Raw genomic sequence first — 72,089 nt, 5'->3', positions numbered from 1 at the left:
CAATCACCGCACCCATAAGGGCATGGTGTTCTTCAATGATGGAAGCATTCTTCAGCGCTGCAGATAAGGTATCCGGCACCTATTGCTGGGCAGAGGTTGCCGGTGGAACAAGTGCACCCCCTTTTGTCGAGGGAGGTTGCCTGCCTGATTCCGGAGCCGTGTTGGTCTCCGGAACTATGTCCGGCAGGGGGCCAAATTCAAGATGGACCCCGCCGTCAGTGTCCATGGGGGCCTTTTCCCCCGTGTGTCCGATCGCTGAGGTTTGACCCTCTGGCGCCGCCTTGACGGTCCCCCCGGCTCCTCCTTGGCCTGCGTCCATTTGGGATGATATCTCGATGTCATCCACGTGTTTGGGGGAAGGAGCCGTCGGGGGAGTCCCGCTGTCCATAGCGTCCGAACCCAGTAAGTCCTCTGATGAGGATTGCTCAACGCGGGACTGGGTCGGACTGCAAAAAAGGCGTGACTCAATGCGTTAAACACTATATGATAGTGAGTCTGGATATACAAACGTGTCTGGGTTATATATACTCATGATTTAACCAGGGGCTGGACCCTGGGATCCCACTCTGGGCTGCTGTCGGTGGCGGTGGCGGATTCATCCGGAAAGGTTTTTTTCCCTTCTTAGGTGATTCAGCCTCCAAGTGTGTGGAGGCCATCCTTTTCTTTCTCCCCCTCGCTGGGGGGGTCGACCTTCCTGCTCTTCTTCGTCCTCTTTGGAGGAAGAGCGGGCCTCGGAGTCTTCAGATACTATGTCCGAAGTACCTTGGCGATGAAGGCCGCCCCTGGTCTCTTTGGCCTCTTTCTTGGCTTTATTCTTCGGCGCCTTGTAGGGCGCCGGGACCAACATCTTTGTTAGAAGTGGGCCGGCTTGTTCTTCTGGTAGCGGGGCCGGGCAGTAGATCCGCCCTGCCTTCTTAATCCATCCCTAAGAGAGTTGTTGGAAAATACATTAAGCGTTTCCCTTGGATTATGCAGATAAAGCATATGACTTGCCAACATACGAAGACTTACCGAACTCGTGGGTCGGGACAATTGGTACCCGCGGTCCTCGGCTGAATCCGCCCACGATTTGCCGGACTTAAAGAGCACCCTCCAGATGTTTTCGTGCGATGAGCCGAAGACCCCTAGTAGGGTCTGGTGCTTGGCCGGGTTGAATTCCCATAAATTGCAAGCCCTGCATTGACAAGGGAGAGTCCGGTGAACTAACATCGCCTGGACTACATCAACAAGTTTTATGTTCTTGTCTTCCATACCCTTGAGACGCACGTGGAGCACCGCCAGCTCGTCTATCAAAGACCAATTCAGGCCCTTCTTGGGCTAGGACGTAAGCCTCAATGGAGCTCCGGATCGGAATTCGGGAGCCGCGGCCCATTTTGTGCCACGTGGCTTGGTGACATAGAACCACTGTTGTTGCCACCCTTTGACGGAATCATTGAAGGTACCTGATGGCCATGTAACGTTGGGCATCTTGCTCACCATGGCTCCTACGCACTCAGCTTGCTCACCGTTCACCACCTTGGGCTTCACATTGAAAATCTTCAGCCATAATCCGAAGTGTGGAGAGATGCGGAGGAAGGCCTCGCACACGACGATGAATGTCAAGATGTTGAGGAAGGAACTGGGGGATAGATCATGAAAATCGATCCCATAGTAATACATAAGGCCGCGAACGAATGGGTGGAGGGGAAACCCTAGACCGCGGTCAAAGTGAGGGAGGAATACAACCCTCTCATGAGGTTCCAGAGTAGGGACAATCTGTCCCACCGTTGGAAGGCGGTGGCTGATCTTCTTGGCCAAATACCCGGCCTCCCGAAGTTTCTTAATATCCTTCTCCTAGACGGTAGAGGCCATCCACTTGCCTCCGGCTCCAGATCTGGACATTTTCGGAATGCCTTTGTGGGCGGAGAAGGCGAATGCTTGGGCGCTGGATCTCGAGCGAAAGAGAGTAGGCGAAAGAAGAAGAAGGCGTGGGTGAAAAAGGGGAATCCTTGTCTCTTTATAAAGGCAGCAGAAATAATTTGCCTCCCCACTTGCCCTAGAAACTTGCTTATTCCCCAAGCGCCACGCTAATGGCGCGGTTGGCTTACCCATGCCCGTATTGATGAGAATCCCGTGATAAGGGGACACGATCTCTGCTTCGACAAGACATGCCAATAAAACCGCCTCGCAAGATGTGTAGTCGCAGGTTGATAATACGGTTCGAATAATGACCGGGCCGCGGCATGATGTCACGCTATGGAAAAGTTGTCAGCAGAGTAGACTCATGGAATATTGTACTCTCTATGGTGGTATGTGGAATTGGTTTTGCAGAGTCATACACGATTCTTGTGTTCAAGATCTATTTTGGAGTATTCGGAGAAAGAACCCGCCTTGCCATGTCGAAGACAATCTGCACGCCGGACTCATCGTCATTGAAGCTTGGTTCAGGGGCTACTGAGGGAGTCCTGGATTAGGGGGTCCTCGGACAGCCGGACTATATGCTTATGCCGGACTGATGGACTATGAAGATACAAGATTGAAGACTTCGTCCCGTGTCCGCGTGGGACTCTCCTTTGCGTGGAAGGCAAGCTCGGCAATTCGGATATGTAGATTCCCTTCTCTGTAACCGACTCTGTGTAACCCTATCCCCCTCCGGTGTCTATATAAACCGGAGGATTTAGTCCGTAGGACAAGAACAATAATCATAATCATAGGCTAGCTTCTAGGGTTTAGCCTCTTCGATCTCGTGGTAGATCAACTCTTGTAATACTCATATCATCAAGATCAATCAAGCAGGAAGTAGGGTATTACCTCCATAGAGAGGGCCCGAACCTGGGTAAACATCGTGTCCCCCGCCTCCTATTACCATTAGCCTTAGACGCACAGTTCGGGACCCCCTACCCGAGATCCGCCGGTTTTGACACCGACAATTGGCAAGCCATAGAACAAGACCGACGCAGACGATAATGTTACTATTTACAAAGCTTGACTTGTTGCGAAAGGTTTTTGACAAGTTCAAGAAGTTGACTACGATGAGACTTTATCACCCGTAGCGATGCTTAAGTCTGTGTGAATCATGTTAGCAATTGCTGCATTTTATGATTATGAAATTTGGCAAATGGATGTCAAAATTGCATTCCTAAATGGATTTCTAGAAGAAGAGTTGTATATGATGCAACCAGAAGGTTTTGTCGATCCAAAGGGTGCTAACAAAGTGTGCAATCTCCAGCGATCCATTTATGGACTGGTGCAAGCCTCTCGGAGTTGGAATAAACACTTTGATAGTGTGATCAAAGCATATGGTTTTATACAGACTTTTGGAGAAGCCTCTATTTACAAGAAAGTGAGTGGGAGCTTTGTAGCATTTCTAGTCTTATATGTAGATGACATATTGTTTATTGGAAATGATATAGAATTTCTGGATATCATAAAGGGATACCTGAATAAGATTTTTTCTATGAAAGACCTCGGAGAAGCTGCTTACATATTGGGCATCAAGATCTATAGAGATAGATCAAGACACTTAATTGGACTTTCACAAAGCACATACCTTGATAAAGTTTTGAAGAAGTTCAAAATGGATCAGGCAAAGAAAGGGTTCTTGCCTGTATTACAAGGTGTGAAGTTGAGTCAGACTCAATGCCCGACCACTGTAGAAGATAGAGAGAAAATGAAGGTCATTCCCTATGCTTCAGACATAGCTTCTATCATGTATGCAATGATGTGTACCAGACCTGATGTATGTCTTGCTATAAGCATAGCAGAGAGGTACCAAAGTAATCCTGAAGTGGAGCACCTGTAGAGAACCTTTATAATCACCAAGTTACGTTGTGATGTTTGATAGCACACAAGGTGTTCCTCCGGTATTCGGGAGTTGCATAATTTCATAGTCTGAGGAACATGTATAAGTCATGAAGAGAGCAATAGCAATGAAACTGTAATGATCATAATGCTAAGCTAACAGATGGGTCATGTCCATCACATCATTCTCATAATGCTGTGATCCCGTTCATCAAATGACAACACATGTCTATGGTTAGGAAACATAACCATCTTTGATTAACGAGCTAGTCAAGTAGAGGCATACTAGGGACACTATGTTTTGTCTATGTATTCACACATGTACTAAGTTTCCGGTTAATACAATTATAGCATGAATAATAAACATTTATCATGAATTAAGTAAATAAATAATAACTTTATTATTGCCTCTAGGGCATATTTCCTTCAGTCCCCCACTTGCACTAGAGTCAATAATCTAGTTCACATTGCCATGTGATTTAACACCAATAGTTCACATCTGTATGTGATTAACACCCATAGTTCACATCGCCATGTGACCAACACCCAAAGGGTTTACTAGAATCAATAATCTAGTTCACATCGCTATGTGATTAACACCCAAAGAGTACTAAGGTGTGATCATGTTTTGCTTGTGAGAGAAGTTTAGTCAACGGGTCTGTCACATTCAGAGCCGTATGTATTTTGCAAATATTCTATGTCTACAATGCTCTCATGGAGCTACTCTAGATAATTTCTCCCACTTTCAATATGCATCCAGATTGAGACTTAGAGTCATCTGGATCGGTGTAAAAGCTTGCATCGACGTAACTCTTTACGACGAACTCTTTATCACCTCCATAACCGAGAAATATTTCCTTAGTCCGCACTAAGGATAATTTTGACTGCTGTCCAGTGATCTACTCTTAGATCACTATTGTACCCCCTTTCCAAACTCATGGCAAGGTGCACAATAGGTCTGGTACACAGCACATCATACTTTATAGAACCTATGACTGTGGCATAGGGAATGACTTTCATTCTTTTTCTATCTTCAGCCGTGGTCGGGCTTTGAGTCTTACTCAACTTTACACCTTGTAATACAGGCAATAACTTCTTCTTTGACTGATCCATTTTGAACTCTTTCAAAAACTTGTCAAGGTATGTATTCATTGAAAAATCTTATCAAATGTCTTGATCTATCTCTATATATCTTGATGCCCAATATATAAGCAACTTCGCCGAGGTCTTTCTTTTGAAAAACTCCTTTCAAACTCTCCTTTATGCTTTCTAGAAAATTCTACATCATTTCCGATCAACAATATGTAATTCACATATACTTATCAGAAAGGCTATAGTGCTCCCACTCACTTTCTTGTAAATACAGGCTTCACTACAAGTCTGTATAAAACTATATGCTTTGATCAACTCATCAAGGCGTATATTCCAACTCTGAGATGCTTGCACCAGTCCATAGATGGATCGCTGGAGCTTGCACACCTTTTTAGTACCTTTAGGATTGACAAAAGCTTCTGGTTGCATCATATACAACTCTTCTTTAAGAAATATCCATTTAAGGAATGTAGTTTTGACATCCATTTGCCAGATTTCATAAAATATGGCAACTGCTAACATGATTCGGATGGATTTAAGCATCACTACAGTTGAGAAAATCACATTGTAGTCAACACCTTGAACTTGTCGAAAACCTTTTTGCGACAAGTCGAGCTTTTTAGATAGTAACACTACTATCAGTGTCCATCTTCCTCTTGAAGATCCATTTATTTAATATGGCTTGCCGACCATCGAGCAATTCCACCAAAGTCCACACTTTGTTCTCATAAATGGATCCCATCTCAGATTTCAGGGCCTCAAGCCATTTCGCGGAATTTCAGCTCATCATCGCTTCCTCATAGTTCGTAGGTTCATCATGGTCTAGTAACATGACTTCTAGAATAGGATTACCGTACCACTCTGGTGCGGACCGTACTCTGGAAGACCTACGAGGTTCTGTAGTAACTTGATCTGAAGTTTCATGATCATCATAATTAGCTTCCTCACTGATTGGTGTAGGAATCACTGGAACTGATTTCTGTGATGAACTACTTTCCAATTTGGGAGAAGGTACAATTACCTCATCAAGCTCTACTTTCCTCCCACTCACTTCTTTCGAGAGAAACTCCTTCTCTAGAAAGGATCCTTTCTTAGCAACGAATATCTTGCCTTCAGATCTGTGATAGAAGGTGTACCCAACAGTTTCCTTTGGGTATCCTATGAAGATGCAGTTCTCTGATTTGGGTTCGAGCTTATTAGGTTGAAGCTTTTTCACATAAGCATCGCAACCCCAAACTTTAAGAAACGACAACTTTGATTTCTTGCCAAACCATAGTTCCATAAGGCGTCGTCTCAACGGATTTTATGGTGCCCTCTTTAACGTGAATGTAGCTATCTCTAATGCATAACCCCAAAATGATAGTGGTAAATTGGTAAGAGACATCATAGATCGCACCATATCCAGTAAAGTGTGGTTACGATGTTCAGACACACCATTACGCTGTGGTGTTCCAGGTGGCATGAGTTGTGAAACTATTCCACATTGTTTTAAATGAAGGCCAAACTCGTAACTCAAATATTCTCCTCCACGATCAGATCGTAGAAACTTTATTTTCTTGTTACGATGATTCTCCACTTCACTCTAAAATTCTTTGAACTTTTCAAATGTTTCAGACTTGTGTTTCATTAAGTAGATATATCCATATCTGCTCAAATCATCTATGAAGGTCAGAAAATAACGATACCCGCGACGAGCATCAACACTCATTGGATCGCATACATCGGAATGTATTATTTCCAATAAGTCAGTAGCTCGTTCCATTGTTCTAGAGAATGGAGATTTAGTCATCTTGCCCATGAGGTACCGTTCGCAAGCACCAAGTGATTCAAAATAAAGTGATGCCAAAAGTCCATCTGCATGGAGTTTCTTCATGCGCTTTATGCCGATATGACCCAAACGGCGGTGCCACAAATAAGTTGCACTATCATTATCAACTTTGCATCTTTTGTCATCAATATTATGTGTATCATTATGATCGAGATTCAATAAACCATCAAGATTGGGTGTATGACCATAGAAGGTTTTATTCATGTAAACATAATAACAATTATCCTCTATCTTAAATGAATAACTGTATTGCAATAAACATGATCTAATCATATTCATGCTCAACGCAAACATCAAATAACATTTATTTAGGTTCGACACTAATCCCTAAAGTATAGGGAGTGTGCGATGATGATCATATCAATCTTGGAACCACTTCCAACATACATCATCACTTCACCTTCACCGAACAAGTATCAAATACCCAGGAATTACTATGAGCACTAGTAAGGTACACATCAATAATATGTATATCAAATATACCTTTGTTCACTTTGCCATCCTTCTTATCCGCCAAATATTGTGGGTAACTCCACTTTGAGTGACCATTTCCTTTGTAGTAGAAGCACTTAGTTTCAGGCTTAGGTACATCTTTGGGCTTCTTCACGGGAGTGAAAACTTGCTTGCCATTCTTCTTGAAGTTCCCTTTCTTTCCCTTTTCCCTTTACTTGAAACTAGTGGTCTTGTTTAATCATCAACACTTGATGATTTTCCTTAATTTCTACATTCGTTGATGTCAGCATCACGAAGAGTTCAGGAATTTCTTTCGTCATCCCTTGCATATTATAGTTCATCAGGAAGTTCCAGAAACTTGGTGATGGTGACTAGAGAACTTTGTCAATCACTATCTTATCTGGAAGATTAACTCCCACTTGATTCAAGCGATTGTAGTACCCAGACAATATGAGCACGTGCTCACTGCTTGAGCTATTCTCCTCCATCTTTTAGCTATAGAACTTGTTGGAGACTTCATATCTCTCAACTCGGGTATTTTCTTGAAATATTAACTTCAACTTCTCGAACATCTCATATGGTCCTTGATGTTCAAAACGTCTTTGAAGTCCCAATTCTAAGCCGTAAAGCATAGTGCACTAAACTATCAAGTAGTCATCATATTAAGCTAGCAAAACGTTCATAATGTCTGCATCTTCTCCTGCAATAGTTTTGTCACCTAGTAGTGCCCCAAGGACATAATTCTTCTGTGCAGCAATGAGGATACACCTCAGATCATGGAGCCAGTCCGTATCATTGCTATTATCCTCTTTCAACTTAGTTTTCTCTAGGAACATATAAAAAACATAGGGAAACTATAACGCGAGCTATTGATCTACAACATAATTTGCAAAATACTATCAGGATTAAGTTCATGATAAATTAAAGTTCAATTAATCATATTACTTAAGAACTCCCACTTAGATAGACATCTCTCTATTCATCTAAGTGATCACGTGATCCAAATCAACTAAACCATGTCCGATCATCACATGAGATGGAGTAGTTTTCAATGGTGAACATCACTATGTTGATCATATCTACTATATGATTCACGCTCGACCTTTCGGTCTCAGTGTTCCGAGGCCATATCTGCATATGCTAGGCTCGTCAAGTTTAACCTGAGTATTCTGCGTGTGCAAAACTGGCTTGCACCAGTTGTATGTGAACCTAGAGCTTATCACACCCAATCATCACGTGGTGTCTCGGCATGAAGAACTGCCACAACGGTGCACACTCAGGGAGAACACTTATACCTTGAAATTTTAGTAAGGGATCATCTTATAATGCTACCGACGTTCTAAGCAAAATAAGATGCATAAAATATAAACATCACATGCAATCAAAATATGTGACATGATATGGCCATAATCATCTTGTGCTCATGATCTCCATCACTGAAGCATCGTCATGATCTCCATCGTCACCGGCGCGACACCTTGATCTCCATTGTAGCATCGTTGCCGTCTCGCCAACTATTGTTACTACGACTATCATTACCGCTTAGTGATAAAGTTAAAAAATTACATAGCGATTGCATTGCATACAGTAAAGCGACAACCATATGGCTCCTGCCAGTTGCCGATAACTTTGTTACAAAACATGATCATCTCATACAACAATTTATATCATATCATGCTTTGACCATATCACATCACAGCAAGCCCTGCAAAACAAGTTAGATGTCCTCTACTTTGTTGTTGCAAGTTTTACGTGGCTGCTACGGGCTTCTAGCATGAACCGTTCTTACCTACGCATCAAAACCACAAAGATTTTTTGTCAAGTGTGTTGTTTTAACCTTCAACAAGGACCAGGCGTAGCCACACTTGATTGAACTAAAGTTGGAGAAACAGACACTCACCAGCCACCAATGTGCGAAGCACGTCGGTAGAACTAGTCTCGCATAAGCGTACACGTAATGTCGGTCTGAGCCGCTTCATCCAACAATACCACTGAATCAAAGTATGACATGCTGGTAAGACGTATGACTATTATCACCCACAACTCTTTGTGTTCTACTCATGCATATAACATCAACGCATAGACCTGGCTCTGATGCCACTGTTGGGGAACGCAGTAATTTCAAAAAAATCCTACAATCATGCAAGATCTATCTCTAGGAGATGCATAGCAACGAGAGGGGAGAGTGTTGTCTATGTACCCTCGTAGACCGAAAGTGGAAGCGTTATGACAACGCGGTTGATGTAGTCGTACGTCTTCACGATCCGACCGATCCTAGCACCAAAGGTACGGCACCTCCACGATCTGCACACATTCAGCTCGGTGATGTCCCACGAACTCTAGATCCAGCTGAGGTCGAGGGAGAGTTTCACCAGCACGACGTCATGGTTACAGTGATGATGAAGTTACCGGCGCAGGGCTTCGCCTAAGCACTACGACGATATGACCGAGGAGAAGAAGAAAATAGAAAGAACAAGAAAATTATGATGTGGAAAAGAAGACAGGAATTGTGTACAATGGCATTGTACAGCAATTTAATTTGGAAAAGGGATGTAGCGCAGCTTGGTAGCGCGTTTGTTTTGGGTACAAAATTTCACTGGAAATCTATGGAGGGGGGCACCGCACACGGGTAAACAATCAACTTGTCTCTCCTAGGGTGCCCCCTGCCCCCGTATATAAAGGAGCAAGGGGAGGGGGCCAGCGGCCTCATAGGGTGCGCCCCAAGGGGGGATCCTAATCCTACTAGAAGTAGGTTCCCCCTTTCCTAGTCCAACTAGGAGGGGAAGGAAAGAGGAGGAGGGGAGAAGGAAGGACGGGGGCGGCTCACAAGCCCTAAACCAATTTGGTTTGGGCCGGGGGGGCGTTCCCCACAGCTCCCTTGCTGCCCTCTATTTCCACTAAGGCCCATTGGCCCCCAGGGGTTTCCGGTAACCTCCCGGTACTCTGATAAATGCCCGAACTCATCTGAAACCATTTCGGTGTCCAAACATAGTCGTCCAATATATCAATCTTTATGTCTCGACCATTTTGAGATTCCTTGTGATGTCCTTGATCACTTCCGGGACTCCGAACAACCTTCGCTACATCATATCACATAAACTCATAATACCAATTGTCATCGAACGTTAAGCGTGCGGACCCTACGGGTTCGAGAACTATGTAGACATGACCGAGACACGTCTCCGGTCAATAACCAATAGTGGAACCTGGATGCTCATATTGGTTCCTACAAATTCTACGAAGATCTTTATCAGTCAAACCGCATAACAACATACGTTGTTCCCTTTGTCATCGGTATGTTACTTGCTCGAGATTCGATCATTGGTATCATCATACCTAGTTCAATCTTGTTACCGGCAAGTCTCTTTACTCGTTCCGTAATACTTCATCCCGCAACTAACTCATTAGTCGCAATGCTTGCAAGGCTTATAGTGATGAGAATTACTGAGAGGGCCCAGAGATACCTCTCCGAAACATGGAGTGACAAATGTTGGGGAACGTAGTAGAAATTCAAAAAAAATCCTACGAGTCACCAGGATCTATCTATGGAGAGACTAGCAACGAGAGAGAGGGGAGTGCATCTACATACCCTTGTAGATCGCTAAGCGGAAGCGTTCAAGAGAACGGAGTTGAGGGAGTCATACTCGTCGTGATCCAAATCACCGGAGATCCTAGTGCCGAACGGACGGCACCTCCGCGTTCAACACACGTGCAGCCCAGTGACGTCTCCCATGCCTTGATCCAGCAAGGAGAGAGGGAGAGGTTGATAAAGACTCCATCCAGCAGAAGCACGACGGCGTGGTGGTGGTGGCGAGCGTGGCATTCCAGTAGGGCTTCGCCAAGCACCGCGAGAGATGAGGAGGGAGAGAGGTAGGGTTGCGCCAGGGAGAGGATTAACTCGTGTGTTTGCAGCCCCCAATACCTCAAGTATATATAGGGGAAGGGGAGGGTCTGCATCCCCATCTAGGGTTCCCTCCCTAGGGGTGGCGGCAGCCCCAAAACCCATCTAGGGTGCGACCAAGGGGGGAGAGGGGGAAACTTGCCCCCCAAGCAAGGTGGAGGCGCCCCCTCCCCAAACCCTAGGCGCCTTGGGCCCTAGTGGGGGGGGCGCACCAGCCCACCTGGGGCTGGTCCCCTCCCACACTTGGCCCATGCAGCCCTCTGGGGCCGGTGGCCCCACTTGGTGGACCCCCGGGACCCTCCCGGTGGTCCCGGTACATTACCGATAGCACCCGAAACTTTTCCGGTGACCAAAACAGGACTTCCCATATATAAATCTTTACCTCCGAATCATTCTGGAACTCCTCGTGACGTCCGGGATCTCATCCGGGACTCTGAACAACATTCAGTAACCACGTATATCTGATCCCTATAACCCTAGCATCATCGAACCTTAAGTGTGTAGACCCTACGGGTTCGGGAGACACGTAGACATGACCAAGACAACTCTCTGGCCAATAACCAACAGCGGGTCTGGATACCCATGTTGGTTCCCACATGTTCCATGATGATCTCATCAGATGAACCACGATGTTGAGGATTCAATCAATCCCATCTTCAATTCCCTTTGTCTAGCGGTATAGTACTTGCCCGAGATTCGATCGTCAGTATCCCGATACCTTTTTCAATCTTGTTATCGGCAAGTCTCTTTACTCGTTCCGTAACACATCATCCCGTGATCAACCCCTTGGTCACATTGTGCACATTATGATGATGTCCTACCGAGTGGGCCCAGAGATACCTCTCCGTCACACGGAGTGACAAATCCTAGTCTCGATTTGTGCCAAGCCAACAGATACTTTCGGAGATACCCGTAGTGCACCTTTATAGCCACCCAGTTACGTTGTGACGTTTGGTACACCCAAAGCATTCCTATGGTATCCGGGAGTTGCACAATCTCATGGTCTAAGGAAATGATACTTGACATTAGAAAAACTTTAGCATACGAACTACACGATCTTTGTGCTAGGCTTAGGATTGGGTCTTGTCCATCACATCATTCTCCTAATGATGTGATCCCGTTATCAATGACATCCAATGTCCATGGTCAGGAAACCGTAACCATCTATTGATCAACGAGCTAGTCAACTAGAGGCTTAGTAGGGACATGGTGTTGTCCATGTACCCACACATGTATCCGAGTTTCCTATCAACACAATTATAGCATGGATAATAAATGATTATCATGAACAAGGAAATATAATAATAATAACTATTTTATTATTGCCTCTAGGGCATATTTCCAACAGTCTCCCACTTACACTAGTCAATAATCTAGTTCACATCGCCATGTGATTAACACTCACAGGTCACATCGCCATGTGACCAACATCCAAAGAGTTTACTAGTGTCACTAAACTAGTTTGCATCATCATGTGATTAAGACTCAATGAGTTCTGGTGTTTGATCATGTTTTGCTTGTGAGAGAAGTTTTAGTCAACGGGTCTGCAACATTCAGATCCGTATGTACTTCGCAAATCTTTAGGTCATATTGTAAATGCTGCTTCCACGCTCCACTTGGAGCTATTCCAAATGGTTGCTCCACTATACATATCCGGTTTGCTACTCAGAGTCATTCGGATAGTTGTTAAAGCTTGCATCGACTTAACCATTTACGCCGAACTCTTTATCACCTCCATAATCGAGAAACATGTCCTTATTTACTCCAAGGACAATTTTGACCATTGTCCAATGATCCATTCCTGGATCATTCTTGTACCCCTTGACTGACACATGGCAAGGCACACTTCCGGTGCGGTACACAGCATAGCATACTATCGAGCCTACGTCTGAAGCATAGGGGACGACCTTCGTCCTTTCTCTCTCTTCTGCCGTGGTCGAGCTTTAAGTCTTAACTTCATACCTTACAACTCAGGCAAGAACTCCTTCTTTGACTGATCCATCTTGAACACCTTCAAGATCATGTCAAGGTATGTGCTCATTTGAAAGTACCATTTAGCGTTTTTGATCTATCCTCATAGATCTTGATGCTCAATGTTCAAGCAGCTTAATCCAGGTTTTCTATTGAAAAACACTTTTCAAATAACCCTATATGCTTCCCAAAAATTCTACATCATTTTTGATCAACAATATGTCAACAACATATACTCATCAGAAATTCTATAGTGCTCCCACTCACTTCTTTGGAAATACAAGTTTCTCATAAACTTTGTATAAACCCAAAATCTTTGATCATCTCATCAAAGCGTACATTCCAACTTCGAGATTCTTACTCCAGTCCTTAGAAGGATTGCTGGAGCTTTGCATACTTGTTAGCGTCTTTCAGGATTGTCAAAACCTTCTGGTTGTATCACATACAACCTTTACTCAAGGAAATTGTCGAGGAAACAATGTTTTGACATCCTATCTGCAAGATTTCATAAATAATGTAGTAACTGCTAATCCAATTCCAACAGACTCTTAGCATCGCTACGAATGAGAAAGCCTCACCGTAGTCAACTCCTTGAAACTTGTCGGAAAACATCTTAACAACAAGTCGAGCTTTCTTAATGGTGATACTTACCATCATTGTCTGTCTTCCTTTTAAAATCCATCTGTACCCAACATCCTTACGACCATCAAGTAGTTCTTCCAAAGTCCACACTTTGTTTTCATACATGGATCCTCTCTCGGATTTTATGGCCTCTAGCCATTTGTCAGAATCCAGGCCCACCATCGCTTCTCCATAGCTCGTAGGTTCATTGTTGTCTAGCAACATGACCTCCAAGACAGGATTACATACCACTCTGAAGCAGTACGCATCCTTGTCGACCTATGAGGTTTGGTAGTGACTTGATCCGAAGTTTCATTATCACTATCATAAGCTTCGACTTCAATTGGTGTAGGTGCCACAGGAACAACTTCCTGTGCCCTGCTACACACTAGTTGAAGTGATGGTTCAACAACCTCATCAAGTCTCGACCATCCTCCCACTCAATTCTTTCGAGAGAAACTTTTCCTCGAGAAAGGACCCGTTTTAGAAACAATCTTTTGTTTCCGGGTCTGAATTAGGAGGTATACCCAACTATTTTGGGTGTCCTATGAAGATGTATTTATCCGCTTTGGGTTCGAGCTTATCAGGATGAAACTTTTTCACATAAGCATCGCAGCCCTGAACTTTCAAGAAAAGAGAGCTTAGGTTTCTCTAAACCATAGTTCACACGGTGTCATCTCAACGGAATTATGTGGTGCCCTTTTTAAAGTGAATGCGGTTGTCTCTAATGCCTAACCCATGAACGATAGTGGTAATTCGATAACAGACATCATGGTACGCACCATATCCAATAGGGTGCAACTATGACGTTCGGACACACCATCACACTATGGTGTTCCAGGCGGTATTAATTGTGAAAGAATTTCCACAATGTCTTAATTGCGTGCCAAAGCTCGTAACTCAGATACTCATCTCTATGATCATATCATAGACATTTTATCCTCTTATCACGATGATCTTCAACTTCACTCTGAAATTACTTGAACCATTCAATAATTCAGACTTGTGTTTCATCAAGTAAATATACTCAACATCTACTCAAATCATCTGTGAAGTAAGAACATAATGATATCCACTGCATGCCTCAGCACTCATTGGACTGCACACATCAAAAATGTGTTACTTCCAACAAGTTGCTTTCTTGTTCCGTCTTACTGAAACCGAGGCTTTTCAGTCATCTTGCCCATGTGGTATGATTTGCATGTCTCAAGTGATTCAAAATCAAGTGAGTCCAAACGATCCATCTGCATGGAGTTTCTTCATGCGTATACACCAATAGACATGGTTCGCATGTCTCAAACTTTTCAAAAACGAGTGAGTCCAAAGATCCATCAACATGGAGCTTCTTAATGCGTTTTATACCAATATGACTCAGTGCCACAAGTATGTGGTACTATCATTACTATCTTATATCTTTTGGCATGAATATGTGTATCACTACGATCGAGATTCAATAAACCATTCATTCTTGGTGCAAGACCATTGAAGGTATTATTCAAATAAATAGAGTAACCATTATTCTCCTTAAATGAATAACCGTATTGCGATAGACATAATCCAATCATGTCTATGCTCAACACAAACACAAAATAACAATTATTTAGGTTTAACACCAATCTCGATGGTAGAGGGAGCATGCGATGCTTGATCACATCAACCTTGGAAACACTTCCAACACATATCATCAGCTCACCTTTAGCTAGTCTCCGTTTATTCCGTAGCTTTTATTTCGAGTTACTAACACTTAGCAACCGAACCGGTATCTAATACCCTGGTGCTACTAGGAGTACTAGTAAAGTACACATTAACATAATGTATATCCAATATACTTCTATCGACCTTGCCAGCCTTCTCATCTACCAAGTATCTAGGGTAATTCTGCTCCAGTGGTTGTTCCCTTTATTACAGAAGCACTTAGTCTCGGGTTTGGTTTCAACCTTGGGTTTCTTCAATAGAGCAGCAGCTGATTTGCCGTTTCATGAAGTATCCCTTCTTGCCCTTGCCCTTCTTGAAACTAGTGGTTTCACCAACCATCAACAATTGATGCTCCTTCTTGATTTCTACTTTCGTGGTGTCAAACATCGCGAATATCTCAAGGATCATCATATCTATCCCCTGATATGTTATAGTTCATCACAAAGCTCTAGTAGCTTGGTGGCAATGACTTTGGAGAAACATCACTATCTCATCTCAAAGATCAACTCCCACTCGATTCAAGTGATTGTTGTACTCAGACAATCTGAGTACAAGCTCAATGATTGAGCTTTTCTCCCTTAGTCTGTAGGCTAAGAAAATCGTCGGAGGTCTTATACCTCTTGACGTGGGCACGAGCTTGAAATCCAAATTTTAGCCCTTGAAACATCTCATATGTTCTGCGACATTTCAAAATGTCTTCGGTGCCTCAATTCTAAACCATTTAACATTACCCACTGAACTATCATGTAGTCATCAAAACGTGTATGTCAGATGTTCGCAACATCCACAAACGACGTTCGAGGTTCAGCACACCGAGCGGTGCATTAAGGACATAAGCGTTCTACGCAGCAATGAGGACAATCCTCAGTTTTACGGACCCAGTCCGCATAATTGCTACTATCAACTTTCAACTATATTTTCTCTAGGAACATATCTAAAACAGTAGAACTAAAGCGTGAGCTATGACATAATTTGCAAAAGACCTTTTGACTATGTTCAGGATAATTAAGTTCAACTAATGAACTCCCACTTAGATAGACATCCCTCTAGTCATCTAAGTGATACATGATCCGAGTCAACTAGGTCGTGTCCGATCATCACGTGAGACGGACTAGTCATCATTGGTGAACATCTTCATGTTGATCGTATCTACCATACGACTCATGCTAGGCCTTTCGGTCTCTTGTGTTCCGAGGCCATGTCTGTACATGCTAGGCTCGTCAAGTCAACCTAAGTGTTTCGCGTGTGTAAATCTGGCTTACACCCGTTGTATGTGAACGTTAGAATCTATCACACCCGATCATCACGTGGTGCTTCAAAACAACGAACTTTCGCAATGGTGCACAGTTAGGGGGAACACTTTCTTGAAATTTTAATGAGGGATCATCTTATTTACTACCGTCATTCTAAGCAAATAAGATGCATAAACATGATAAACATCACATGCAATCAAAAAGTGACATGATATGGCCAATATCATTTTGCTCCTTTTGATCTCCATCTTCGGGGCTCCATGATCATCATCGTCACCGGCATGACACCATGATCTCCATCATCATGATCTCCATCACCGTGTCTCCATGAAGTTGTCTCGCCAACTATTACTTCTACTACTATGGCTAACGGTTTAGCAATAAAGTAAAGTAATTACATGGCGTTGTTGAATGACACGCAAGTCATACAACAAATTAAGACAACTCCTATGGCTCCTGCCGGTTGTCATACTCATCGACATGCAAGTCGTGATTCCTATTACAAGAACATGATTAATCTCATACATCACATATCATTCATCACATTCTTTTGGCCATATCACATCACATAGCATACCCTGAAAAAACAAGTTAGACGTCCTCTAATTGTTGTTTGCATGTTTTACGTGGCTGCTATGGGTTTCTAGTAAGAACCTTTCTTACCTACGCAAAAACCACAACGTGATATTCCAATTGCTATTTACCCTTCATAAGGACCCTTTTCATCGAATCCGATCCGACTAAAGTGGGAGAGACTGGCACCCGCTAGCCACCTTATGCAACAAGTGCATGTCAGTCGGTGGAACCTGTCTCACGTAAGTGTACGTGTAAGGTCGGTCCGGGCCACTTCATCCCACAATACCGCCGAATCAAGATAAGACTAGTAACGGTAAGCATATTGAACAAAATCAACGCCCACAACAACTTGTGTTCTACTCGTGCATAGAAACTACGCAATAGACCTAGCTCATGATGCGACTGTTGGGGAACGTAGCAGAAATTCAAAAAATTTCCTACGAGTCACCAAGATCTATCTATGGAGAGACTAGCAACGAGAGAGAGGGAAGTGCATCTACATACCCTTGTAGATCGCTAAGCGGAAGCGTTCAAGAGAACGGGGTTGAGGGAGTCGTACTCGTCGTGATCCAAATCACCGGAGATCCTAGTGCCGAACGAACGGCACCTCCGCGTTCAACTCACGTGCATCCCGGTGACGTCTCCCATGCCTTGATCCAGCAAGGAGAGAGGGATAGGTTAGGGAAGACTCCATCCAGCAGCAGCACGACGGCGTGGTGGTGGTGGAGGAGCGTGGCATTCCAGCAGGGCTTCGCCAAGCACAGCGAGAGATGAGGAGGGAGAGAGGTAGGGCTGCGCCAGGGAGAGGATTAACTCGTGTGTTTGCAGCCCCCAATACCTCAAGTATATATAGGGAAAGGGGAGGGGCTGCGCCCCCATCTAGGGTTCCCTCCCTAGGGGTGGCGGCAGCCCGAAAATCCATCTAGGGTGCGGCCAAGGGGGGTAGAGGGGGAAACTTGCCCCCCAAAAAAGGTGGAGGCGTCCCCTCCCCAAACCCTAGGCGCCTTGGGCCCTAGTGGGGGGTGCACCAGCCCACCTGGGGCTGGTCCCCTCCCACACTTGTCCCATGCAGCCCTCTGGGGCCGGTGGCCCCACTTTGTGGACCCCCGGGACCCTCCCGGTGGTCCCGGTACATTACCGATAGCACCCGAAACTTTTACGGTGACCAAAACAGGACTTCCCATATATAAATCTTTACCTCCGGATCATTCTGGAACTCCTCGTGACATCCGGGACTCCGAATAACATTCGGTAACCACGTATATCTATTCCCTATAACCCTAGCGTCATCGAACCTTAAGTTTGTAGACCCTACGAGTTCGGGAGACACGTAGACATGACCGAGACACCTCTCTGGCCAATAACCAACAGCAGGATCTGGATACCCATGTTGGTTCCCACATGTTCCATGATGATCTCATCGGATGAACCACGATGTCGAGGATTCAATCAATCCCGTATTCAATTCCCTTTGTCTAGCGGTATAGTACTTGCCCGAGATTCGATCGTCGTTATCCCGATACCTTGTTCAATCTCGTTACCGGCAAGTCTCTTTACTCGTTCCGTAACACATCATCCCGTGATCAACCCCTTGGTCACATTGTGCGCATTATGATGATGTCCTACCTAGTGGGCCCAGAGATACCTCTCCGTCACACGGAGTGACAAATGCCAGTCTCGATTCGTGCCAACCCAACAGATACTTTCGAAGATACCCGTAGTGCACCTTTATAGCCACCCAGTTACGTTGTGACGTTTGGTACACCCAAAGCATTCCTATGGTGTCCGGGAGTTGCACAATCTCATGGTCTAAGGAAATGATACTTGACATTAGAAAAACTTTAGCATACGAACTACACGATCTTTGTTCTAGGCTTAGGATTGGGTCATGTCCATCACATCATTCTCCTAATGATGTGATCCCGTTATCAACGACATCCAATGTCCATGGTCAGAAAACCGTAACCATCTATTGATCAACGAGCTAGTCAACTAGAGGCTTACTAGGGACATGGTGTTGTCTATGTACCCACACATGTATCTGAGTTTCCTATCAATACAATTATAGCATGGATAATAAACGATTATCATGAACAAGGAAATATAATAATAATAACTAATTTATTATTGCCTCTAGGGCATATTTCCAACAACAATTCCTAATCTTGATCTATGCCAACCCAAGAAACACCTTCGGAGACACCTGTAGAGCACCTTTATAATCACCCAGTTACGTTATGACGTTTGATAGCACACAAGGTGTTCCTCTGGTATTCGGGAGTTGCATAATCTCATAGTCTGAGAAACATGTATAAGTCATGAAGGGAGCAGTAGCAGCGAAACTGTAATGATCATAATGCTAAGCTAACGGATTGGTCATGTCCATCACATCAGTCTCCTAATGATGTGATCCTGTTCATCAAATGACAACACATGTCTATGGTTAGGAAACATAATCATCTTTGATTAACGAGCTAGTCAAGTACAGGCATACTAGGGACTATATGATTTGTCTATGTATTCACACATGTACTAAGTTTCCGGTTAATACAATTCTATCATGACTAATAAACATTTATCATGAATTAAGGAAATAAATAATAACTTTATTATTGCCTCTAGGGCTTATTTCCTTCAGTTATAAAGGTGCTCTACAGGTGTCTCCGAAGGTGTTTGTTGGGTTGGCATAGATCAAGATTAGGATTTGTCACTCCATGTTTCGGAGAGGTATCTCTGGGCCCTCTTGGTAATACTCATCAATATAAGCCTTGCAAGCATTGTGACTAATGAGTTATTTGCGGGATGAAGTATTACGGAACTAGTAAAGAGACTTCCCAGTAACAAGATTGAATTAGGTATTGAGATACCGACAATCGAATCTCGGGCAAGTAAACATACCGATGACAAAGGGAACAACATATGTTGTTATGCGGTTTGACCGATAAAAGATCTTCGCAGAATATGTAGCAACCAATATGAGCATCCAGGTTCCGCTATTGGTTATTGACCGGAAGTGAGTCTCGATCATGTCTACATAGTTCTCGAACCCGTAGGGTCCGCACGCTTAACGTTCGATGACGATTGGTATTATGAGTTTATGTGATATGATGCACCGAAGATTGTTCGGAGTCCCGGATGTGATCACTAACATGACGAGGAGTCTCGAAATGGTTGAGCTATAAAGATTGATATATTGGACGGCTATGTTCGGACACCGGAAGTGTTCCGGAGAAGTTTCAGATAAAACTCGAGTACCGGAGGATTACCGGAAACCCCCGGGGGAAGTATGGGCCTAGATGGGCCTTAGTGGGAGAAGAGGAAGGTCCAGGAGGGGCTGCCCCCCCCCCCCTTGAGTCCGAATAGGACAAGGGAAGGGGGCGCCCCCCCCCCCTTCCTTCCCTTCCCCCTCTTCCTTCCTCCTTCCCACTCTTCCTTAGGTGGAAACCTACTAGGACTCCCCTCTCTTGGCGCGCCCTAGGAGGGACGGCCGACCTCCCCCCTTGCTCCTTTATATACGGGGGCAGGGGGAACCCTAGAACACACAAGTTGATTGTTTAGCCGTGTGCGGTGCCCCCTCCACAGATTTCCACCTCCGTCATATCGTCGTAGTGCTTAGCCAAAGCCCCGCGTCGTTAACTTCATCATCACCATCACCACGCCGTTCTGCTGACGAAACTCTCCCTCGACCTCAGTTGGATCTAGAGTTCATGGGATGTCACCGAGCTGAACGTGTGCAGATCGCGGAGGTGCCATACCTTCGGTGCTAGGATCGGTCGGATCATGAAGACGTACGACTACATCAACCGCATTGTCATAACACTTCCGCTTTCGGTCTACGAGGATACGTAGACAACACTCTCCCCTCTCGTTGCTACGCATCACCTAGAGATAGATCTTGTGTGATCATAGGATTTTTTTTTTAATTTACTGTGTTCCCCTACATCTAAAGCATTTGGTTCACAAGACCCTATAACGAATGGTGTTCTGACATCATGTAAAGGCTGAAGCGGCATATCTACCAGAGAACTGGATGGAGGCAATGTCGGCGAAGCAAGGTCACTAGCTGGTTATGAATGATCACAAAGATGCAGAGAGCGAGCTGGAGGATTTCCTGGAAAAGCATGAATTCTTAAACATGTTAATATCATGGGACCACACCTCTGTGCTTGTTTTCCACCAGGTTAGTAATTAAGCTTTTGGTTTGATTATAAACCGATTTTTATTCCTTTAGGCCGAGTTGACTGGAGATTCATTGTGTATGTTTTTTGGCCCCCCTTATTCATGCCTCACTTCTGAATCATTTTGTGTTGAGCTGCACATAGCTATGTCTTTTTGGATGCTCTGTACACTCATTCCTTGGATGTTACCTTCGCCCATCACAGCGCTTCGCGGGTGAAAAAGCAGAGCTGATTACGGAGGTTTGTATGCTGCAGCTTGTCCTCCACAAGGCACATGAGAAGAATGTGATCCTCTAAAATGAGGCTAATGATTCACGCGGTCGAAGTTTCTAATTCTTATCATCGATACTGCCTATTCCATTTTTTTAGTAAACACTCGCCCGGTATGCATGTGGTAGAGCGCGAGATGAAGATGGCCATGAAGACAAACATTTCCAGAAGTCACTAGATGTGATTCTCTATTTTTAAAGAGGTGTTAGCTATGATCATGTTGTAGGCTATAGCGAAGCTTAAGACATCTTCTCCTTGATTCCTGATGCCATAGCCAAAGCCCCATGGCCCCATGTGTCCTTTCAAAAACTATGTCTCTTCCTACAAAGAGCTTCTCACCTATAGGTACATTCCTAACCATGCCCTTCAGGCCTTCCCAAAACTCCCTCTTGGTGTTCTCATATGGTTTGCTTCAAGGGGCATGCACACTGATAACACTTCTTTTCTAAAAAGAAATGTTTTAAATAAAAAAAATTCTTTAGTGAGATTGAATATTTTTATGTAAAAAGAAGTACTTTACAAAGCACCTCTGTCCCTTCATTTCCAAATTATTACAAATGTCAATTAACAACTAAGTCCTCAACTACCAGCTTAACCAGAGCATAATTCCGCCTCCATGCCTCTTAATGTCTAACACTTCATACTTCAGGCTCTTGTTGGTCAAGATGCCCACTCCATTTCTGATGCCCACTCACATGTAAGCTCCGTCTTACCTGTTGGCTGTGTCACTAGGTCCAACTTCACAAAACAAAAATGCCTGGAGTCATATAAAAGGCTGGAAAATATACGAATACAAGCCCATCAAAAAACCCACACACCAAATATTTGCGTGCCAAAGTTATGTCTCGCTTATTGTGGTCTCACCTAGAAGAATCTACAAATTATGTTGGGCTATATGTTATGGAGCATTTTTAAGGCTGGTTAGTGGAGCTTTCAACCGGTTTTGGAAAGGTTCCACATATTCTTTTTATTCTTTTTGTTTTTCTTTATTGTTTTTTTTATTTTCATTTTTCATTTTCCTTTTTTCCATTGTCTTCTGTTTTTAATTTTGTTTTTGTTTTTAAAATACTTATAATGATTTTATACACATGTTACTTTTTCTGTATACTTTATACGTTCAAATTTTTTTAAGATACATGTTGAACATTTTTAAAATACATGTTAAACATTTGAATCTAAATACATGTTGAATCTTTGTACAATACTCGTTGGGTATTTTCTTCAATACAAAATATAAAAATATAAAAGACACATTGAAGATTCATTAAAGTTGGAGCAAAAATATATATATTTCAATTATTTTAAATATCCTAAAAAATCTGAATGGTAATTTTAAAAACTTTTTTTGAACCTGGAACAGTTGGAGAGGCTCCTACTATGATTAAATTAAATTAAATTGTATTTTACATATTTACATGGCCCTACCCCTTTGGGGAGAGGGAGAAGTCAAGGGAGAGTAGAGTTCTATGAGAAAAATATGTTAAGCTATAGATACTGGGGGAAACAAAATCAAAGACTTTTTAGATTCCTTTTCCCTATGAATCAGGAGGGGGAAATCTTCCTCGAAACGTGATCTCCAAGAGATGATAGAGGGCTGGACATTCCCGAAACAGTTGTTGTTTCGTTCTTTCCAGAGCCTCCAAGCTACCACTAAAAAATATCCATAAGGTCTATTCACTTCTTTAGCTTGTTGTAGCATTTGAAGTCCCGATCGAGGGGTGTGCCATTGAATGCCCATTTGGGACCGACTTGATTTTGTGAAGGAGCAATTAAAAAAAGATGATTCACCGTTTCTTCAATGTGACAACTGCATAGGAGATAAATCGAGGTTATAACATGCTGCGGGTGTTTAGTCGATCAGAGAGGAGCAACCACCCAAATACCGTTATCTTCTTGCAGCTTTTGGATTTCCAAACCAAATGAAAGCCTGATGAGCATCTACGTCTTGGGATAGAAAGTGTAGTAGGTATTGGCTTTGAAATCACGGGATCCCCAAATGTAGTGCTAAGAGTCATGATCAGTATTAGATAGAATCACATCTCTAGTGTCATCTCGAATCTGTCATACCTCATCATGTGCGTGCATGGAGAGCAGGACGTGGAAGGCCTCCCCGAGATTCGTGATCCCCAAGAAGTCCTTAGCAGAGACATCCTGATGTAACACAAGAAAGAGCACAGGGGAACGATTCCAAAAGAATAGATTGTTGTCGAAGATCTTTCCAAATAAATGTAGAGGATCTACATCGAACATCAACCACTGCAATTCCACAGTAGCTGGGACATGTCTGCATCACGGCACACCACAAAAATGATCCACAAGGCGCTATTTTTACATTTTCATGAACACTTAAAAAAATGTAATGAACACATTTCTAAATGTGTGATTTTTTAAATGTCATGATTTATTTTGAATGCTATGTACATTTTTAAATAACTTCATGGTTTTTCATATCGTAAGAACATTCTTCTAGAATATCATGAGCATATTTTAAAATGCATGAACAATTTAATAAATGCAGTGAACAATTTTTGAAATCATATGAGCATTTTTAACAAATTACACGAATAACAATTTACATTACACGAACATATCTAATGCCCGGTAAAATATTTAAAAGTGAATTCAAGTACTGTTTAAAACATGTATACATTTCTTAAATATGAACAGGAAATACCCGCCGTACCAGCCTACATGTGTACACAGAGCGGTGTGTGGCAGATGCAGGTCACGCTGGGCCTGGCTCATGGGTCCTGCACTTGCACATACACTTTTACAAGTAGAAAAAGGGTCACATTATAATTTCATGCTGAAGCACGCATCACTCACAGTTATTACTGATAAGAAAAACTAACTAACCTTTTTTGAGTAAATTAAAAACTAACAAACTACTGTATGCAGTCGCTAGTGGCTGTTGTTAATTGAGCACATATATTTAGAAACAGAGGGAGTATAATATTAATTACACGCTCAACATATTGAGCACTCGTCATTGAAGTAGTATGGATCGTTGAATTGACATAGTTTGATAGTCGAGATTAGTTCTTGTGAAATTTGAAATTTGAATGCAAATTAAAAACGTCGATATATACAAAAAGTTATTGGAAATGAAAAAACAATTCAGAAATGTGAAAACAAATCATTAATTAAATTAAAGTTCAGGAATTTTAAAAGTATATTTGAATTCCCGAAAAAATTAAACAATTATGAAGTTGATAAACTTCAGGAAAAAGAAACTGATAAATAAAAAAACAAATTTTAAAGAGGTAAAGGAAATTCCTATGGAATTTGGGGGGGGGGGGGGGGGGGATAGAAAACAAACTAAAAAAGCAGAAGAAAAAGGACATCAGAAACCGTTAAAACCGGCTTCCCAAAACAAAATAAGAAAAACACTATGAACCTCAGTGAGGAAAACCAACAAGAGCCCTCGTGGCTAGCACTACTAGGCCGCGTGGCCGATCAACTTCCTGCCCTTTGTGGGCATTTCGCCTGTAACAGTCGCTATGTGCGCGACGAACAGCATTCACCCTTCAGTCTCGCAATAAGCGTGACCTGGACGCTCCCATCTTTGTGTGTACTAATGCCCAGGGGACATAAATATACGACAATTGAACATAAACTCAATGCCGTGATCGCCTCACTACCGAGTCATCTGAGATCACCTTCCAGTAATTTTGACCGGTTTTGGGGGTTCCACACATTTTCCCTTTTTATTTATGTTTTTCTTAATTGATTTTCATCGGTTTCCCTCTCATTTTATTTCCCTTTTTCTGTCATTATTTTCTAATTATTAAAATAGATGTCGACTTATTTTATACACGCTGTGCATCTTCACATACATGTCGAACATTTTGAAGATGCATGTTGAACATTTTTAACCGAATACATGTTGAAGAATTGCAAATTTCGTATTGAATACCTTTTAAATAAACTCTGAATATTTCGAATAAAATATTGAACATTTTTTTAAATACAATGAACAAAATGTCTGCTTTCATGAACATTGTTTCAATGTCATAAAACTACTTTTAAATGTTTGAGGTTTTTAAAACTACCTTGAATTTTCTGAATGGTATGAACATTTTTTAATAATGAATAAAAAAGTCTTTATATTTTAATGAATAGTTTTATAAAATGTTACGGCCAAATTTAAAAATAAGTGAAGATTTTTTAAATGTCAGGAAGAATAGTATGAAATATTTGAAAGAATTGCATGCATTTATTTTTTTACATTGTATGACCTTCTTTTACAGTCTCAGGACCATAATTTTAAACGTGTGAACAATTTGACAAATCTATGAACAATTTCTGAGTAATATGCACAGTTCTTAACCTATTATGCGAACAACATTTTACATTCCAAGAACATTTTTGTTGCACCGTGAAAATTTCTGAAATTTAAGTCAACTAATGTATGAAATATTTATATTTAGTTTTTTTTAAATACAACAAAAAACTACTTAATGTGTCTGCTTACGTGTGCAGACATAGCGCTCTGTTGCAGATGCACGCCACACTGGGTCTGGCCCATTAAGGAAGAGACTTGAGGTGACATGAGCTTCGGTCTCGCCTGAGAGGAACTAATTAACGAGCGCTCCTTCGGGAGCCTCATAACGATCTCAGCCATTCGCCACATGTCGCGTTCTGGGTGCTTCCTCTGGATTTTGTTTTTTATTTTTTCGCACGCGTTTTCGGCTTTTTAAAGGTTTTTTCGGGTTTTTTCGACGTTTAGATTTTCCTCCAGTCTTCCCTAGCTTTTCGATCAAAAAAAATTTTTCAAAAAAAAGAAAAAAGTTGCGCGGAAAAACGCGTTTTTTTGTTTCGCGAGTCACGGTTTTGCTTTCACGAGAGTCACGGCCGTGCCTCTCGGAAACGGAAAAAACGCATTTTCTGTTTTCTTTCCTTTCGCGAGAGTCACGGTTTTGCTTCCACGAGAGGCACGGTTGTGCTTTCGCGAGAGTCACGGCCGTGCCTCTCGAAAACGAAAAAAATTACGTTTTTTTTCTTTCGCGAGAGTCACGGATTTGATTATGCAAGAGGCACGGTTGTGCTAATTTCGTGAGAGTCACGGACGTGCCTCCTCGGAAACGAAAAAAAAAACGCGTTTTCTGTTTTTTTCGCGAGAGTCACGGTTTGCTTCCGTGAGAGGCACAATTGTGATTTCGTCAGAGGCACGGGCATGCCTCTTTCAGAAAGGGGAAATACCCGTGCTTCCGGTTCGGTTTTTTCGTCCGTTTTTTTGTGAAAAAAAGTTTGTCAATACCTATCAACATGTGATCTAGTTTTAAAGATTTCGACGCGAGGAATCCAACGGCGAAAGCGGTTCGATATTTGGATGCACAATTCAAGAGATAAAACCTTTTGAATAAATGGATCTACGAAAAAAGGGAAAAGTCCCAGGTTGCGACAAGTGGCACACATGCAGCGCGCCACTTGTCACAACCTGAGGAAGTTGGAGTGATCTTCACTACAAGTACTCTTTAACTAGTCATTTCGATCTCGCTTGGTGTGAGACTGAGACTGTCCCATCTTTGCGTGAACCCCTCCTCCCCCATCCCACCCTCCTAAAGAAAAATCTTTGCATGCACCATGCCCAGATGAAACAAAAAGATGACAATCGAACACGAATTGCAGAGCCAAGATCGCTTGGTTACATAGTCAACTGTGATTTAACATCTCAGTAGACAGAATTAGCAAATCTGATTAATTTATGGGTACCATAAAAAGCTAGCAGCTCTTATTTAACACAAACACTATATATATGGAGCATGTAGAGTGCAAGTAGCGTTTCTATATGGCGTAGCTGGTAGCTAGACACACCACACACAAGCAGCCTGACACACAAGCAAGCACGCGCAAGAGCACACACAAGTCACAACACTCACAGGCACAAACGGAAGCAGGACAGGCCGGCTAGCCAACGACCGGAGTCTGGGCGACTACGTGGTGCTCAAGGAAGATGCGGACGCGGTGGTCGTCCTCGTCCGGCGCCACGTTGTCGCCGACGGTGTGGAACTCTATGGTGACATCCTGCCTGTCAGCCTTGATCTTGATCATCGCCGTAAAGCCGTCCCAGCCCACAACCTCCGGCCACGACGACTTCCCGTCGTCAACCGCACCAGCACCGCCGACGGCCATGGCTCTCCCCATCGATCGTACGTGCACTAGCTGCAAAATACCAACCAACAAGTATATGTACGCACGTTTAATTAACAGCGGATCATATGTAATATACTAGACTAGAGGTAGAAGTACATTTTTATACGAGAGGGATACGGATGCGGAAAATAGTATGGGCACGTCTCGTACCAGCGAATGAGAAGAAGAAATGTAGAGAGTGATCTGTTGATCGACGACGCCTGTGGTTATGGTGCAGACAGGTACCTAAAGTACGTATATATACACGTGCGTAGGTGTACATACGTTATTCCTTTGTGGAAGTAACTAAGTACAAGGGCCATCGCCTACACCGCCATAGCACATAGTACATTCGCATTGTAAACTAAGTCTCCTGGCTTGTTTCCCGATGCATGCGTATCGGGCCTGTGTCGTTTACTGAAACAACTGACAACACGTTCGTCATGAGTGTGCGTTTGTTTCAACACTTATCCGTTCATTATGTATCTCTGTCTATGTGCCAGGGCAGGATATAACATAATATATTGATGGATATAATTAAAACTTGGGTCGCGCTAACTGCCACACGTGTGGCAGGAAGGAAGACGCACCACACGTTTTTAATGTAAACAGATTGCCACGTCATCGCATGCATGCATGCAGGAATCTTTTTGGATTTTCAGTTTTTAAAATGTTTTATCTCTTAAACAAAAAATCCGATTGAAAATCCGTTTTCATCATTAAATCCCTCGCGATGAGATCTTCGAAATATGTTTTGATGAAAAAAAAATTGGATTAAAATTTGCCATGTCTATTGCATATGAATTGCCATGATGTTTACACTGAAGTTGCCATGATATGTTTCAGCTATTTTCTTCTACATTTAAAAGTAAATTTTGACGTTTATAAAACGGGGAATTAAGAAACTAGACTTGCCATGAACCATAAACTAAAATTGCCATGATACATGCACGTAAAATTGCCATGGTTCATACAAAAAATAATTTTCATGGTCAAAGTACTGGAGTTGCCATCATCAAAATACTAAAATTGCCATGATCTACAAACAAAAATTGCCACATGGCAACTTTAGTTTAAGCCCTATGGCAACTGCAGTGTAAACATCATGGCAACTTCTGGTAAAAAAAAATTCGTCGAAACATATCAACATTGGGTCTAGTTTTGAAGATCTCATCAAGACGGATTTAATGGTGAAAACGGATTTTTAGTTCGCTTTTTTATTTAGGAGATACAATATTTTTAAGCCGAAAGCCAAAAAAAAATCTGCTGATGTCATCTATTCATACGTGACAAAATGAGTGATGATGAAGGCGTGCGGGCGATGTGCAAACGCCCACACGTGTAGGCGTTAACATTTCCGTAAAACTTTGATGTGGAATCTTTTAGTCCGGTGCTATATATGCACGGTGCTTTCTTTCCGGCACTCGGACTTGATATGTGGACGTGGTGGTTCCAGTGGCGGAGCTAGCACAAGATCATTGGGGGGTAAATGGCAAAATATGGGTTTATGAAGAGGCAAAACTTCCTATTTTTTCTAATCTATGTCATCACAAAAAAAAAATCTTCACAGAAGATCCCAGGCTTGGGGGGGCCACAGCCCCCCAGCCATACACATAGCTCCGCCAGAGGGTGGTTCGCTTTATACATAAAGCGAGACAAAGGCATGTTTCGAGATCATTGATGCACTAGTCCATTCGACCGTTTGATCACTTTGATTTACATACCTTGATCTCTCCATAATATATCTTTCGGAATACCAGAAATAGAAATCATCCGTGCTAAAATATTTATAATTTTTTTATCTTCAGTTTGAAAATTTGAAGTTAATGTTTATGTCGACACTGCTGTTTATCTTCTGGAATGTTAGTTCCCCTTGGTCGATTTCTTTGGCCCAAGAGTCACTGCTCGATTGATGTTGGTACCTGTCATATGATCTCCTGCTAAACTGCGGCATGACATCTACATGCCGGGGTATATGATACCATCGGCATCGGCAAAGCTCGTTATTTATTAACACTACAACGGCAAGAAAATTTAATTCTGATTGTCCATCACGTCTCACATTTATGACTTTACCCCTTGAACAATACGTACTTCTAGTTACCCAAATTAATTTTTGGAGTACGAAAGAAAATCTTACCTTTATACTATTAGGTAAAACTATTCATCAACCCATGGGACTGCATGGCCAGTTATCCTATATATCTAAGAGAGTCATCCCCATTAACTTATGCAAGTATGTCAACTAACCATACAATTATGAATGTAATAAGGCCCACCTCAACATGCAATCATGCATGGAAAAAACCACCACACCATTCAATAATGCATGGGAAAATATTTTCCATTCAATTATTCTACTTATATTCAATATTTTACAACCATGCATAATTAAATATGATAAGTCATATGTATTTTAATTTGGGTTCTCATGTTATCAACCCAAACTTTCGTCAACCATTTCCCGCAACAACACGCGGTGTATGCTCTACTTTAGACAATAACTGAGTGGAACAATTTTGAAAACAAATTGCTGGCGAATTCTGGAAAAAAAATCAAAGACATTGGGTAAACTTGACTCCCTATGTTCCATATTATAAGGTGTATTATAAAGTTAAAATATTCAAAAAATTCAATGTTTGACCAAGTCTATAGAAAATACATCAACATCTACAACAATACATTAGTGTCATTAGACCTTGTAAATGTTGATTCAAATTTTATTTTATTTTCTTTTGATAATTTGTTTGATAGTTTATTCATTTGATATTATAAATATTGATGCTTTCTTCATATTTCATTCATTTGATTTTGTAAATTTTAAATTTTCTTAAACCTATTCAAACTTATAAATGGTTGACTTCTAAAAATTTAATGCATTTTATATTGTAAAACAGAATGAGTATTCAAAACATGTACTAAATTCATTCTTCTCACACTACATTAAGCAAGTTGTGACCAATTTACTGACATCTAAGATGAAGAAACTAAATCCTAACCTTGTTGAATAGACTAGAGAAGTACACTACATACACACTGGACTATTGCTATACTGGCCTTCAAGACTATCCAACTCTCTATGAGTAGAAAAAATCGGCCTTCCAATGATATTAGAGAAACACTGATGCCTACACACAACCTTCTTCTTGTAGATGTTGTTGGGCCTCCAAGTGCAGAGCTTTGTAGGACAATAGCAAATTTCCCTCAAGTGGATGACCTAAGGTTTATCAATCCGTGGGAGGCGTAGGATGAAGATGGTCTCTCTCAAACAACCCTGCAACCAAATAACAAAGAGTCTCTTGTGTCCCCAACACACCCAATACAATGGTAAATTGTATAGGTGCACTAGTTCGGCAAAGAGATGGTGATACAAGTGCAATATGGATAGTAGATATGGATTTTTGTAATCTGGAAATATAAAAACAGCAAGGTAGCAAGCGATAAAAGTGAGCGTAAACTATATTGCAATGCTACGAAACAAGGCCTAGGGTTCATACTTTCACTAGTACAAGTTCTCTCAACAATAATGATATAATTGGATCATATAATTATCCCTCAACATGCAACAAAGAGTCACTCCAAAGTCACTAATAGCGGAGAACAAACGGAGAGATTATTGTAGGGTACGAAACCACCTCAAAGTTATTATTTCCGATCAATCCATTGGGCTATTCCTATAAGTGTGACAAACAGCCCTAGAGTTTGTAGTAAAATAACACCTTAAGATACAGATCAATCAAAACCCTAATGTCACCTAGATACTCCAATGTCACCTCAAGTATTCGTGGGTATGATTATACGATATGCATCACACAATCTCAGATTCATCTATTCAAACTAACACAAAGTACTTCACAGAGTGCCCCAAAGTTTCAACCGGAGAGTCAAGACGAAAACATGTGCCAACCCCTATGCATAAGTTCACAAGGTCACATAACCCGCAAGTTGATCACCAAAACATACATCAAGTATATCATGTGAATATCCCATTGTCACCACACAGATAAGCACATGTAAGACATACATCAAGTGTTCTCAAATCCTTAAAGACTCAATCCGATAAGATAACTTCAAAGGGAAAACTCAATCCATTACAAGAGTGTAGAGGGGGAGAAATATCATAAGATCCAACTATAGTAGCAAAGCTTGTGATACATCAAGATCGTGCCAAATCAAGAACATGATATAGAGAGAGATCAAACATATAGCTACTGGTGCATACCCTCAGCCCCGAGCGTGAACTACTCCCTCCTCGTCATGGAGAGCGCCGGGATGATGAAGCTGGCCACCGGTGATGGATTCCCCCTCCGACAGGGTGCCAAAACGGGCTCCCGAGAGGTATTTGGTGGCTATAGAGGCTTGCGGCGGCGGAACTCCCGGTCCCGGGTTTCTTTCTAGAAGTTTGGGTATTTATAGGAGGGTTTGGCGTTGAGAACAAGTTAGGGGGACTCATGGGGAGTCCACGAGGCACAGGGGCGTGTCCTCCAGCCTCGTGGGACCCACGGGACTCCTCTCCGATAACTTTTTGTTCTAGTATTTTTTACATTTTCCAAAAAAATCTCTGTTGATTTTCAGCACATTCCGAGAACTTCTATTTCTGCACAAAAACAACACCACGGTAGTTCTGCTGAAAACAACGTCAGTCTGGGTTAGTTCTAACCAAATCATACCAAAAGCATGTAAAAATATTATAAACATGGCATGAATACATCAAAAATTATAGATAATTTGGAGATGTATCATCATCCCCAAGCTTAATTCCTACTCGTCCTTGAGTAGGTAAATGATAAAAACAGAATTTTTGATGTGGAATGCTACCTAGCATATTTATCAACGTAATCTTTCTTTATTGTGGCAAGAATATTCAGATCCATAAGATTCAAAACAAAAGTTTAATATTGACATAAAAACAATAATACTTCAAGCATACTAACAAAGCAATTATGTCTTCTCAAAATAACATGGCCAAAAAAAGCTTATCCCTACAAAATCATATAATTTGCTATGCTTCATCTTTGTCACAAAAAAATATTCAAATCATGCACAACGCCGGTTTCAGCCAAGCAATTGTTTTATACTCTAGATTCTCAAAAAAAAAATCAACTTTCACACAATACATGAGCATGAGCCATGGACATAACATTATAGGTGGAATAGAATGGTGGTTGTGGAGAAGACAAAAAGAGGAGATAGTCTCATATCAACTAGGCGTATCAATGGGCAATGGAGATGCCCCATTAATAGATATCAATGTGAGTGAGTAGGGATTGCCACGCAGCGGATGCACTAGATCTATAAGTGTATGAAAGCTCAAAAAGAAACTAAGTGGGTTTGCATCCAACTTGCTTGCTCATGAAGACCTAGGGCATTTGAGGAAGCCCAACGTCGGAATATACAAGCCAAGTTCTATAATGAAAATTTCTCACTAGTATATGAAAGTGACAACATGGGAGACTCTTTAAAGATCATGGTGCTACTTTGAAGCACAAGTGTGGTAAAAGGATAGTAGCATTGCCCCTTCTCTCTTTTCCTCTGTTTTTGTTTTTGTTTTTTTGGGCCTTCTCTTTTTTATGGCCTTTTTTTTCTTTCTTTTCTTTTTGTCCGGAGTCTCATCCCGACTTGTGGGGGAATCATAGTCTCCATCATCCTTTCCTCACTGGGACAATGCTCTAATAATGAAGATCATCACACTTTTATTTACTTACAACTTGAGAATTACAACTCGATACTTAGAACAAAATATGACTATATGAATGCCTCCGGCGGTGTACCAGGATGTGCAATGAATCCAGAGTGACATTTATGAAAGAATTATGAACGGTGGCTTTGCCACAAATATGATGTCAACTACTTGATCATGCAAAGCAATATGACAATGATGGAGCGTGTCATAATAAACGGAATGGTGGAAAGTTGCATGGCAATATATCTCGGAATGCTATGGAAATGTCATAATAGGTAGGTATGGTGGCTGTTTTGAGGAAGGTAAATGGTGGGTGTATGGTACCAGTGAAATTTGTGTGGCACAAGAGAGGCTAGCAATGGTGGAAGGGTGAGAGTGCGCATAATCCATGGACTCAACATTAGTCATAAAGAACTCACATACTTATTGCAAAAAATCTACAAGTCGTCAAAACCAAGCACTACGTGTATGCTCCTAGGGGAAGGGTTAGTAGGAGTTAACCATCGTGCGATCCCGACCTCCACACATAAGGAGGACTATCAAAGAGATACCTCATGCTTAAATTTTGTTACACAACGGTTACCATACGTGCATGCTACGGGACTCACAAACCTCAACACAAGTATTTCTCAAATTCACAATTACCCCACTAGCATGACTCTAATATCACCATCTTCATATCTCAAAACAATCATAAGGAATCAAACTTCTAATAGTATTCAATGCACTTTATATGAAAGTTTTTATTATATCCCTCTTGGATGCCCATCATATTAGGACCAAAATTCATAACCAAAGAAAATTACCATGCTGTTTAAGACTCTCAAAATAATATAAGTGAAGCATGAGAGTTCATCTATTTTTTCAAAATAAAACCACCGTCGTGCTCTAAAAAGATATAAGTGAAGCACTAGAGCAAATGACAAACTACTCCAAAAGATATAAGTGAAGATCAATGAGTAGTCGCATAATTATGTAACTATGTGAAGACTCTCTAACATTTAATAATTTCAGATCTTGGGATATTATTCAAACAGCAAGAAAAACCTAATAAAATAAAATGATGCTCCAAGCGAAACACATATCATGTGGTGAATAAAAATATAGCCCCTGGTAAAGTTACCGATGAACGAAGACGAAAGAGGGGATGCCATCCGGGGCATCCCCAAGCTTAGGCTCTTGGTTGTCCTTGAATATTACCTTGGGGTACCTTGGGCATCCCCACGATTAGGCTCTTTCCACTCCTTATTCCATAGTTCATCGAATCTTTACCCAAAACTTGAAAACTTCACAACACAAAACTCAACAGAAAACTCGTAAGCTCCGTTAGTATAAGAAAATAAATCACCACTTTTGGCACTGTTGTGAACTCATTCTTTATTCATATTGGTGTAACATCTACTTTATTCCAACTTCTCTATGGTTCATACCCTTGATACTACTCATAGATTCATCAAAATAAGCAAACGTCACATAGAAAACAGAATCTGTCAAAAACAGAACAGTCTGTAGTAATCTATAACTCTCCCCAATATTTCTGTAACTCCAAAAATTCTGAAATAAATTGGCGAACCTGAGGAATTTGTTTATTAATCTTCTGCAAAAATAATCAACTCAAAAGCTCTCTTCTGTAAAAAAATGACAGCTAATCTTGTGAGCACAAAATTTCTGTTTTTTACAGCAAGATCACATTAACTTTCACCCAAGTCTTCCCAAAGGTTCTACTTGGCACTTTATTGAAACAAAAGCTATAAAACATGATTAATGTAGTAGCTTAATCATGTGGACACACAAAAACAGTAGGGGCAAATATTGGGTTGTCTCCCAACAAGAGCTTTTCTTTATTGCCTTTTTAGCTAGGCATGATGATGACAATGATGCTCACATAAAAGATAAGAATTGAAACATAACGAGAGCATCATGAAGAATATGACTAGAACATTTAATCCTAATCCACTTCCTATGCCTAGGGATTTTGTGAGCAAACAACTTATGGGAACAAGAATCAACTAGCATAGGAAGGCAAAACAAGCATAACTTCAAGATTTTCAACACATAGAGAGGAAACTTAATATTATTGCAATTCCTACAAGCATATATTCCTCACTCATTATAATTTTCAGTAGCATCATGAATGAATTCAACAATATAACTATCACATAAAGCATTATTTTTATGATGCACAAGCATAGAATTTTTATTACTCTCCACACAAGCAAATTTCTTCTCATGAATAGTAGTGGGAGCAAACTCAACAAAATAACTATCATGTGAGGCATAATCCAATTGAAAATTAAAATCAAGATGACAAGTTTCATGGTTATAATTATTCTTTATAGCATACATGTCATCACAATAATCATCATAGATAGGAGGCATGCTTTCATCATAATAAATTTTCTCCTCAAAAGTTGGGGGACTAGCAATATCACATTCATCAAGCATAGCATCCCCAAGCTTGCATCATGTATATTCAAGGAATTCATACTAACAACATTGCAATCATGCTCATCATTCAAATATTTAGTGCCAAACATTTTAATGCATACTTCTTCTAGCACTTGAGCACAATTTTCGGAATCCTTATTTTCACGAAAGACATTAAAAAGATGAAGTGTATGGGGCACCCTCAATTCCATTTTTTGTAGTTTTCTTTTATAAACTAAACTAGTGATAAAACAAGAAACTAAAAGATTCAATTGAAGATCTAAAGATATACCTTCAAGCACTAACCTCCCCGGCAACGGCGCCGGAAAAGAGCTTGATGTCTACTACACAACCTTTTTCTTGTAGATGTTGTTGGGCCTCCGGGTGCAGAGGTTTGTAGGATAGTAGCAAATTTCCCTCAAGTGGATGACCTAAGGTTTATCAATGTTGGGAGGCGTAGGATGAACATGGTCTCTCTCAAACAACCCTACAACCAAATAACAAAGAGTCTCTTGTGTCCCCAACACACCCAATACAATGGTTAATTGCATAGGTGCACTAGTTCGGCGAAGAGATGGTGTTACAAGTGCAATATGGATAGTAGATATGGATTTTTGTAATCTGGAAATATAAAAATGGCAAGGTAGGAAGCGATAAAAGTGAGCATAAACGATATTAAAATGCTTCGAAACAAGGCCTAGGGTTCATACTTTCACTAGTGCAAGTTCTCTAAACAATAATAACATAATTGGATCATATAACTATCCCTCAACATGCATCAAAGAGTCACTCCAAAGTCGCTAATAGTGAAGAACAAACGAAGAGATTATTGTAGGGTATGAAACCACCTCCAAGTTATTCTTTCTGATCAATCCATTGGGCTATTCCTATAAGTGTCACAAACAACCCTAGAGTTCATAGTAAAATAACACCTTAAGACACAAATCAACCAAAACCCTAATGTCACCTGGATACTCCAATGTCACCTCAAGTATTCGTGGGTATGATTATACGATATGCATCACGCAATCTCAGATTCATCTATTCAAACCAACACAAAGTACTTCATAGAGTGCCCCAAAGTTTCTACCGGTGAGTCAAGACGAAAACGTGTGCCAACCCCTATGCATAAGTTCACAAGGTTACAGAACCCGCAAGTTGATCACCAAAATATACATCAAGTAGATCTCGTGAATATCCCATTGTCACCACAGATAAGCACATGCAAGACATACATCAAGTGTTCTCAAATCCTTAAAGACTCAATCTGACAAGATAACTTCAAAGGGAAAGCTCAATCCATTATAACAGAGTAGAGGGGGAGAAACATCATAAGATCCAACTATAGTAGCAAATCTTGATATACATCAAGATCATGCCAAATCAAGAACACGAGAGAGAGAGAGAGAGAGAGAGAGAGAGAGAGAGAGATCAAACACATAGCTACTGGTACATACCCTCAGCCCCTAGGGTGAACTATTCCCTCCTCGCCATGCAGAGCGCCGGGATGATGAAGATGGCCACCAGTGATGGATTCCCCCTCCGGCAGGGTGCCGGAATGGGCTCCCAAGAGGTTTTTGGTGGGTACAAAGGCTTGCGCCGGCGAAACTCCCGGTCTAGGTTTCTTTCTAGAAGTTTGGGTATTTATAGGAGGGTTTGGCGTTGAGAACAAGTTAGGGGGACCCACGGGGAGTCTACGAGGCACAGGGGCGCGCCCCAGGGGGTGGGCGCACCCTCCAGCCACGTGGGCCCCACGGGACTCCTCTCTGATAACTTTTTGTTCCAGTTTTATTTATATTTCCCCCAAAAAAATCTCCGTTGATTTTCAGAGCATTCCGAGAACTTTTATTTCTGCACAAAAAGTACAACACGGTAGTTCTGCTGAAAACAACGTTAGTCCGGGTTAGTTCTAACCAAATCATACCAAAAGCATGTAAAAATATTATAAACATGGCATGAATACATAAAAAATTATAGATACGTTGGAGACGTATCTAACACCTACAATTAAACCTAAGAAAACATTTATAGTCAACTCGAACTATACCAAGGAATTCACCTCAGGTCATCAAGAGTATGTACAATCTATGATTCAGGCATGATCTAGAGGACAAGGGGAGGCATAGCTGGAATCCCCACCTTGCACCGGCATAACACAAGTCAACGAGAGATATGCCAGAGAACACGACATCCCCACTAGTTCAAGGATGAAAAGATAATTAGAGATCCTTTTGGATGTCTTTTGAGGAAAAAAGCGAGGCAGGTTGATATTGGAGAGCGGTCGTGTTGCACCTAGGAAAGGCATGGGGCATCATGTATGCTGGTTCTCCCTAAGACTATGGATAGACCATGGGATAATCTCATGGGGAATTCGTTCTAAACAACAAAACCCTATAAGGGAGAGAGGACATGCAAGGATGAGGAATCTATCATCTCATGCTGACATCACTACATTGATTGCTTTTTTCAAATGGTTTAGCACACAAATCGCTAATGTGATTAGGGATCCATATTCACCAGCAAGTTCATGTGCCAACAACGGCTTCAAAACAAGATATCATGTTTACATGTTTTGACATCAAGCAATTTCCACAATAATAATGTATGGTATCATGCACTAGTTTACATGTTTTTTGTAGGCATGCCAATGTTATATAGAGTTAGAAAGTGAGTTTTTTTAAGTTACCAATAAGTATAAGATGATGTCATCTTATAAAGATAATTTAATACAAGTCTTACATAAATGAAAAATTATATTAAGTAACCTGGCAACTAAGTTTTCATAATTTGATAACTAGGTGACAATGATGTGACAAGTAAGAAAATCAATCTTGTAATTGCAGATGAAAAAGTTATTAAGACATATTCCTTGGAAATCTTGTTTCGATGATCTCATCATGAAAAACTTAGATGAAAGGGATCAAAAATTGAGTATATAATTATTTAGTTTTAAGAATTCTGAAAATCTTACTCTTGCCATGCTTACATAGTATGTGCAAATCTTTTTGCCAATTTTGTTGTATGCATGTGTTAGCGCGGCCGTCCCTACCTAAGACATTGTGGGGTACGTATTGTACTCCCTTCAGTTTTATTTACTTTACATATTAGCTTTTACCAAGTTTATTTAAAACAATCTATACTTTCACAATAACAAATATATATGGTATGAAAATATTTTGAATGATGGTTCAAATGGTATTGAATTAGTATTGTAAGTGTCTATAATTTTTTGTACAACTATATCTCATATAATGTACTCCCTCGATTTCTAAATATAAGACCTCTTAGAGATTTCAATAGGGACTAATATGGATGTATATAGACACATTTTAGAGTGTAAATTGACTCAATTTGCTTGGTATGTATTTCCTGTGTCCCATAATATAAGAGTGAAACTACACTAGTGTCAAAAACATTGTTATATAATGGGACGGAGGGAGTACATTTTTAGGGGAAAGGCTCGTCCGGATAGCTTGGGATTCGACTATGCTTGGACAAATAATCCTCTCAAGTTTGATAATCCCTACTTCATGTAAGCTTAATCGCCACGGTTGTAGATTGCACATTGGCTTAATATTATGTAGTTGTAATGTCATCAATGCAAAATTTTGAAGTTGTACATCACTGGACTTCATCTTTTGTATATGCTATAGTGAGCTTCTGAAAGGGGACTGCAACGGACTCCAAAAGCTGCTTACATACAAAGTCACTACAAGAAATACTTCAACTTGCGACCATCACTATTGGTCACTGAATGGTCATTGTTTTCCATTTGCGACCTTTTTATAACCAAAAACAGATGGTCAAAAGCTGGCGGTCGTAAACTGAAATTAACGACCTTCTTCGGGATAAGGTCATAGACGTTTACGACCAAAACAAAAGGTCGTGGATCCTACGACCTTCTGTTTTGGTCACTGGCTGTCTGCCCAGGCCACGTCGGATCCGACGTGGCAACCTGACGTGGCAAAATTGCGACCAATTGAAAAGGTCATTGATAAGATTCAGCCCGGTCCAACTTGGTGTTTTACATGGGCCGAGCCCAACAATTCAGCCTTTTTTATATATTTTTTCTAATTAATTTTGGTCAGCTATATGGGCCTGGCCCAACAATTCAGCCTTTCTATTTCCAAGGCCGTGATCCTTTTTTAGACCATTTCTTTTATGGTCGCATCTATTTCTCAATTGGGCCTCGGCTTCTTTAAAGCCCATTTCCTTAATTTTCAGATTTTTTTTCCTGTGAATATTATTTGAAAAATGGCCTTTTTAGATACCAAATACTATTAGGTCCCACTTGTCAGGTTCTAATTAAAGAGAGCCCAGGTTTCAATTTCCACACAATTATTTCAGTGAGAACAACAAAGAAATGAAAATTATCAAACCACATGCCAATTTTGGCTAATAGCACAATATTTACATAATTCATTTCACCATTACATGTCTTACTATCACAACATATAACTACTACTAGAAATATACTCTTGACTTCTTCACTTTCAGGCTGGAGCTCCTTAAATTAGAGGAACACCAATTTTGGATATATCCATACAGGCTGAACAAAGGCATCTAACAATAAACCAAAAGAGTTAGAAACAAAATAAAACAAATATAGAAAGCAGCTAGGGACTCATGAAGCATCTCTACATGTAACATGTAACAATAACAACCAGAAGGACTAGCTCACAGAAACAACACAAGAGACAAGAACGCACAATTGTTGCATGAATACCAAAACTCCTAGAATGGTTCTAGATGTTGAACGCAGAAAATGACTCAATGTTAGACGGTTCATTAAGCACGGCAGAGACGATTTAAGATAACAAGACATGTTCTACACTAATTTTACACAAATCATTATCAATTACAATTTACAATGGACTCAAAAGAAAACACCATAGCTTCTGCATCACATAGGGAATCAACACAATAATATATGTCATGGCATCATGGCCCATCGACCAAGTAACAGAAGAAAATGATGGGATAGACCGAAGACTTATCTAGTCAGAGAAGATAGCGTTGATGCAGTTGCAGCACGGCTACCTCAAGACTGTGAATATGGTGACATTGTCGGGGTTGAAGCACTCCAGCAAGGTAAGCATCATGGCATCATCGGGTCTGCGAAAGAACCCGACCAAGGTGTGGGCCAGCAAGCATGAATGGAGTGTTATCATATATCAATGCTGGAGCATTAAACTAGCAATGAATTGTTCTACTTTTATATCAAACCAAGGATCATGTTCAACCAGCAACAAATGTATGGAACGCCACAATGTATAATAATATAAACATGCCATATAGAAATGCCAAGTTACAGAAACTGCATCACAAATATGATTTGCCTGTGTTGTTTGCCATACAACAACAACAATAGTACAAAGGTGTTGTAGTGTACATGTGAAAAGAGATATTCTACAAAACTAGTCAATTTGAGGGAACCACAACTAGTACATATGACAATAGCAATGGTAAAGATTGTAGTAATAAGTATGCAAGGAAACAAAACATGGGACAAATATTGATAGCAACAAAACATGTCCAGGAAGATCAACCAATGGTTTCAGCCACATCCTAATAAATATGTGGCATTCTAATACTAATACTTTCATTGGGTTGCAAATTCAACATACATAATCGAAACTTCATGACCAACACCAACAATACTAGTACATATGTGATCATCAACCACATAAGCACAAGCATGCAAACGCACATCTCATCCCAACCTAAAACTAGAAACAGTAGCAGCCATTCATTTTTTACAAATGAAAATGGTCAAATTCTTGGGAGGATTCTTCATTTGGTGAACAAGGAGGCTATGTTCACAAACAGTAGTAATCAGTTTACTGAACAATGAGCGGATTGCAAAAACAACTGCGGTAACTTGAAAAAAAATTTATTGGGTGCGAGCGACCTTGTGCGGGGTTGACAACATCGCCGTCAAGGTCCAGGTCGTTGTCCTCCTCATCCATGGAAGGACGACACCTGCTGCATCCAAACCAAACAAAAAAAGCAAAGGTTGACAAACAGAGCAAGCAAGAATTTAACTTATAATGCTATGTATTGCCCTGCTGCATATACATAGCAATTGTGATGGGGAGTTCAGAATGTACACAACATATTTAGGTCAAATGGTTGATTATCCAGAGAAGTTAAACTAAGTGCAGGTCACCCAAAACTGAATTTCTTGCAATCCAAACAATACAAACAACATGGAGATGGTTGCATAGATACAAATCCATGTTGTAGCAGCAAAATTGACCAATCTGGAGCTCATTTACTCTCTCTCTGTTTGGTACTAACTAAATAAATAAATAAATAAAGTGGACTTGTTCATACAAATACCTCTTGAATTCCTTGACACAACCAAGATTTGCATCAACTATTCCTCAACTTAGCAGCAGTAGCGAGCAGAGGAAGATGAGAGGGAGTTGGAGATGCTACCTGTAGTGGTGGGTCGGCGTGGACGTGCTTAAGCTCGGGGCAGGACCTCTTGGCCGCCCTAGGATCAGAGGAGCAAACCCCTCCTGCCCCTCTTGCTCGAGCAGAGCACGGCCCAAGAACTACCTCCTGCATCTTAGGTTGGTTCTCCAAAACCAAACTCCTGTAGTAAGATCCATGGGTTTCCTGCAGCACAGCAAAACACGAAGAATAGAGCAACATACACTGTGGTGAGTGTTTCATCCATGGCTGCCAGATCGGATCGAATCAAAGAGAGAAGGGGAAGGGAAGGGCTACCTTGAGGATCGAACCGAATCAGCACCGCCGCCTTCATGGTGTTCAGAGACCCGTGGCCGGCGTGTAGCCACTAGAAACCCTAGGCAGGCCACGCGGTGAGCTGCACGACCTCCTAGTCTTTCGCACGGGGAGAAGTCTGCCCAGTGCCACTCTGGTCAGGTTCAGTCTTTCGCACGGGGAGAAGTCTGCATAGTTTCGCAGTTACTTGTTAGTTGTGACTGACTGGGAATTTAGAACAACTGACATGTAAACACTGAAAAAGTGCTCCCTCTGTAATCGAATGTAAGATGTGTTTTAGATCATTGTAATGAACAGCGCACTGTCCATATGCAATGTTAGAGGAGCTGTTTTATTCTATATATAAGAATATGCAGAAGTAGCAGAGTTCAGAAACACATAACCTATCGTCTATTACTACTACACACGCCGGACAGGATTAGCTGGCTGCCTAGCTCTATTGATTTTAGGTGGCAGAATAGGGAGAGGGAGATGGACGTGCTACCTACTACTGTGGCGGTGCATCATGGTGGCCTGGTTGAGCTCCTCCTCATGATGTTGCTCACTAACCTGCAGGACAAACAAGGGGGAACAAACATATTACCAATAGTATTCAAATGTTTTTACAAATTACAAGGCAGTGATGAGAGAATGGGATTTCTTGGGACAATTATTGCAGTGAACATATGTTTTAGAGAAATACCAATACCAGTTCAACTTGATTGGAAGTACTATGAACAGATTGCAACTAACCAAAGCATTAGTTCTATGCATGTAATAATTTTGAGCCGAAGGTATACAGTCTTGGATTGGATCCATGTATAATAATGCCAGGAGAGAACTAGTGATCCAAATCTGGTTGCTATAGAGAGGATGATATTTATCATGGCATCTTAACTAAGTTAATAGTGCAGCAATGCACATACTATCTAGTGTATTACCTACATTAACGCCCTACGTCTTTCGTAGTGGGTTATTCTTGTGATCGAAGCTATGGAAGTATGGAACCACATCCGTGTGATGGTTTCCAATAATATGGACAAACCATCTGCATCACTTCTCTACTTTAGCTACTCAACAAACACTCTTATAAAGAAGTTTTGGGATCCTTCTCTGTATTACCAAGTCATGCTAAATATTTGCCAAAAGTACAGTTACCTAATCAAGTGCTGCTTAACTACAGGTGTCATACGGTCGAACCGATCTACACGGCACCATCCAGAAACTGAACTTATACATCCTTAAAAATGCAGCAACATGAGCACAGTGGTAATGGATCGTGTTTTAGTAGCATCATTCGGACAACACCATATGTTTCAGTTTACTTCGCTACCGACCACCCATGCACTAGAAGATCCAATCAAATATTGCACAAACCAAGCGAACTGAGGATATCATAAGTCGCTCTTGACTGTAGGTGCACTAAAAGGAACACGAAGAAAATAGATCACTGGGCCTTACCTTGGTGAAAACCCAGAAGGAATCCCTCACTGTCTGGGTCGAGGAAGAACACCTGGCGCGTGTGGAGGAGGAGCTCGAGCACCCCATGGCCACCGGGGGGAGCACCATCCATGGGGCTTAGTTACGTGCGGGGGCGAGGTAAGAGTCGGGGAGGAGCCGCCGGGTCGTCGGAGCCGCGCCCGCGATGGAGGCGCCACCGCACCCGAAACCTAGCCACGAGGAGGGTTGCGGTGAGAGTTGAAGGCCGGGAGCGGCGAATCCCGCCGGGGGAAAAGACCCAGTGGAGCAAGGTGAGCTTGGGACGGTATTGCACGGTGGCGGCTGTTGCCGGAGAACGCCGGAACTGGCTAACATCTGTGGCGGCAGAGATGTATCCCGGGAGAGAGAGAAAAGTTACAGGAGAGAGAGATGGATGGGTGGGGGTCCGCTTGAGGGGAGGGGAGAGGCTGCCGGCGGCGAGCTGTGGGAGAGACGGGGCTGACAAAGGCTTGCGAAACAAAGTAGCGCCTTTGAAATGGAATCTTAATTAACTATCAGTGGTGGTGAGTGGGTGGCAGCGGCGATGTGAGAGACGAGGGGAGGGGATGGATCTGGGTGGGTGGGACGAGGACTAGATAGGGGTGGGTGGTGGATCTGGTCTAGGTAGGTGGGACATGGGTGGGTGGCACATGGGTGGGTGGGACATGGGCTGCCGTCCGATCCGTATCATCCGACGGTGATTAATCCATGATCCGTGTGATATGCTTTTGGACCAATCAGAATGCAGTAGCCCTTTGATGATGTATGACCATTCAAATTGGTCGTAATCGATTAAAAATAAAATGATAAAATTATGCCCACTATTTTACGGTCTAGAAAGTTTATAAAACTAAATAGAAAAAAAACTTTGCATTGTATCACCAAGTGTGACCTACTTTTCAGTAAAAATAACAAACTTTGAATAAAACAAATAACTTCAAAAAGTGTTCTCACAAATTAGTTTTTTTACAGGAGAATCATTTTCGAGTGCCCAAAGTGAGATTTTTTGTGAACGATCTACAATATATTTGTTGCAAAATTATACCAAATCAATTTTCTAAAATTCTAGGACATATTTAATGCATAATTGACCAAATGGTTGGGTGTGAAAAGCTTTAATCCACCTCTCATGAAAAAGAGAAATTTCACCGATTTAGTAGGAAGCGGGTCAAATTTGAACTGCAGCTGCCTCATAGTTTGCTCTTTATTTTTTACAAAAATCATTTTTAGGCACATAAGTATCTATTTAATCAGAGAAACACCCAAAAAAAAATCCAAGATTCAATCACTAGCTAGGAACGGTCATGCCCGCCGTTTTGACCGCATTTTGAAACAGACACAAAAATTAAAAAAAAACAAAAAATTGGAAAACCTTCGCATTTTGTCATTATATGTGACCAAGTTATCAGGAAAAATAATAAACTTGTAATATGGAAATTCTTTTAAAAAAGTGTTCTCAGAAATAAGCTATCATGTCTGAAGATTCATGACTTTCAAGCCAAATGATCAATCTTATGGCCACATTCATGACATAGTTTGTTCAAATGATCCCATATTTTGCACAAGGGTGCATCTTGGAATGACAAACAATGTTGTCTAAGGAAGTTATCATTTTATTTGCACGAAAAAATCATTTTCCATTTTGTGAGTCCCCAAAATGAGCTTTTTTTGTGAAGGACCTACCAAACATTTGTTGCAAAATTGTACCAAATCAAGTTTCTAAAATACTAGGACATATTTAATGCACAATTGACCAAATGGTTGGGTGAGAAAAGCTTTGATCTACCTCTCGTGAAAAAGCTAAATTTCCGCCGATTCAGTAGGAAGCGGGTCAAATTTGAACTTCAGCTGCCTCATAGTTTGCTCTTTATTTTTTACAAAAATCATTTTTAGGTACATAAGTATCTATTTAATCAGAGAAACACCCAAAAAAATCCAAGATTCAACCACTAGCTAGGAACGGTCATGCCCGCCGTTTTGACCGCATTTTGAAACGGGCATAAAAAATCAAAAAAATCAAAAAATTGGAAAACCTTTGCATTGTGTCATTATATGTGACCAAGTTAACAGGAAAAATAATAAACTTGTAATATGGCAATTCTTTCAAAAAGGTGTTCTCAGAAATGAGCTATGATGTGTGAAGATTCATGGCTTTCAAGCCAAATGATCAATCTTATGGCCACATTCATGGCATAGTTTGTTCAAATGATCTCATATGTGCACAAGGGTGCATCTTGGAATGACAAACAATGTTGCCTAAGGAAGTTATCTTTTTCTTTGCACGAAAAAATCATTTTCCATTTTTCGAGTGCCCAAAATGAGCTTTTTTGTGAAGGACCTACCAAATATTTGTTGCAAAATTGTACCAGATCAATTTTCTAAAATACTAGGATATATTTAATGCACAATAGAACAAATGTTTGGGTGTGAAAAGCTCTGATCCACCTCTCGTGAAACAGCCAAATTTCCGCCGATTCAGGAGGAAGCGGGTCAAATTTGAACTGTAGCTGTCTCATAGTTTGCTCTTTATTTTTTACAAAAATCATTTTTAGGTACATAATTATCTATTTAATAAGAGAAACACTAAAAAAACCCAAGATTCAACCACTAGCTAGGAACGGTCATGCCCGCCGTTTTGACCGCATTTTGAAACGGGCATAAAAAATTAAAAAATTGGAAAACCTTCGCATTGTGTCATTATATGTTACCAAGTTACCAGGAAAAATAATAAACTTGTAATATGGCAATTCTTTTTGAAAATGTGTTCTCAGAAATGAGCTATCATGTGTGAAGATTCATGGCTTTCAAGCCAAATTATCAATCTTATGGCCACATTCATGGCATAGTTTGTTCAAATGATCTCATATTGTGCACAAGGGTGCATCTTGGAATGACAAACAATCTTGCCTATGGAAGTTATCATTTTCTTTGCATATAAAATCTTTTTCCATTTTTCAAGTGCCCAAAATGAGTTTTTTTTTGTGAAGGACCTACCAAATATTTGTTGCAAAATTGTACCAAATCAATTTTCTAAAATACTAGGACATATTTAATGCATAATTGACCAAATGGTTGGGTGTGAAAAGGTTTGATCCACCTCTCGTGAAAAAGACAAATTTCCGTCAATTCAGGAGGAAGCGGGTCAAATTTGAACTACAGCTGCCTCATAGTTTGCTCTTTATTTAAAAAAAAATCATTTCTAGGTACATAAGTATCTATTTAATCAAAAATACATGGTTTGGTGGCGATACGTCGAGGTTTAGACAGTGGCCGAGGGCCCCAACTCCAGAGCGCGTAAACTCGCATGCCCGCCGCGTGGTCACCGCATGACCGTGGTGTTTTTATGCGTTCTAGGCGGCCTAGGCATGTCTAGTGGGTTTGGAACTCCCCAGGTAGGTGCTAGGATGAAAATTACAACATAAGATTCTCACGAGGAGACTGAACTGTGCTCAAACATGAATTAGCAGCAAAGTGTTTGATTAGCGGTACGGGAAATGCACATTGCTAATGGGCGTGAGTTTTGGGTGAGGATGATCAGTTACTAAGAAGACTTTCTTCACAAATTTTTAGCTCAAAAGGAGGAGCCTAGGTGGTACTTGCTTTGCAAAGTACCACACTGGACATAAATACGAATGTTGAAGCTGGGCTCAAAATAATGAGTGGATTGAGCTGAAATTTGGTGGAAGATGTTTATTTGGGCATAGGAAAGCACTATAGAAAATGGATACCATTTGGACATGCCAAAGTGGTACTTCCTTCACAATGCTCTTCTCTGGACAAAAACTTTGGAAACTTAGTGAGAGAAATTGGCTAAAGGAAATGAACTAAAATTTTGTGTAGGTAAGTTACATAGGCATATAGAATATGTGGCAAAAATTCAACTCATTAGGATATGTATAGCTAGTACTTCTTTCACAAAGGTTCTAGGTGGACAAAAAGTTTGGAAATTTGCCGAGGAAGATTTACTGGGCAAATGGAGCTGGATTTTGTCATGAGGCAATGATTTGGATAGGAAGGAGTGCCCAAAATTTTTGAGGGCAATCAAGAATATATAAATAGCACTTCCTTCACAATGCTCTTCTCTGGACAGAAACTTCGGAAAATTAGTGAGAGAAAATGGCTAATTGAAATGAGCTCAAATTTGGTTTTGGTAAGATACATATGAATATAGAATATGTGGCAAAAATTCAACTCATTAGGATAAGCATAGCTAGTACTTATTTCACAAAGGTTCTAGGTGGACAAAAACTTTGGGAATCTGCCGAGGAAGATTTACTGGGCAAATGGAGCTGAATTTTGTCATGAGGCAATGATTTGGATAGGAAATAGTGCCCAAAATTTTTGAGGGCAATCCAGAATATATAAATAGCACTTCCTTCACAAAGTGTTGTTTTGAAAAGAATAGGAAAATGAATATTGTTGAATTATTTTTGAACTAGGCAAGGAACATTTTTTACATATTTGACGAAGATATGACCCAAAGAATTTATGAGATTTTTTTGGGAATTTTGGGAATGACAGAAATATAGGTTGCTCCACAACCTAGGGCAAAAATTGACACATGCACATGACACATAGGCAAAACTGATGAGGTGGCACCTAGTCATAGCAACCCACCACAATTTATAAGGTTATGGCCATCTATATTGGTCATGATCAGCTAGAAATAAGGCAGCGGACCAGTGCTATCTGCTTTATGACCATTTCGTGTAAGGAAATTACGACCTTTCTGACCAAAATGGTCGTTATAGTTCAGTGTTTGGAGCCCCCCGAACAGCTTTTGACCAATTGGTCTCAAATGGTCATAGATTTATGACCAATTCTTCTAGGGTCACTGACAGAAGGTCACAAGTTGACATATTTCTTGTAGTGAGTTCTCGTGGAGGATCCAACTTTCCATACCTTAGTTGAATTATACGCAAAGGTAAAAAGGAGTTTAGTTCATCTTCATTGGCTTATTGGATACATTGGCAGGACGCATTCTTCAGGTACTACGCGGATTTGTACAAGAAGATTTCTGAGCTCTACTTTACTGGCATGGACATCGAGATACAAAGCCAAGATGGTTGTCAGGAAAACTACCATTGTATTCGCAGTTGTAGTTTCCGTCATCACCTACGCTTACATATGTGAATCCAAGAGAAGGCTCAGTGGTTAGACTACAAGTCTTTATGTGCAGATGACAGTAATTCAGTTATGGGTTTTGAAGGAAAAATTTAAATCTTTCATTGAGATGTTGTAGTCATATTTGTAACTCATCCCTAATCAGCTGCTACAGTAATGGTGATGCCTATGTATTATCCATGTAATATTGTGAATGGAATAACGAAACTATCGATTATGCAAGTACATACTACAAATAGGAAAGTGAAAGGGGTGCACCCCACCTGCTACCGCCCCTGCCCCAATCACTAGTGCATGTATATATGGTAGACATATGCAAGGATCTGGTAGACTTGCTATGATATTAGAGATGAAAACATATAACCGAAAGCATCTTTCTACTCCCGAGCTCAAATGAGCTCGGTGAACAGTAAAATCAGAAGAAAAAAAATCAAAAAAATCCAAAATTTTCAGGGAGAAACATTGACAAAAGTTCTAAGTGCTTGCAAAAATGCAACATGGAATCACATTCCTATAAGGCGTGGCAAAAAAAGAAATTCAGTGCTCCAAAAATGCTTTTGAAAGTAGCATTTTCAGAGTACCGATTTTGTTTTTCTTTGCCACGCCTTCTAGGAATGTGATTTCATGAATAATTTTGGCAAGTACTTAGAACTTTTGTTAATGTTTCTCCCAAAAAATGGATTTTTCTGAAGAAAAAATCTGCCTTTTTTTCGATTTTACTGCTCACCGAGCTCATTTGAGCTTGGGAGCAGAAACTTTGCGTTCACATATAACACATTTTTTGTCTCTTTTATATCGCTCTGTTTCTTGCACTTTCTAGAACTCTCTTACATGGTTTCCTATTTGGTGGTCCTGCTTGGGAAGACCCGACTGGTCACTTTCCCACTATGTGTTTTCCCACTTTAAAAGTCAATGTCTAGTCAAACTTTTATTTTTTCGCAAGTTTAGCAAAGAGAAAACTTTCAGAAAACCGCGACTGGTTTTTGGGGATTTCTAACTATCAGATAATCCGCGTTAAATATTTGGAAATGTAAAATTTGAGAATTTTAAATTTTGTATAATTCAAAATACTTTTCTTTATAAATAACCAATTTTCTGAAGAAAAATAATTGGAAAGTTCAAAAACTTGGATAGATGTCATATCATGCCGGGACCTGCACTTATTCACAAAAGCTGAGAAAAGGCAGAGAGAAGCCATTCTGCCTACAGCCCTCCGTACAAGTGGCCATGCCGCGCGGTTGACCCAAGTGATTACACTTCCACATGAAGGACAGATGAAATATACAACACACATGGATTATTTGGATGATAGAGAGTGGTTTATGTGCACCCATGCACATGGCACCCCTGGTGCACCCACGATAAAAAAACTTCGCAAAACATTAAAAAAACTGAAACTTTGTGGATGTGATTTTGACCAAATGTTTTAGGTGGTTGTAAAATTTAGCGACGAAATGACATCCGAGGAGCTTTGTAAAAAAAACCAAAGTTTGTGTTGAAAACATGTGAACAGTAACGTGGGTGCAGAGCATCATTTGTATTTCGTTTTGTATGGAGAGAATTTGATGTTTTTTGGTGACCAACCTTTGCAAGCTCCTAAAATATTTTCTTATAATTGTAGAGAGATGGTTTGGCAATACAATATTCGTTGTATTGATTGGGTGCTGGTGCACGTATATATATGTGCAGGTAGGCCTCGACCTCAACTATACACAACTAGGAGGTAGGCCACAATATACATAATACATGCAACACATGTATACTCAACACCCCCCGTAGTCGAAGCTTCGTCGGAGACACAGAGACTGGACCGAAACATCTCGAAGACGGAAGTAGGCACACATTAGCAAACAGTTGCATCGTCGGAACATGGAGAACCCGAACACGGTCAAGGGCAACCTGCTCTCGCACGAAGTGAATATCGAGCTCAATATGCTTCGTACATTGATGGTGCACTGGGTTGGTGGAGAGGTAGACCACACTAACATTATCGCAGTACACAACAGTGGACTTGTGAACATCACAAAGCAACTCCTGGAGCAGCTAATGAATCCAAGAGCATTCGGCACAGCGTTAGCCACAACCAGATACTCTGCCTCGGCGCTGGAGCGGGAGACCGTGGGCTATCGCTTCGATGACCAAGAGATCAACGAGGGCCCAAGGTAGACGCAATAGCCAGACGTAGAGCATCAGGTGTCCGGGCAGCCTGCCCAGTCAGCGTCCCAGTAGGTCACGAGGTCGGTGGAGGCGGAGGCCGTCAGGGTGAGTCCCAAGGACATGGTGCCGCATATGTTACGGAGAATACGCTTCACCAAGGTCCAATGAGAGTTACGCGGTGAGTGCATGTGGAAGCACACCTGCTGAACCGCGTACTACAGGTCTGGTCGGGTCAGCGTCAGGTACCGTAAAGCACAAACAATGGAGCGATAGAACGCTGCATCGGATGCGAGAGACCCCTCCATAGCAGAGACCTTCGCCTTCGTGTCGATGGGGGTGGACACCGGCTTGTAGTTAAGCATACCGGCATGCTGCAGAAGCTGATGGGCGTACTTCTGCTGATGCAGAAAAAAGTCGTCAGCTCAATGGACCACCTCGATGCCGAGAAAGTAGTGCAGAGGCCCCAAGTCCTTGAGGGCGAACTCATCACAAAGACGAGCCGTCAGCCGGAAGGAGCTCGGGGCGGACGCCGTGAGGATGATGTTGTCGACATAGAGCAGCAGATATGCACTATCAGCTCCCTGATGATACACAAAGAGTGAGGCATCGGAGCAAGTGGAACAAAAGCCCAGAGACTACAGGAAGGCTGCGATACACTGGTACCAAGCCCGTGGCACCTGCTTCAACCCATAAAGAGAACGGCAGAGCAAGCACATGAAGTCCGGATGCTCAGCGTCGATGAAACCAGTGGGCTGCTCCAGAACACCTGCTCGGTAAGATGACCGTGCCAGAAGGCGTTGGAGACATCCAACTAATGCACAGGCCAGGCTCGCGAGACCGCCAACTAAAGCACGGTGCAGATCGTGCCCGGTTTCACAACCGGAGCGAAAGTGTCGGTGAAGTTCACGTGCGCACGCTGCCAAAATCCATGGACCACCCATCGAGCCTTGTAGCGCTGGAGAGAACCATCCGGGCGAGTCTTGTAGCGGAACACCCACTTGCAAGTGATGACGTTGGCATGAGGGGGCCACGGAACAAGATGCCATGTGCGGTTGCGCTGCAGGGCATCGAACTCCTCCTGCATTGCTGCGAGCTAGTGGGGATCCCGAAGGGAAGCACGAGCGGAGGTGGGGATGGGTGACAGCATATAAGTTGAGGCGGCGCACACATACTCCTCGAAGGAGTAGCGTCTGTTCGGCCAGAGTACACGGCCCGGGCGCAAGTCATCACACCAAGAGGCGGGGCAGCAGTGGCGGCAGGGGTCGCAGTGGTGGGCGGGCGAGTGACGGTGGCAGGGCCTGCGGCAGCCTCCGAGACGGCAACAGCGCATGAGCCAGCGGCGATGGCCAAGCCAGCAGCCGACAAAGGGGCAGCCGAGGCCGGCGAGGCCGCCGGCAAAGCGGCCGATGAGACGGCTAGCAAAGACGGCGGCGAGGCGACCGGGGAGGGAGCCGACGACGAGGCCGGCGTCGACGGCGAGGGCATGGTGGGGGCGCGAGGCGCAGCTCCTCCCACGGCACGAGAACTACCAAAGCTCGGAGGCGGTCCAAGAGCCGAGCGGGGCCGTCCACCAAACGGGGTTGCCGAAGTGCTGCCATCGGCCGGCGGTGACGGGTTGACGAGAGGTACCTGCTGCTGAAAGAGAAACACCTTCTCATCAAAGTAAGCTTGTCGGGAGGTGAATACACGATGTGAGACAGGGTCGTAACAGCGGTAGCCTTTAGTGTTAGGTGGGTAGCCGATAAAGATGCAAGCGACAGAGTGAGGTGCAAGCTCATGAGGCGCAATGGCGGTGATGCTAGGATAGCCGAGACCGCCAAAGATGCGAAGGCCATCATAAGATGGGGACGCACCAAAGAGGAGATGCTGAGTGGCATAGTTCCAGCATGGGAGACACGGGCGGATGTTGGTGAGGAGGGTGGCGGTGGCGAGAGCGTCCGGCCAAAACCGGGGAGACACGTAAGAGTGAAAGAGTAACGCGCGGACGCAATCATTAAGAGTGCGAAGGATACGTTCTGCACGGCCTTTTTTTGGGACGTGTAGGGACAACTGATGCGGAAGATAGTGTCGTGGGAGGCTAGAATGTTACCAATAGCAGCGTTGTCAAACTATTTTCCGTTGTCAGTTTGTAATGCAAGGATAGGACGACCGAACTGTGTGGTGACATAGGAATAAAAGGCGGTGAGTGTGGCAAGGGCGTCGTACTTGCGACAAAGAGAAAATGTCCACACATAATGAGAGAAATCATCTAAGATCACCAAATAGTATAGGTAGCACGTGTTGCTTGCAACCGGGGATCTCCAAACATCACTATGCAATAACTGAAAAGTGGAAATAGTGGTAGATGCGCTAAACGGAAGACGGACGTGCTTGCCAACACGACAAGCCTCACAAGTATGGTCGTTGATCTTATTGTATGAGAAGGAAAAACTCTTAAGAATTTGACGCAAAGTGGTGGGGTTCGGGTGTCCCAAATGAGCATGCCAAAGGTCGACACCGGCGGCGAGGGCGACTGGGGTGGTGGAGGCGGTGGCGGAGGAGTGCACCGGATAGAACTCGTCAAGACTATCGCAACGGTGAATGACCATCTGAGTACTGGCGTCCTTCACAGAAAAACCGACATCATCAAATTCAACGGTAATGCGATTCTCACGAGCAAGACGACGAACAGATACAAGGTGTACGGCCAACATGTGTGATAGGTAAAAAGGAACCATTACCAACAGTGATGCGAGTAGGAGAATCAACCGGAGTGGAGGAGGTTAGAGTACCGGGATATGAGATGTCATGTGGGCGGTGGCGCCCGAGTCCATGTACCAAGCGCCGTCGGTACCAAGCGCCGCCGCTAATGGGGCCGAGTGCAGTGCAGTCAAAGAAGTGGGGTCCCATGGCGGTGAGACCGACAGTGAGGCGAGAAGCTGCCATAGAACTGAACTAGGGCGGGCGAAGCATGGTCGTCGGCCGTCAGCGTGGCAAGAAGACCCATGGAGCCGGCACCGGCTGGCTGCGGCAGCACAGTGAAGTAGGCTGGATGGCCCGCCGGAAAAACCTGCGGTGTGGTGAAGCTGCCGAGGGGCTGAACCTGAGCAGGCAGAGCGTCGCCGCCAACCATCGATGGGGCCGACTGCATGTGGGTGAAGGGTGCCGGCATGTCCGCGTACATGTAGCCGAAGTGAGACGATGCGGCAGAAGACATCATAGGGCGGTGGCGGCTGGGGGCGAGGGCGTGAACGATGCGGCAGAAGACATCGCAGCGACATCGGCGACTGGGGAGAGGGCGCGATGGCGGCCAGGGAGGAGAGGCGACGATGCTGTGGCAGGAGCGAGTTCAGAGGCGAGGGGATGAGCGGCGACACGGGCCGACGGTGGTGGCGGCTGGGTGCGGCGGTGGCTAGGACAGCAGAACGCAGGGGACGGGTGGTGGAGAGGTGGAGCGGAAGAGGGAGAGGGGAGCGGCGGCGACCGGCGGAGGCGGCCGGTGGCGGCGCGTTTGTTGGGGAACATAGTAATTTCAAAAAAATTCTTACGCACACGCAAGATCATGGGGATGCATAGCAACGAGAGGGGATAGTGTTGCCCACGTACCCTCGTAGACCGAAAGCGGAAGCGTTAGAACAACGTGGTTGATGTAGTCGTACGTCTTCACGGCCCGACCGATCAAGCATCGAAAGCACGACACCTCAGAGTTCTAGCACACGTTCAGCTCGATGACGTCCCTCAAACTCCAATCCAGCCAAGTGTTGAGGGAGAGTTCCGTCAGCATGACGGGGTGGTGACGATGATGATGTTCTACCGTTGCAGGGCTTCGCCTAAGCACCGCTACAATATTATCGAGGAGGACTATGGTGGAGGGGGGCACTGCACACTGCCAAGAGATCAATGATGTGTTGTTTTGTCTCTAGATGTGCCTCCATGCCCCCGTATATAAAGGAGCAAGGGGGGAGGGGCGGCCGGCCAGGGAGGAGGCGCGCCATGGGGAGTCCTGAGAAGGGGGGAAAGAGGAGGGAGAGAGAGGAAGGAAGGGGGGTGCCACCCCCCTCTCCTTGTCCTATTTGGACTAGGGGGGAGGGGTGCGCGGCCTTGCCCTGGCCGCCTCTCCTCTTCTCCACTAAGGCCCACTATGGCCCATTAAGCCCCCTGGGGGATTTCGGTAACCCCTCGGTACTCCGGTAAAATCCTGATTTCACCCGGAACACTTCCGATATCCAAATATAGGCTTCCAATATATAAATCTTCATGTCTCGACCATTTTGAGACTCCTCGGCATGTCCGTGATCACATACGGGACTCCGAACAACCTTCGGTACATCAAAACTCATAAAATCATAATATAACCGTCATTGAAACTTTAAGCGTGCGAACCCTACGGGTTTGCGAACTATGTAGACATGACCGAGACACGTCTCCGGTCAATAACCAATAGCGGAACCTGGATGCTCATATAGGCTCCCACATATTCTACGAAGATCTTTATCGGTCAAACCGCACAACAACATACGTTGTTCCCTTTGTCATCGGCATGTTACTTGCCCAAGATTCTATCGTCGGTATCTCAATACCTAGTTCAATCTCTTTACTGGCAAGTCTCTTTACTCGTTATGTAATGCATCATCCCGCAACTAACTCATTAGTCACATTGCTTGCAAGGCTTATAGTGATGTGCATTACCGAGAGGTCCCAGATATACCTCTCCGACAATCGGAGTGACAAATCCTAATCTCGAAATACGCCAACCCAACAAGTACCTTCAAAGACACCTGTAGAGCACCTTTATAATCACCCAGTTACGTTGTGACGTTTGGTAGCACACAAAGTGTTCCTCTGGTAAACGGGAGTTGCATAATCTCATAGTTATAGGAACATCTATAAGTCATGATGAAAGCAATAGCAACATACTAAACGATCAAGTGCTAAGCTAACGGAATGGGTCAAGTCAATCACATCATTCTTCTAATGATGTGATCCCACTGATCAAATGATAACATATATCCATGGTTAGGAAACTCAACCATCTTTGATCAATGAGCTAGTCAAGTAGAGGCATACTAGTGACACTATGTTTGTCTATGTATTCACACATGTATTATGTTTCTGGTTAATACAATTCTAGCATGAATAATAAACATTTATCATGAAATAAGGAAATAAATAATAACTTTATTATTGCCTCTAGGGCATATTTCCTTCAGTCTCCCACTTGCACTAGAGTCAATAATCTTGTTCACATCACCATGTGATTTAACACTAACATTCACATCTGTATGTGATTAACACCCATAGTTCACATCGTCATGTGACCAGCACCCAAAGGGTTTACTAGAGTCAATAATCTAGCTCACATTGCTATGTGATTAAAACCCAAAGAGTACTAAGGTGTGATCATGTTTTGCTCCTGAGAGAAGTTTAGTCAATGGGTCTGTCACATTCAGAGCCCTATGTATTTCGCAAAAATTCTATGTCTACAATGCTCTGCACGGAGCTACTCTAGCTAATTGCTCCCACTTTCAATATGTATCTAGATTGAGACTTAGAGTCATCTGGATCGGTGTAAAAGCTTGCACCGATGTAACTTTTTACGACGGGCTCTTTTATCACCTCCATAATCGAGAAATATTTCCTTACTCCTCACTAAGGATTTTCTTGACCGTTGTCCAGTGATCTACTCTTAGATCAAAATTGTACTCCCTTGCCAAACTCAGAGCAAGGTATACAATAGGTCTGGTACATAGCATAGCATACTTTGTAGAACCTATGACTGAGGCATGGGGAATGACTTTTCATTCTCTTTCTATTTTATGCCATGGTCGGGCTTTGAGTCTTACTCAACTCCACACCTTGCAACACAGGCAAGAACTCCTTCTTTGACTGTTCCATTTTGAACTATTTCGAAATCTTGTCAAGGTATGTACTCATTGAAAATCTTATCAAGCGTCTTGATCTATCTCAATAGATCTTGTTGCTTAATATGTAAGTAGCTTTACTGAGGTCTTTGTTTGAAGAAATCCTTTTAAACACTCCTTTATGCTTTCCAGAAAATTCTACATCATTTCTGATCAACAATATGTCACTCACATATATTTATCAGAAAGGCTGTAGTGCTCCCACTCACTTTCTTGTAACTACAGGCTTCACCGCAAGTCCGAATAAAAACCATATGCTTTGATCAACTCATCAAAGCATATATTCCAACTCCAAGATGCTTGCACCAGTCCATAGATGGATCGCTGGAGCTTGCACGTTTTTTTAGCACCTTTACGATTGACAAAACATTCTGGTTGCATCATATACAACTCTTCATTAATAAATCCATTAAGGAACGCAATTTTGACATCCATTTGCCAGATTTCATAAAATGTGGCAATTGCTAACATGATTCAGACAGACTTAAAAGCATCAATACGAGTGAGAAAATCTCATTGTATTCAACACCTTGAACTTGTCAAAAAACCTTTTGCGACAAGTCGAGCTTTGTAGATAGTAACACTACTATCAGCGTTTGTCTTCCTCTTGAAGATCCATTTATTTTCTATGGCTTGCCGATCATCGGGCAAGTCAATCAAAGTCCACACTTTGTTCTCATACATGGATCCCATCTCGGATTTCATGGCCTCAAACCATTTCGCGGAATCTGGGCTCATCATCGCTTCCTCATAGTTCGTAGGTTTATCATGGTCTAGTAACATGACTTCCAGAATAGAATTATCGTACCACTCTGGTGCGAATCTCAGTCTGGTTGACCTACGAGGTTTGGTAGTAACTTGATCTGAAGTTTCATGATCAATATCATTAGCGTCCTCACTAATTAGTGTAGGTGTCACAGAAACCAATTTCTGTGATGAACTACTTTCCAATCAGGGAGCAGGTACATTTACCTCATCAAGTTCTACTTTCCTCCCACTCACTTCTTTTGAGAGAAACTCCTTCTCTAGAAAGGATCCGTTCTTAGCAACGAATGTTTTGCCTTCGGATCTGTGATAGAAGGTGTACCCAACAGTTTCCTATGGGTATTCTATGAAGATGCACTTCTCCGATTTGGGTTCGAGCTTATCAGGTTGAAACCTTTTTCACATAAGCATCGCAACTCCAAACTTTAAGAAAGGACAGCTTAGGTTTATTGCTAAACCATAGTTCATACGGTGTCGTCTCAACAGATTTATATGGTACCCTATTTAAAGTGAATGGAGCTTTCTCTAATGCATAACCCCAAAACGATAGTGGTAAATTGGTAATATACATCATAGATCGCACCATATCCACTAAAGTGCGGTTACGATGTTCGGACACACCATGACGCTGTGGTGTTCCATGTGGCGTGAGCTGTAAAACTATTCCACATTGTTTTAACTGAAGGCCAAACTGGTAACTCAAATATTCATCTCCATGATCATATCGCAGAAAACTTTATTTTCTTGTTACGATGATTCTCCACTTCACTCTGAAATTCTTTGAACCTTTCAATTGTTTCAGACTTATATTTCATCAAGTAGATATACTCATATCTGCTCAGATCATCAATGAAAATAAGAAAATAACGATACCTGCCACGAGCATCAACACTCATTGGACCGTATACATCGGTATGTATTATTTCCAACAAGTCAGTAGCTCGTTCCACTGTTCTGGAGAATGGAGTTTTAGTCATCTTGCCCAAAAGGCACGCTTCACAAGCATCAAATGATTCATAACCAAGTGATTCCAAAAATCCATCTTTATGGAGTTTCTTCATGTGCTTTACACCGATATGACCCAAATGGAAGTGCCACAAATAAGTTGCACTATCATTATTAACTTTGCATCTTTTGGCATCAATATTTATGAATATGCGTACCACTATGATCGAGATCCAACAAACTATTTTCATTGGGTGTATGACCATTGAAGGTTTTATTCATGTAAACAGAACAACAATTATTCTCTGATTTTAAATGAATAATCGTATTGCAATAAACATGATCAAATCATATTCATGCTCAACGCAAATGCCAAATAACATTTATTTAGGTTTAACACTAATCCCGAAAGTACAGGGAGTGTGCGATGATGATCATATCAATCTTGGAACTACTTCCAACAATCATCGTCACTTCCCCTTCAACTAGTCTCTGTTTATTCTGTAACTCCTGTTTCGAGTTACTAATCTTAGCAATCGAACAAGTATCAAATACTCAGGGGATACTATAAACACTACTAAGGTACACATCAATAACCTATATATCAAATATACCCTTGTTCACTTTGCCATCCTACTTATCCACCAAATATTCAGGGTATTTCCGCTTCCAATGACCATTTCCTTTGTAGTAGAAGCACTCAGTTTCAGGCTTTGTTCCAGCTTTGGGCTTCTTCACGGGAGTGACAACTTGCTTGCCATTCTACTTGAAGTTTCCATATCTTTCCCTTTGCCCTTTTCTTGAAACTAGTGATCTTATCAATCAACACTTGATGTTCTTTCTTGATTTCTACCCTCATTGATTTCAGTATCACGAATAGCTCGGGAATCATTTTTGTCATCCTTTGCATACTCACGAATAGCTCGGGAATCATTCTACTAACTTGGTGATGGTGACTAGAGAATTCTGTCAATCACTATCATATCTGGAAGATTAACTCCCACTTGATTCAAGCGATTGTAGTACTCAGACACTCCGAGCACATGCTCACTAATTGAGCAATTCTCCTCCAACTTTTTAGCTATAGAACTTGTTGGAGACTTCATATCTCTCAACTCGGGTATTTCCTTCAAATATTAACTTCAACTCCTGGAACATCTCATATGGTCCATGACGTTCAAAAACGTCTTTGAAGTCCCGATTCTAAGTTGTTAAGCATGGTGCACTAAACTATCAAGTAGTCATCATATTGAGCTAGCCAAACGTTCATAATGTCTGCATCTGCTCCTCCAATAGGTCTGTCACCTAGTGGTGCATCAAGGACATAATTCTTCTGTGTAGCAATGAGGACAATCCTCAGACCACGGATCCAATCCGCATCATTGCTACTAACATCCTTCAACACAGTTTTCTCTAGGAACATATCAAAATAAACATATGAAAGCAACAACGCGAGCTATTGATCCACAACATAATTTGCAATATACTACCAAGACAAAGTTCATGATAAATTTAAGTTCAATTAATCATATTACTTAAGAACTCCCACTTAGATAGACATCCCTCTAATCATCTAAGTGATCACGTGATCCAAATCAACTAAACCATGTCCGATCATCACGTGAGATGGAGTAGTTTTCAATGGTGAACATCACTATGTTGACCATATCTACTATATGATTCATGATCGACCTTTCGATCTTAGTGTTCCGAGGTCATATCTGTATATGCTAGGCTCGTCAAGTTTAACCTGAGTATTCCTCATGTGCAACTGTTTTGCACCCGTTGTGTTTGAACGTAGAGCCTATCACACCCGATCATCACGTGGTGTCTAAGCACGAAGAACTTTTGCAACGGTGCATACTCAGGGAGAACACTTATACCTTGAAATTTAGTGAGAGATCATCTTATAATGCTACCGTCAATCAAAGGAAAATAAGATGCATAATGGATAAACATCACATGCAATCAATATAAGTGATATGATATGGCCATCATCATCTTGTACTTGTGATCTCCATCTCCGAAGCACCGTCATGATCACCATCGTCACCGGCGCGACACCTTGATCTCCATCGTAGCATCGTTGTCGTTTCGCCACCTATTGCTTCTACGACTATCGCTACCGTTTAGTGATAAAGTAAAGCAATTACAGGGCGATTGCATTGCATACAATAAAGTGACAACCATATGGCTCCTGCTAGTTGCCGATAACTCGGTTACAAAACACGATCATTTCATACAATAAAATATAGCATCATGTCTTGACCATATCACATCACAACATGCTCTGCAAAAACAAGTTAGACGTCCTCTACTTTGTTGTTGGAAGTTTTACGTGGCTGCTACGGGCTGAGCAAGAACCGTTCTTACCTACGCATCAAAACCACAATGATAGTTCGTCAAGTCAGTGTTGTTTTAACCTTCTCAAGGACTGGGCGTAGCCACACTTGGTTCAACTAAAGTTGGAGAAACTGACACCCGCCAGCCACCTATGTGCAAAGCACGTCGGTAGAACCAGTCTCGCGTAAGCGTATGCGTAATGTCGGTCCGGGCCGCTTCATCCAACAATACCCCCGAACCAAAGTATGACATGCTGGTAAGCATTATGACTTGTATCGCCCACAACTCACTTGTGTACTACTCGTGCATATACATCTATGCATAAAACCTGGCTCTGATACCACTGTTGGGGAACGTAGTAATTTCAAAAAAAATCATATGCATACGCAAGATGATGGTGATGCATAGCAACGAGAGGGGAGAGTGTTGTCCATGTACCCTCGTAGACCGAAAGCAGAAGCGTTAGAACAACGCGGTTGATGTACTCATACGTCTCCACGGCCCGACCGAGAAAGCACCGAAAGCACGGCACCTCCGAGTTCTAGCACACGTTCAACTCGATGACGTCCCTCGAACTCTGATCTAGCCGAGTGTCTAGGGAGAGTTCTGTCAGCATGACGGCGTGGTGACGATGATGATGTTCTATCGTCGCAGGGCTTCGCCTAAGCACCGCTACAATATTATCAAGGAGGACTATGGTGGAGGGGGGCACCGCACACGGCTAAGATATCAATGATCTGTTGTTTTGTCTCTAGAGGTTCCCCCCTGCCCCCGTATATAAAGGAGCAAGCGGGAGGGGGAGGCCGGCCAGGGAGGAGGCGCACCATGGGGAGTCCTACTCCCACCGGGAGTATGACTCCCTCCTTTCCTTGTTGGACTAGGAGAAAGAGGAAAGAGGAGGGAGAGAGAGAGGAAGGAAGGGGGGCGCCACCCCCTCTCCTTGTCCTATCCGAACTAGGGGGAGGGGCGCGTGGCCCTGCCTTGGCCGCCTCTCCTCTTCTCCACTAAGGCCCACTATGGCCCATTAAGCCCCCGGGGGGTTCCGGTAACCCCTCGGTACTCCGGTAAAATCCCCATTTCACCCGGAACACTTCCGATATCCAAATATAGGCTTCCAATATATCAATCTTCATGTCTCGACCATTTCGAGACTCCTCGTCATGTCCGTGATCACATTCGGGACTGCGAAGAACCTTCGGTACATAAAAACTCATAAACTCATAATATAACCATCATTGAAACTTTAAGCATGCGGACCCTACGGGTTCAAGAACTATGTAGACATGACCGAGACACATTTCCGGCCAATAACCAATAGCGTAACCTGGATGCTCATATTGGCTCCCACATATTCTACGAAGATCTTTATCGGTCAAACCGCATAACAACATACATTGTTCCCTTTGTCATCGGTATGTTACTTGCCCGAGATTCGATCATCGGTATCTCAATACCTAGTTCAATTTCGTTACCGGTAAGTCTCTGTCGGTGTCAAAACCGGTGGATCTCGGGTAGGGGGTCCCGAACTGTGCGTCTAGGCGGATGGTAACAGGAGACAAGGGACACGATGTTTTACCCAGGTTTGGGCCCTCTTGATGGAGGTAAAACCCTACGTCCTGCTTGATTGATATTGACGATGTGGGTATTACAAGAGTAGATCTACCACGAGATCAAGGAGGCTAAACCCTAGAAGCTAGCCTATGGTATGATTGTTGTTCGTTCTACGGACTAAAGCCATCCGGTTTATATAGACACCAGAGAGGGCTAGGGTTACACAGAGTCGGTTACAATGGTAGGAGATCTACATATCCGTATTGCCAAGCTTGCCTTCCACGCCAAGGAAAGTCCCTTCCGGACACGGGACGAAGTCTTCAATCTTGTATATTCATAGTCTTGGAGTCCGGCCGATGATGATAGTTCGGCTATCCGGACACCCCCTAGTCCAGGACTCCCTCAGTAGCCCCTGAACCAGTCTTCAATGACGACGAGTCCGGCGCGCATATTGTCTTCGGCATTGCAAGGCGGGTTCCTTCTCCGAATAATTTATAGAAGTTTGTGAACACCAGGATAGTGTCCGGCTCCGCAAAATAAATTCCACATACCACCGTAGAGAGAATAATATTTACACAAGTTCAATCTGCTGACGTATTTGGTGGCGTGACGTCACACCACTACCAAGCCTTTACTCGAATTGTTTTTATTGTACCACCTCAGCGTGTTTAGCGAAGCGGTTTCCTTGGCACGTCTTGTCGAAGCAGAGATCATGTTCCCCTTATTCCGAGATTCCCATCAATACGGACGTGGGTAACCCAACCGCGCCCGTTGCCACGCCCCCTCCATCGAAGGCGGGTTCCAAACGGTCACAGGGACGGCTCTTGGTATTCTCCCTCTTTATAATGAGACCAAGGCTCGTTCTTTTTCTTCAACCCTCAATCGAATCCGCCCCTCGCCCCGAGTTCCAACACCCAAGGCTCCCGATTAGGGTACCTTCGACCTTTGACAATGTCCAGCTCCGACCTACGAGGCCGGTGGATGCCCTCCTCTGTCACGGAAGAGGACGTGCTCAAGCTGAGAGATGCCAGGTACTTAACCTACGAGATCTCGCATAGGTTGCCGGCTGAAGGGCAAGTTATTCCTACTCCCGAGCCCAGCGAGAGTGTTGTGTTCGTGTCTCACCTCCATCAGGGTTTAGGCTTCCCAATGGATCCCTTCGTGAGGGGGCTCATGTTTTATTATGGGCTGGAATTTCACGACTTGGCTCCGGAGTCCATCCTCCACATCTCATCATTCATTGTCGTCTGTGAAGCCTTCCTCCGCACTACCCCTCACTTCGGCTTGTGGCTTAAGACCTTCAACATGGAGCCGAAGATGATCGCGGGGCGTCAAGCAGAGTGTAGTGGGGCGGTTATAAACAAGAGGGCCGATGCTCCATGGCCCGAGGGATTTTTTCAGGAGGAGCTCGGTTTGTGGCAACAGGAGTGGTTCTATATCACCGCTCCCAGGGGCAGCAGGCAGAGGCCGCTGCCCGTCTTTCGCTCGGGCCCTCCACAACGGCTGACGTCATGGGTCAAAAAAGGGCTTGACTGGGGGCCGTCCAAAGACGTACCCCTGTTACAGGGCCGGATGCGAGACCTCCAGGAAGGGGAGATCAATCTGGTCATAGTGACACAGGTCATGGTAATTCGGCGCCTTCTGCCCTGCAAACATCGCCCCCTCCGCCTGTGGGAATTTAATCCGGAGGGACCACGAGCTCTCCAACACTTCATGGGTTTGACACCCGTGGAGATGTACGAACTGTTCTTCGGATCACAAGAGATGCGTCCGGACTTGACCGAGGACGCTGGCCTAAGCTGCAATCGCCCGGATACTCAAGTAAGTAGCCCTATGTCTAGACACATTGTCCATTTATTTATCATGGGTTTGCCTTTTAACCAGCTATCCCTTGAACAGGAGTGGATAGCGCAAGAAAAATTGATACGGTGTCCGGCCCCCCTCCCTGAGACCACGCCGGATCCCGTGTTAATTAAAATGTTGGAGGTTGCACCTTCGGAGGAGGGCAAAGGGGAGCATAGGGAAACTACCAGCTCTGCCAAGGAGGCTTGCAGTAAGGGGGGAATCGAGGGTCCCTCCCTCCAGGGGGAGAAGAGGACCGCTTCCGAAGACCCGGAGGCCAAGGCCTCAAAGCGGGGAAGGAAATCACCGGAAGGTCCCATGCCGGGAAGAGCCCCGGCCACTCAGTCTCCCCAAAGGAATCAGCCCTCCAGCGAGCCGTAAGTAAAAAAAGGGGGGTTTGTAATAGGGGACATCCCTACTTTATTTCTATGGTTAACCGAAGTTTTCACCTTGTAGTTCGGATCTCAGCCCTTCTCAGCAGAGCTCATCTTCGGGGGACCTTCGTCCGGAGATGATGGAGAGTGAAACACCTCCATCTGTCGCCCCGTCAGGTGGGGCAGACGACCCTGAGGTGTCGTCATGGAGGGTCTCCCCGAGTCCGGCGGGGCCAAGGTGATCGGCACCCACTGGAGTACGGCCGGTGGAGCTGCCGGATTTGCTCGGGAGGGCGTCTATCTGAGAAGATCACCGCTCATTAATGAGTATGGTGATTGAAATAATCTCATCCGCCGAGAGCGGGTTGTATGAGGCGGTCGGAAATTTACTGACGGGGTTTGAGGTATGCAAAAAATGACATACCTTTTAACAGTTTTGCACATGAAGTGCGCCCTGTATAGATAGTAGCCCCTGAGACTTGGTATGCTGTCGAAAGTGACAGCGTGCCGAGGATCATTATCTCAGTTAGAGAATGTTGCCTTTCCTATGCAGGTGGTGGAACGATCGGTGGCCAGCCGAACTGATGGAGCTGCCGAGCTGAAGTGGCAACTCGATGTTGCGGATGCGGACATCGCGCTGGTCAATAGACGACTTGACGAGTCACAAGGTAAATGGTTGCTCCACGGTCACCGAGTAAGGGAGCTGATGCGTGTTTCTTACAATTTGTATGCTTGATGCAGATGGTGCCGCTGCTATGGAAGACCTTCGAGCAAAGCTTGCTCAAGCCAAGGAGCAAGCCAAGAAAAGTGATGCGGCTACCTCGAAGGCAGCAGAAGAGCTAAAAGCCGAAAAGGCTGTTCACTACCGAAGCAGGGAGGAGATGGCCGGAATGGCCGTGACATTAAAAGATGCTACCGACCGCTATCAGGTTCTTGAAAGAGAACGCCGAGCGGAGAAAGAGGACCTGAAGAAAGCCGTTGCCGAAGCCAAGGATGCCCGTAGTGCAATGCGGGCTATGAAGGAGGAACTGCGTCAGGCCGGAGACATTGCGGCTGGAAAGCCCTTTCTGCTATGTAGGAAGTTCACGGATCCGAAGTATGCTCAGTTGGGACAATTGTGTGGTGCGGAGGATCCTTATCTGGATTTGGCAGCAAGTGCGGCGGACGCAGTTGAGCACTTCCGAAGCCAGAAGGATCATGAAATGGAAGAGCTGTTCTGGTCTCAATTCCATAGTCCGGAGCGTCCACTTCCATTGACTGGTCGGTTGGCGGAGTGGGCTGAGCTGAATAGGTTGTCCGTACTTGCCATGACCGATGTGGTGGCTCATCTGTGGCCAGAAAGGCCCAAGCCTGAGAGTTATTTTGGCTTGTTGCAGCAATTCCTTGGGGCGGTGCCGCATATCGAGGCGATGCAGCGGTCGGCATGCATAGAGGGTGCACGGATGGCTCTTGCCCGTGTTAAGACATACTGGGCGGAGATGGATGCCACCGCTATTGCATCCCGGGGTTCGGACAAGAGCCGATTACCCGCCGAGCACTATTTTGAGGAAGTCCTACAGGGCGCTCGTTTAATAGAGTCGCAGTGCTCGAAAAATGTTATGTTCAAATGACGTGTATGATTTGTGGGATCATGTTTATAATGTAACAGCTTTTTATACTTGTGCGTTCAAGTATTAAACTATCTCCTGTGCGGCCGTATATGTATGTATAACCTGAAACATGGCAGTCTTCGGCTTCAGCCCCCACGCACATGGTGCGGGGGTGTTTTCAAAAGAAAGGCACTTTTTCACACTTAATCCAACGTCTTGGTCCTTTGAAGGAGGTGATAGCATAGCAAACTAGGCAACTGGACTATAATGCTTTATCACTTTCACTTAGCCATAGGAGCTCGAAGGTGGGGCTACGATATAGCCCCTAGAGGCACCGCGCTCTCTGAACTCGGGGCGCGTATGTGCCTGACCGGGAAGCGGTCCTTCGTCAAAGCGGGGGAATTGTAAACATTCCAGTAGTCGATCGAGTGGTTGACCAGTCTCTCGCTATATCATGACAGTCAGTTTTCGGCTTTCTCTACTGAGCTGCTCGCCCGGCCGAACCGGGGCACAATCGCAGTTGTTCTCCTGGTGCCGCGTTAGCCGATGGAACGGAACGTAAGGCAGCAAAACACAGGAGCCGGGCAAACCCAACATTTGACCAAAGACATGATTCGGAGCTGATGCATATAAGGCCTAACTCGAGACGCCGAACACTCCCTAAGGTATCCGGTCTTTATGATATCAGGCAGAACAATGCCCTAAGCCCCTAGTGTCCAGGTACGGGCGAGAACTTCTGACGCGGCCGATGCCAAAACGCCAGCCTCCTCCTCGGTTATGGTAGGAAACCCGGGGGATGTGTATCAACAAGAGACAGTAAGAAAGGTTTACGCAGGGTCTTAATCTGAAAAGAATCCTTTCAACGGGTCCCTGCTGCACGTCTGCGCCTGTGTCTCCGTTGTGCTGTATCCTGGACGGGTGTAGCACGTGCTTCATCTATAAAGGAGAAGAGCTTAGTTTGGGAAAAATATCATGTAGAAGATGTATTTAAAATAAAGTATGATAAGGTTGAGCTTTATTGGCTCTCGTTGTTTATACATGCAGCCCCTTGTAAAGAGGTATGCGGCTGGGGAGCCCCTTGCTTATTTATGCCGGACTCGCCGAACCGTGTACGAGGTCTGAATGACCTGTTTTTTAGGGGCTTTAACTAGCAAGGTCGGATTAGTGTCGAAGCAGTCTCACGTTCTCCGTGGTCGAGGAACACTCGGGGCTACCTTTTAATGAGATTATGCCGTGTGGACCGGGCATTTTAAGTGTAAGAGACGCGTAATGCGGTATTGCGTTAAAGCGGGCGAAAGCTTCGCGTCCCAGTAGTGCTTGATGGCTACTTTTGAATGGGGCGATATGGAAAATGTGCTTTTCGCGACAGAGGTTGTCGGATGAACCGAACGCGACCTCGAGTGTTACAAAGCCTGTACAATTGGCGTAAAGGCCAGGCGTCACTCCTTTGAAGGAAGTGCTGCTATGGTGAATTTTGGTAGAGTCTATCCCCATTCTGCGGATGGTGTCCTGGTATAGCAGGTTTATATCGCTGCCGCCATCCATTAGGACTTGTGTGAATTATAGTCCATCTATTATGGGATCCAATACCAAAGCAGTCCCTCCCGCGTTTCGAGCACTTCTGGAGTAATCCTGATGGTCAAAAGTAATTGGTTTAAACATCCAATTTCGGGACTCTGTTGGGGTGGACCGTGCGGCGCGCATTTTAGCAGGTGCCGCACTATTTTTCCTTGTTATCACATGAAGTGAGTTCACTGTTTTGACTTCTAGTGGGAAAGTCTTCTGTTTTCCGGCGTGCTGCTTGTGGGGTTCGTCGTCGTCTTCGCTTGGTGTGTCGAGCCCCTTGTGTTCGGCGTTAAGTCGGCCGGACTGCTTAAAGACCCAACAATCTCTGTGGGTATGGTTTGCAGGCTTCCCGGGGGTACTGTGTATTTGACATATCCTATCCAAGATTTTGTTTATGTTGGATAGCTCATCACTGTTGTCCTTAAGAGGCAGTGTTTTATTATTCGGCCGAGAGCTTTTGAATCCGGCGTTGACCGTCGTGCTATTTGGGCCATTTTCCTTATTCCGGCGCTGATCTTTTCTGCGTCGTGATTTCCCGTTTCCATCCCTGACCTCGGATGTACTCGGGTCGCTGGTGCTGCATCTTGCCAGCCAGCTATCTTCCCCCGCGCAAAAGCGGGTCATGAGGCTTGTTAGTGCGGCCATTGTTCTTGGTTTTTCTTGGCCGAGGTGTCTGGCGAGCCATTCGTCTCGGACGTTATGCTTAAAGGCTGCTAAGGCTTCGGCGTCCGGACAGTCGACTATTTGGTTCTTTTTGGTGAGGAACCTATTCAAGAATTTGCATGCTGACTCTCCGTGCTGTTGAGTTATGTGACTTAGATAGTCTGCATCCGGAGGGCGGACATAAGTCCCCTGAAAATTTGCTCGAAACGCATCCTCGAGCTCTTCCCAACTTCCAATGGTGTTTTCCGGGAGGCTTTTGAGCCAATGCCGAGCTGGCCCTTTGAGCTTGAGGGGTAAGTATTTTATGGCATGGAGATCATCTCCTCTGGCCATATGTATGTGTAGGATATAGTCCTCAATCCAGACTCCGGGGTCTGTTGTTCCGTCATATGCCTCTATGTTTACGGGTTTGAATCCCGCTGGAAATTCATGATCCAGTACCTCATTGGTGAAACATAGTGGGTGTGCGGCGCCCCTGTACTTAGGTGTGCCGTTGTCTTCAAACACTCGGCATGTTGTGTTGCTCCGTGGGGTCTTCTTTTTTGGCTCATAAATGGACATGACCGGGTCATCCTTTTTGCAAGGATCCTTATGTGGATCGTGTGCCGACTTGTGTGCGGGACCCCTTGCCGCTCTTAGCCTGTCATCTGGTCGTCTATCCGGCCAGGCGGCCTCTTTCTTTTTTGACTGTGGGGGCTCTACGACCTCCTCGTCAAATTCGGGCAACAGCTTGCGCTTCGGGTAGCTCTTTGCTTGGTGACTATCACCATATTTATCTGCGGTATTGAGTACTTTGCTCCATCTCATTCTGAGTGCGTCCTCCGCTGTTTTGAGCTTCCGCATTTGCTTCTTCAAACTTCTTGCAGTGGCGACGAGCCTTTTATGAAGGTTGTTATGCTCCGGTGATGTGTCCGGCGTGAGATCGTCTGGACTGTTGTTTTCGCTGGGGATGGGTTGCTTCTCCAATTCATCCTGTTCGGATGGTTGCTTGGTGGCATGCTCTTTGTCCACTGCTTCGCCCTGCTCTAAGGCCGGGTCAGTATGGGTGCTATTGTTATTGAGGCGGGACTTCGGGCGGCGCTTGCGTCGCCGTTTTGGTTGTTTCTTGGAGGGGTCATCCTCCGCTGTTCCTTCTCCATTCCCATCCTTTGGGATATCCACCATGGAGATGTCATATGATGAGGTGGCTTTCCAGTGCCCCGTAGGCGCTGGTTCTTGGTCGTCTCCGGCATCGTCGTCCATACCGTCAATGTCTTCGGAGTCGAAGTCTAGCATGTCGGTTAGATCGTTGACAGTGGCTACTAAGTGGGTGGTGGCTGGGATTTGAATTTCTTCGTCGTCCGTATCCCAACCGTCCTGACTGCAGTCCGGCCAGGCCTCTCCCGATAGCGAGAGATACTTTAGCAAACTCAAGATGTCGCTGAAAGGTGAGTGTTGAAAGATGTCCGCAGCGGTGAATTCCGTGATCGGCGCCCAATCGGATTCGACTAGAGGGGGCGCGGGAGGTTCAGAGTCCGGCGAGGAGTCCGGCACCTTGGAGTCACGAGTTTCATGAGGGACAAGGTCAGTGTTCGGCTCTATCACCGTAGAGGTTGCAGCCCCCGAGGCGGTGTCTAGCCACCCGTCCTCGATCTGCGCAGCCGGCTCCGAATTGAGGATCGGAGCGGACTCGTGTGCGGCCTCCAGGGCATTGTCCGGCTGCAGAGCTAAATCATGCCCATCGTGACAGTGTGGCGTGCTCGGCTGTGGCTCGAATCCATCGAAGATCAAGTCCCTGCGGATGTCAGCCGTGAAGTTCAAACTTCCAGATCTGACCTGACGGCCAGGGGCGTAGCTTTCGATCTGCTCCAGATGGCCAAGCGAATTGGCCCGCAGTGCAAAGCCGCCGAATACGAAGATATGTCCGGGGAGAAAGGTCTCACCCTGGACTGCGTCGTTGTTGATGATCGAAGAAGCCATCGAGCCTATCGGTGACGACACAGAGGAACTCTCAATGAAAGCACCAATGTCGGTGTCAAAACCGGCGGATCTCGGATAGGGGGTCCCGAACTGTGCGTCTAGGCGGATGGTAACAGGAGACAAGGGACATGATGTTTTACCCAGGTTCGGGCCCTCTTGATGGAGGTAAAACCCTACGTCCTGCTTGATTGATATTGATGATGTGTGTATTGCAAGAGTAGATCTACCACGAGATCAAGGAGGCTAAACCCTAGAAGCTAGCCTATGGTATGATTGTTGTTTGTCCTACGGACTAAATCCATCCGGTTTATACAGACACCGGAGAGGACTAGGGTTACACAGAGTCGGTTACAATGGTAGGAGATCTACATATCGGTATTGCCAAGCTTGACTTCCACGCCAAGGAAAGTCCCTTCCGGACACGGGACGAAGTCTTCAATCTTGTATCTTCATAGTCTTGGGGTCCGGCCGATGATGATAGTTCGGCTATCCGGACACCCCCTAGTCCAGGACTCCCTCAGTCTCTTTACTCGTTATGTAATTCATCATCCCGCAACTAACTCATTAGTCACATTGCTTGCAAGGCTTATAATGATGTGCATTACCGAGAGGGCCCAGAGATACCTCTCCGACAATCAGAGTGACAAATCCTAATCTCGAAATACGCCAACCAACAAGTACCTTCGGAGATACCTGTAGAGCACCTTTATAATCACCCAGTTACGTTGTGACGTTTGGTAGCACACAAAGTGTTCCTCCGGTAAACGGGAGTTGCATAATCTCATAGTTATAGGAACATGTATAAGTCATGAAGAAAGTAATAACAACATACTAAACGATCAAGTACTAAGCTAACGGAATGGGTCGAGTCAATCACATCATTCTTCTAATGATGTGATCCCACTGATCAAATGATAACATATATCCATGGTTAGGAAACTCAACCATCTTTGATCAATGAGCTAGTCAAGTAGAGGCATACTAGTGACACTATGTTTGTCTATGTATTCACACATGTATTATGTTTCCGGTTAATACAATTCTAGCATGAATAATAAACATTTAACTTGAAATAAGGAAATAAATAATAACTTTATTATTGCCACTAGGGCATAATTCCTTCAGCGTTGGGTGGGGAGAGCAGCGGTAAAAGGCGGCGGCGGTGGCGGGTGGAGGGAGCGCCAGCGGCGGCGCGATGGAGGCGCTGCAACGGCGGCTAGGGTTAGGACCGACTTGC

The sequence above is a fragment of the Triticum aestivum genome, chromosome 6B, assembly GCF_018294505.1.
Source record: "Triticum aestivum cultivar Chinese Spring chromosome 6B, IWGSC CS RefSeq v2.1, whole genome shotgun sequence".
Classification (NCBI taxonomy): Eukaryota; Viridiplantae; Streptophyta; class Magnoliopsida; order Poales; family Poaceae; genus Triticum; species Triticum aestivum.
This window is presented reverse-complemented; position numbering follows the sequence as displayed.